The sequence below is a fragment of the Harpegnathos saltator genome, unplaced genomic scaffold (assembly GCF_003227715.2).
Source record: "Harpegnathos saltator strain DR-91 unplaced genomic scaffold, Hsal_v8.6 scaffold374, whole genome shotgun sequence".
Taxonomy (NCBI): domain Eukaryota; kingdom Metazoa; phylum Arthropoda; class Insecta; order Hymenoptera; family Formicidae; genus Harpegnathos; species Harpegnathos saltator.
Window position 1 is genome coordinate 522,134 of NW_020230177.1, and position 64,274 is coordinate 586,407.

At 49.1% G+C, this 64,274-nt stretch overlaps 3 protein-coding genes across 8 annotated transcripts; 2 read left to right on the plus strand and 1 right to left on the minus strand.

Annotated features, from left to right (window-relative positions):
* The first annotated feature begins 6,163 nt into the window (after window positions 1-6,163).
* Window positions 6,164-24,467, plus strand: Wnt10 (Wnt oncogene analog 10). The gene is made up of 4 exons (XM_011151312.3): window positions 6,164-7,452; window positions 14,900-15,153; window positions 20,609-20,892; window positions 22,823-24,467. The coding sequence occupies exons 1-4, from the start codon at window positions 7,346-7,348 to the stop codon at window positions 23,360-23,362; spliced, it is 1,185 nt and encodes a 394-aa protein (XP_011149614.1). The 5' UTR covers window positions 6,164-7,345; the 3' UTR covers window positions 23,363-24,467.
* A 2,635-nt stretch (window positions 24,468-27,102) lies between these two features.
* Window positions 27,103-49,752, plus strand: ninaC (STKc_myosinIII_N_like and MYSc_Myo21 domain-containing protein ninaC). Of its 4 annotated transcripts, XM_011151347.3 has the most exons (24): window positions 27,103-27,204; window positions 32,175-32,416; window positions 32,538-32,719; window positions 36,263-36,367; window positions 41,317-41,708; window positions 41,793-41,883; window positions 42,259-42,354; window positions 42,434-42,619; window positions 42,920-43,108; window positions 43,188-43,387; window positions 43,762-44,102; window positions 44,202-44,412; window positions 44,547-44,688; window positions 44,806-45,270; window positions 45,497-45,786; window positions 45,868-46,127; window positions 46,233-46,331; window positions 46,548-46,726; window positions 46,806-47,023; window positions 47,366-47,466; window positions 47,602-47,828; window positions 47,930-48,105; window positions 48,195-48,279; window positions 48,431-49,752. In XM_011151347.3, the coding sequence occupies exons 2-24, from the start codon at window positions 32,191-32,193 to the stop codon at window positions 48,740-48,742; spliced, it is 4,773 nt and encodes a 1,590-aa protein (XP_011149649.1). In that variant the 5' UTR covers window positions 27,103-27,204; window positions 32,175-32,190; the 3' UTR covers window positions 48,743-49,752. The 4 variants fall into 4 exon arrangements, with proteins under 4 accessions (XP_011149649.1, XP_011149677.1, XP_011149684.1 ...); XM_019844263.1 differs by lacking the exon at window positions 27,103-27,204 and having other exon boundaries at window positions 32,191-32,416; window positions 46,263-46,331; window positions 48,431-48,742; XM_011151375.2 differs by lacking the exons at window positions 47,930-48,105; window positions 48,195-48,279; window positions 48,431-49,752 and having other exon boundaries at window positions 47,299-47,466; window positions 47,602-47,680.
* A 185-nt stretch (window positions 49,753-49,937) lies between these two features.
* LOC105189307 (protein bric-a-brac 2) lies at window positions 49,938-58,524 on the minus strand. Of its 3 annotated transcripts, none has more exons than XM_011151324.3 (5): window positions 57,865-58,521; window positions 56,282-56,722; window positions 56,065-56,167; window positions 50,330-50,772; window positions 49,938-50,212 (listed from the first exon to the last, which is right to left on the minus strand). In XM_011151324.3, exons 1-5 carry the CDS (start codon window positions 58,042-58,044, stop codon window positions 50,000-50,002), a joined length of 1,380 nt encoding a protein of 459 aa, XP_011149626.1. In that variant the 5' UTR covers window positions 58,045-58,521; the 3' UTR covers window positions 49,938-49,999. The 3 variants fall into 3 exon arrangements, with proteins under 3 accessions (XP_011149626.1, XP_025156332.1, XP_011149635.1); XM_025300547.1 differs by lacking the exon at window positions 57,865-58,521 and adding an exon at window positions 57,662-57,852; XM_011151333.3 differs by lacking the exons at window positions 49,938-50,212; window positions 50,330-50,772 and adding an exon at window positions 52,673-54,285 and having other exon boundaries at window positions 57,865-58,524.
* Window positions 58,525-64,274: the final 5,750 nt, after the last annotated feature.

Here is a 64,274-nt window from a genome sequence, read left to right on the forward strand (position 1 = left end):
AAACATTCCAGAGAGCACCCCATCGACCTCGGCGCGCCCGGCAGGGTCGCCGGTGGGCTCATAACTTGCGGCGTTTCCATGGCGAGCGAATCTCTCGAATTGTTGGCCACCGCCGTTGCGGCAGCCTCGCTTCGCCTTATACCGTCCGATGCACGTTCGTGGGAGGGCCACTTTTCACGGTTTTCTCTCCTTTCTCTTTTGTTCAAGCTTCACGCGTTTCACGCATTCCGGACCTGTTCTTGCGGATAATACGCATACCGCTCGCCCCCTCTCGAGCTGTTCAAGCGGGGGAGCTGAACAATTTTTTCTATAAACTTTTAGGGGGGATGCATCTCTTACGCGCAAAGCTCCTCGACGAATTCACCTGGTCACACCGCTGAAACGCACGATGATTGTTGATTTTGTGTTTGGAGATTCCTCGGTGTAAATGATCTCGGTGTAAAAGTATGTAAGATGATATACGCGTCTCGGGTAAGAATCGGGGAAGAAGCCGCTTCTCTTTTCGACATTTGCCTTTTTTTTTTTCAGCATATCAGACTTCCCTTCCGCGTTGAATACAAAAGAAATCGCCTCTCACAAGCGGATCATTTGCTACGAGATCTTCGTCTTTTGTAGAACAGGATAAGCAGAACGTATCGGAAAAAAAGAGAAGGATAAAATAAGCCGTTTCTTGCAGCTGACTTTTGTTGCAGGATATTATCCGAAGAAACGATAGCGCGTCTATTATCGTTTCTTCGTTGCCTTCCTGTAGTTAGCTTCTTGCTAACGGGCGGATGTCTCAGTTAAGATCGAAGGCGATCGACTGCAATTACCGACGATTTTCACACCGCCATTCTATTGCGTCTCCCTTTCTTGCGAGCCTTCGCTTCCTCTTCCCTTTGAAGACACAATAATGACTACCTCGCGAAAACAAAACTACGCTTTGCACGCGCATCAATCAATTATTGCGCTGCGAGCTACGCAGCCTCATGCAACAGAGGCTGCGTACATGCATTCCCGTCGCGTCACGTCGCGCGAATAAATGACTCGGACCACTTTTTTCATTTGCCTCTGTTTACTTTGTCGCAAAAACTGTAAATTGTTATATGGAACGATCCGTGTGTGCCGCACAGTATTCATGCGATTAATCGATAACAGTTGAGAGAATTTAGCGTCGAACACAAATACTGTAAACACGTGCTTAACACTTCTTCAGGGACAAATTGATCAAAGTCGCGCAGGAAAATGTAGTAATTTTTAAGTGACATAAATACACAAATATAATATCTTTCGATTGTGCGACGTGAGTGAAATGAATATTCACTCGCAATAATATTCGTTATCTCTCTGTTTGAATCAAAGAGAACTACCATCCAGAATCCCAGAAGAGGTGAAACGATAATCTCCCGCGAGGTACTCGGATCGGAGTAAAAAGTTGCGCGTTATGTCGTGATTTTACGTCGTCGTACGATATACGGCGCCGCAGACAGACGTTCATCGCGACGTGACGGATAAATCGTACATTTGCTAGAAACTATATGCCGCTGTTTAAGGCAACAATTTCAGATCGCATTCAGGGGACATTTGCTCTTTCCCAAGATAGAACTCGTGCTGAAAAGCGTGCGCTCGCGCGCGTATCGGTTTGAAATAGGAGAGCGTATATACGCGAGATACCTCTCTCATTGCGCACCGTCCGAGAGAGAAAACGACCATTAGCATTGAATCGTGCAATAAATTACGGCCATGATGCGGCAATCGCGAGCCCCAAAGTAATCTTCCTCTCTCCCTCCCCCTCCCCCGTCACAGTGGCATAAATCACCCTCTCGCTAATGCGGCGTCGCAATAACGCACGGATGCGGGTATGCGAATATTTACGAGAACATTTAATTAACCGACATCTTCCCTCTCGCTCGCTCTCGTCTCGAGACGCCGTCGGATCGCGAAAGGATCTTACGCGGATTGTACCGCAGAAATCGGTAGCGCGCACGACACCTTTCTCTCTCTCTCTCTCTCTCTCTCTCTCTCTGCCCTCTCCTTCCCTGCTCTCGTCTTTTTTCTTCTCCTCTCTTCGTTTCCTCTTCGCCCTTCATGGCAGGATTTCGTGCCCTTTTCCCGAGCCGGCCAATTAGGTTGCCGAGCGGCGGCGCATTGCGCGGCGATAGGATGATCGAGCGACCCGATCGTATCGGCGCTCGCGTGCCAGGATCACGGTCAGGACACTCGATAGCCCGATAAGTAATGCACCCTGATAGGATGACGGAGGATACACGGGCCATAAGATAGACCGAGACAGCACGATGGCGCGGGCGAGAGGGAGAGGAGCGAGGAGATCGCGGCGGCGAGAAGCGCGCTTCCAGGGATCCTTCTGGAAGTACGAACGATGTTATCGGTACGAGGTATCGAGAACGGCAATGAGTGTCCCTCTACGAAACGAATGGAACGTGGCTGGACCGCGTATGTACGCATGTACGTATGTATATAAGTGCGTGCGTGCGTGCGTGCGTGCGTGCGTGCGTGCGCGAGGCAAAAGGAAACACATGTCGCGAACAGTGCGCGCGCTCGCGCGGTAAATGATCCAGTGCGATAAATCGCCGCGGTGCTATAATTTCGCCTGTAATTCCGTGGCGTACACGAGATAACGGCTCGTTAGCCGTTTGGGATACGTGCGATAGCAAAAGGTCGCGCTGAACCGCGACTCGAGCCACCTGCACAGACGCGCTGACGTATCGCGATAATATTCAGAATTATTGCTCAAACTGCCCGGACTTGTGCTTCCGGTTGCGCTAATGAAGACTGACTACCGTTTCGATTCTCGCGACGCGAAGTGTCGAGGGCAAGTGGTCGAGACTGGTCCGTGAAATTACGCCCGAAAAGGAGTCCCTCTTGCGTGTGCGATTCGGCTACCGTATCTTCCGCACGACGACCATTGTTCAATGGCAATGTTAAGGAACACTCGGCATGTACACACCTCTAAGACCGACGATTTATTCTTTCCGCCGCCCGCCGGCGGAAATCAATTCCGCTAATTAGATCAACGGTCGCTCGATTACCGGCGGCTGCGCACACCTGTTCGTTCTTTCCAGCAGCACGTGAGTTTTAATTAGGCATGGGCCAAAGGTCGCGAGCGGGAGGGAGGGGAGTTCGTCGCCGTGAATTCGACGACCACGAGACGACCCGGCCGGTCGCCACCGATTATCGGGAGAGACCCCAGCCGGTCGTGCTTTGTGCCCGGATACCGTTTGATCTTCGACCACGTGGCGCGGTGGGGTAGCTACGCGCGCGGCGTACGAGCGAGCCGGGGTCGCTGCTGCGGCTAATTGCCAGCTCAGCGACCACGTCAATGAAATCTGCACTTCCACGTTGCGTCGATCGAAGGCGTCGGCGGCGGCGGCGGCGGCGGCGGCGGCAGCTAGGGTGAGAGGAAACGGGAAGGAAGCTTCGCTCCCTCGCTTTGCGGATCTCGCAATCGCAGCCTGCACTGACCTGCGATCATCGTGCGACGGATATTATATTGGACGCGCCGCTAATTGGCTACAGAGAGGAACGAGCCGACGATGCGAGGAGATGCGCGTCAGATAGTTAGCGGCGCGCGGCTATTTCGATTCAAACGTCATGGGTGTTTCGATTTAGGTATCTCGTGCCTGTGTCTCGTTTCTCCCGGGTTTCTCCCGAGCTCGTGCTCCCGCGCTCGATCGGACGATGACGAACAACCGCGTGAATGCAGACGCGCAAGTTGCGTGTCTCTCTCTCTCTCTCTCTCTCTCTCTCTCTCTTTGCATTTACAGGTGTTCTCACCGTACAATCGCAAATCGCCTGATCGCGACATAACAGGAACGAGAGGGTAAAATTCCGACGAATTCAACGAGACCGTCACATCGCCGCGTGGACAACCTTTCTCCTGAGGTTGAGGTGTTTCAAATAACGGACAACGAATACGCGCAAATGCGCGGCTATCCCGACGGAAGGTTACTGTGTGTTGTCGAAGCGACTTGGATTTGGCACCCTTCGTAACCTGCGAGGAAAGATCCGGCGAGAAGAGAGGGGATGGAGAGTAGGCGGACGCGGCAGGTTTGCGTAAGGGAGGCAGATAAGCCTCAATTATGCCGATTGACTCCTCCGAGTGATGCTAGGTAGGGGAATTTTGCTCCTCCTACTTGTCCCGTCACGTGATCCCAGGCAACCTTCCTTCTTCTGTCTTCCGACGGAGGGTGTGATCCTTCGGGAACCGGGAAATGTGTCGAGGAATCTCGGAAAGGCTCGCAAAAGCGCCGGGGCGCTCGGAGCGGCGCGACCAGGCGCTGCGCGCGAGGTGTCCGCGCCTCGATGATTCTCAATGTTTCTGCGACTTGCGAGTGAATGAATCGCGTTATCCCCGAGATCGGGTGAAATCGAACGAGCCGATTGGAATTTCAACATTTGGACATTGCTACGATCGATCGACAAAGAGGCTCTTCTCCGCTGCGCGGAGCGCCTATCTCTCTCGCCCATTCAGGGAGAATAAATATTTTTCGCTGCAGCGCCACGAGCATGCACCCCGAGATGCAAAAGTTCAGACAGCCGGTGTGCCACGGCGTACCTGTTGGTTCACGGGGAGGCGTTTCAGGTGTTTTCTTTCGAGAACGAGACGGAGTCACCGCCGATGGCAGGAAAGGGACGACGGATCCCCGAGGTGGGAGGAAAAGGGAAGGAAAAGAGAGATGCAGAAGCGGCTACGGCCTACGGCCGCCACGCATTTTTTCCGTCTCTCTCTCTCTCTCTCTCTCTCTCTCTCTCTCTCTCTCTCTCTCTCTCCCGCGCGCGCGTTCTCTACCTCCGCTATTTCTCCCTTTCCATCCCGGTCCGTCGACATCTCGTCGTCCTCGTCCAGGCGGTTCCGTTTCTGTACGTCCCTCTTCGTCTCTCACACCGAATCTCGGGGTGGTGGCCGATGGTGGTGGTGGTCGCGTCCGGATGGTGGTGGCTATGGTGGGGGGTAGTTGGTTCCTTCGTGCCTATACCGTTCCCTATCTCTCCTTTCTCTCCCTATGGGAGGGCGAGGAGGGCCCCGTAGCCGCGCACTGCGCACCGAGTTCATCATAGACAGAGCGATCTTCCTGACAGCTTCTCGTCGGTCTTGAACGAAGGCGGAAGATCGGTCAGGTTCTGTCCATCTGTCCGGCAACGTGGTGTCGGTGTCTCGGCGAGCCGAGGAAAGAGATAGATAGATCGATAGGTGGAGAGGGAGGGAGAGAAGCAGGGGGACACGGGGATAACGAAAGTGCGTGACCTTCTTCTCGCGTTCCTCCATTGGGATCTCCGCTCCCGCGATCGCCACACATTCGTCCCGTTCCACCGTGCTGGTCGACGGTTCGCGAAACGGTTCTTAACGTCTCGTACACCGAAACAGTTCACCTTTGATCGTACCTTTTGCCTCCCCCTCTCCCTCCGCCCCGCGACCTGATCCGACAGCGCGCGGGAATCTTTTCCACCCCTGTTGCGATCCGATCAAACGCGTCGGCACCTCCACTCCTGGAGTCCCTCCAAGCGGATCAGACTCTCCTCCACCTTTTTCCCCCTTCCTCCGGCAGATCCTTCACGTCTTCCTCTTCCGCGATCCACAAAGCCTCGCCTGGCTATGTCGTCATCGTCGCACCGTGCGTGACGATCGCGGGAAGTTTGCTATTCGACTGTTTGCACGAGCGGAGCGAAAGATAGGCGCGGTTACGAGGGAGAGAGAGGCCGAGGAAGCCGCCGGTGGAAGAGGAAGAGGAGGCGGTGGTTGAGGAGAAAGACGAAGAGGACTTGCAACCGAGGACGCGGGGAAGGGGGGAAGGTGGTGATGGTCCGCGTGTGGGAGGAGTAGGAGGATCCCCGAGGGCGACTTTTCTTTTATTTGAGCTTGACACTTCGCCGCGAGCGCACACACACCGGAAGTGTCGAGTGAGACATCGCGCTCTCTTCTCTTCTTCCGACTAACGCGCGTCGAAAGATCGGCTCGTCCAGCCGTATCCACCGCTACCGAGCGAAGAAGGCGCGAGAAGAAGAAGAAGAAGAAGAAGAAGAAGAAGAAGAAGAAGAAGAAGAAGAAGAAGAAGAAGAAGAAGAAGAAGAAGAAGGAGAAGGAGAAGAAGAAGAGGAAGAAGAAGAGGAGGGAGAAGAAGAGGGAGAAGAAGAGGAAGAAGAAGAAGAGGAAGAAGAAGAAGAGGAAGAAGAAGAGGAAGAAGAAGAAGAAGAAGAAGTAAAAGAAGAAGGTGGACGACCTCGAAGTGCTAGAAGACGAGGATAGGATGTCACCGGATCTTCGAATAGACTTCACGGAGAAGGGCGTCGCGGTCGACAAGTTCACGGTGCAAATCAGATAAAGGGAAACGACGTCGCGAGATCGTCCGGAAGTCCGGACTATGCTGAAGTACTTCGCCGAAGAGAATACCAAAGAAGACCGAGCCGGTGCGACGAAGAATGTAGTGATAGTGACCACACTGTATACCTCGACGAAAACACTTGGGGGACTCTAGAGAACCCTCCAGATCGTCTTTCGTCTTTGTCGTGCACGCAAGCATCGACGACAGTATTTTTGCTCCAAAGATAAGTGTATCTAAGAAGATTCAGCGAGGTCGCCCGGGACACTCGTCTCGTTCTCTTTCTCTTTTTTCTCTCTTTCGTCGACAGTTCCTCCCGATAAACGCAACGAAGATCTCTCTAATGGGAACATACGCGTAAGTGGTTCGTCAAAGGATAGCGAAGCGTCATTACTCGACAAACGAGTCACGAGAGAAGGTAGGTGATTACACGTCGAGAACGAAGCTCCTCGTCATTGAGCGAGCGAGCGAGCCAACGCAATAAGCTGTCCCATCGTGCCACGAGAGCCAGGATCGAGACGCGTGCATGTACAAACGTTCTCTCTCTCTCTCTCTCTCTCTCTCTCTCTCTTTCGTCCGATGAATCGGCCGATCGCCGTGGAATATTATTGTCCCGGGGTAGTTTTCGGTACGACCCCTCGAAGCGGCGAAACTGCGAGCTCTCGAATCGTACGGAACGTCAAAGGAGAAGCGCCGGTGCCCGGGGCGAGGTGGAGTCCTCGACGCGTGCCAGGCTGCTGATCACAGGCACCGCGGCGAGAAGAGTAGGAGAGGGACCGTAGAACACGGGGCGAACGCGCGAGAAGAGTGACGGAGAGCGGAGGAGAAGGCGCGCGCGCGCGCGCGCGAGGGAGAAGGAGAGAAAGAGGTAGATAAAGAACGGGAGCAGCTTCCAGCATCGTCTCGAACGAGGGGTCCTTCCGTTCGGGTGCTAGGGGTGTGCAGCCCCGGACGAGGGGTCGCACTCGACTCTTTTAAAGTGGGCAAACCGTGCAAGGAAAAGGAGACGTCCTCGGGGCAATGACAGGATGCCTCCGTCTCGTACAGGACGTGCATACGAGGGACCGCCGTCCAGGATCGCCACCAGGATCGGCCCCGCGGTCGCCTTGCTGCTGATCCTCCTGGAGCATCGTCGGTGAGTGCCAGATCTGGCGATTTCTTCAACTTTCATCTTCCCAGCATGTTCCCAGCGTGTCTTTAGACAGCTTCGCAAGCAATTTGTGGCAACGTTGAGGTCGCGATCGGGCTTGCCATGTATTCGCGAAGCGTTCTCGATTTCCTAGAAGAAATCGCACGAATTTGCGCAAAGCCATCGCGATCGTGGAAAAAAGTCGCTCGATATCTCGCGATATCGCTTGTGCGATAAGACGCAAAAAAGTTTGCGAAAGACAAAATGTGTAGCGTCGCGTCCCTCTTTTAATTTGCACGCGGATCGTTGCGGCTATCGTCGTCGACTTGTTTTCGCTCACGAACGTCCCATCCGCTCTCCTCACGATTGACCGGCGATACGCGCCGCGCGTCCCTCCGGTCCTCTCTCTCTCTCTCTCTCCCTCTCTCTCTCTCTCTCTCTCTCCCTCTCTCTCTCTCTCTCTCTCTCTCTCTCTCGTACCTCTCCTCTTGTCCAGCTCCTTCACCCCGTACTCCACGGCACTCCGCCGTCGCCGTGGGCACTCCTCGGGGAAGTGTTCGCGCGCTCCGGTCCCCACGATATCCCGATGCGCCGCGATGCAGCGCATAATGCAGACGTCAAAATGTCACTCTCGCGCGCTTTGTCCGTCCACTGCGACGGAGCGCTTCAAATCGCAAAGTCGCGCACGGAGTGCACGTCATCCGGCTCTCTCGGCTCGCCAGGAGACGGCGACGGACGGCAGCGCGCGCTGGAGCCAGGAGGACCGTCATCGTCGTAGAACGAGCGGGAGCAAGAAGCTCGCAAGGAGAGCTCGCCGTGTCTAATCCCGCCGGGAAGAACCTGCGAGCCTCGGTAGCGTGGCCGACTTTTTCCGCCGCCTCGTTCCCTCTTTGCATCCACTGTGTCGACGTGCCCGACGTGCCCGCGCGCTCATAGCCCCGGCTGCGGAGAGAATTCGTCAATAGGACGCTGGTTTCTTCCCCGACCTGGTGGTCGCGTCGTCCGCTCTCTCGCCGAGAGCTGCACAATGACGAAGTGTAAATAGGCCCATCGAACCGCACCGCGCGCGCGACGAACGAATCCCGCTGTGCGATCTTCATTATGGACCTCTCTCATCGTGTTGTTAATCGCACGCCCCGTGCACCGCGGAACCGCGTTCTAAACGAACTTCCTTCTTGCGAGCGCGCCGCGCCGCGCCACGCCGCTGAAGCGACGCTTCTCGGACAATGCGCGCTTTCCCCCCCAAATTGAAAGAGAGCATCGCCTCGATCCACGCTCGGACAGGCGCGTTGAGAATCGCGGGGATTGTAGACCCGACTCGGTGTATCACTTCGAACATCGTGCACAATGCGATTGGCCGAATCAAAGCGATTCCTTAATTACCGCGGGAACGTAGCGCATCGGCCAATGGCGGGCTGACGAGACTGTCGAGCTGCCTTCGAAGCGCTCCTCGATTGATCAAGATGTTTTGCCGCTCGGCCACTTTATCAAGCGATATTGAAACGACGGACCGTCGCTGCGTCGGCTGCGCGCCGCGCAGCGATCTCCGACGCGCGATCGACACACGGCACGTCGATAAATAAAGATCGGTGTTGCGTTTGCGAAACTCGCGGGCTCCTCAATCAGTTACGTCGCAGTCGTAAAATCCGACGCGGCGCGTAAAAGTGTCGGGAGATAAATTTTGCAATCGCGGCCGCGTGTCCCGTGATAATGCGCTTCCCTCTCGTTTGTCGTCGCCCGGCGCGCGGATATCGTGGCCCGATCATCGGCGACCGCGCGACCGTTCTCGAAATATATACACACGAGCGATTCTTCGTCAATGGCGATAACCACTCGATAGGCTCTCACCACGCGTGAGATGGGGAGAAAGAGAGAGAGAGAGAGAGAGAAAGAGACCCACGCGGCTTCTTGTAAATAATTACGCCTAGCATCCGGGAACAGGACTCGATGGCGAGCCTGTTGTGCGAGTGAGTGCACGCGCGTTCCTTCACACATAAACGCGCACTTGCGCAGGTCGGACTTGCAGGACGGCATTGAATTACAGGTCTGATGATATAATAGTCAATAAACTGGTTCGTGGCGACGCGCGTTCTTCACGTCGCGTCGTGACACGCGTGCGTGGCTTTCTCTGATACGTATATAGTACGCTGTGCTACGTGCACTTTTATTTCTCTTATTTTATTTCTCTTGCCGCGCTCGCTCGAATTCGACGTGGATTAAACGCGCAACGTAAACAATCGTAGCGAATGAGCTCCGGCGCGCTCATGCAAGCGCGTTCGAAATTTTGCGAGCTAATAAAACGCTCGGAGCCGCGTCGAGATAGCTTCCAGCCTCGTCGACGGAATGAGTGTCGCCGGGCATGTCGATCTGTATCGCGTATCAGGCTTTTCAACCTGGCGAACTTGGATCGCGTGGACTCTGATGTGAGCTGTTAGCTACTGATTTACTTGCTACCATTAGCATAGGCGATCTCGGGCGATCGGTATAGAGCGATATATAAGAGAAGTTTTCGAGACTGGAAAACCTGCTGTCTCGCAAGTCAGTTTAAGCGATAGATTAGATGCGATCGGTGTGGGGTAGTGTCCGGTAATAACAGATATCGTTCCCAATTAACGTGAGATGCACGATCGAAAGCTGGAGAAACTATTCCGCGAGCGATGGGCCGAACGATAGTTTAACGACTGGGTGTAACGTGATTGGCGACTATGCCACTTGCGGTCTCCGGGGTGTGACATCATTTCCGTGGAATTTACATTATCGCGGAAGATAACGGAACCGCGAAGGTTTATTAACAAAAAGTGCCCCTGTCTCTCCCCCTTCTCTCTCTCTCTCTCTCTCTCCCTCTCTCTCTCTCCCTCTCTCTCTCTCTCTCTCTCTCTCCCTCTCTCTCTCTCTCTCTCTCTCTCTCTCTCTCTCTTCGCCTGATGCGAGCACTCCGTGGAGCTCGCTGCAAATTGACGAACAAGACGAAGAGAGAGTCCTGTTTTATCACCGAGTTACAGGTCGCCATAACTTACGCGCTAGATACCATCTGCGGAACGTAATTCGCGGTCTATCGCATTCCTTTACAATGTGCTTCGCCGCGAAATCGATTTACTCTCGTAAGATCGGGGGAAGAAGGAAGGGAGGCACCTCGATATCTGCCGCCAGGTATTCTCGCGAGTCGGGGGATCCGTGAAAAAAAAGGACGAGTTCTCTCTTTCCACTGGGTATATCCCATTAGACGCGAAATTCCGTGCCGTATTTCCCTCTCCTTCTCTTTCTCTCTCTCTCTCTCTCTCTCTCTCTCTCTCTCTCTCTCTCTCTCTCTCTCTCCCTCTCTCTCTCTCTCTCTCTCTCTCTCTTCCTCTCAAGTTCGCAAGCTCGCGCGGTGACGGGACGCGCGGGAACGGGATGCGGATTAAATAAAACACGTGCATCCCCGCATCGTCGCCATCATGGATTCTTCTGCGACCCCTTGGATTACTGCAAAAATGCGGGACACGCGCTCGCGTATCTCGTCTCCGATTTGCCCAACGGGTTCCCATGAGATCGAGCACCCGAAGCGAAACGAAACTATAACTGCCGCCGGCAAAATGCGCGCGGCGCAAGTCGATGCTCGCTGCAGTAAATCGCTCTTGCGATATGCCCTTGTACCTTTCCTCGCGTCCTTCGTCCTCGCGTGCAGTATTGAATGCGGATATCTCTCTTAATCGGAATACATCTCCGAAACGAACTTTCCATTCACTCTGCTCCGTGGTCCGACGAAATCAACCTCGCACCCTGTTTGTCGGTGCCGATGCCGGTATTAACGAAGCAAGGGAATGACCGAATCGACGGGTCCAATCGAAGCAGATAACGCTTCATCGAGAAGCAGAGACGGGCGCGAATCGCGCGGACCGGCGGAAAGAAATTTGCTCGTTCCCGACGAAACGATCGCTATACGAGCAGTTCGCGGTGGAATAATTGCCGCGGGTGCACGGCTCGTTCGTTATTCGCGAAGTGAGACGCATGCACGAGCGGCGGGGCCGGGACCGGAGGAGGTAGCGAAAGGAATCTCTTGATACAATCCGACTTCCTCCGCAGGTACGCGGTGTCTTCCGTAATTTGTTGGGGGAGTTAAGATCATTAATCTGCTTTCGGTAGATCATCAATAGCGCGAAAGATAGCAGCGTTGCAACGTTGTACCGGTAATGGGAGCTCTCAATAACCTCCGCGACCCTAACCCCCTCCCCCTCCCCCCGAGTCGCCACCCACCCCCTCCACCCTACCGTCCTTTCCCACACCGCGCACAGGGAGACTCTCTCGCCGGGGCCTTTTTCCCTTTTCTTCTTATTATACCACCCCACCTTTACCTTCCCTCACCTTCGCTACCCTCCTCTCGTTCGTTGTCGCCAATTTCCTCCTCCTCCTCCTCCTCCACATTCTCCTTCCTCCCCCCTTCGTCCCTGCCTCTCTTCGTTCACGCGGGTGCTATACACAGCTTTTACTTTAGAAGAAGCTCGTCCGCTAATTTGTACCCGCAGATAACCGAGCGACCCACGGAGAGAGCCTTGCACCCGTCCGTGACATCCTGCAGGACCCTGCGCGGCTCCGCCGAGAGATCGGCTCGCAGGAAAAAAATAAACCGCCCCGAGGTGCCGCGGGCAGATTAATGATCCTGAGGGACGGTCCCCCGCGCCAATCTAGCCTCGCGAGTCTCGTGATCGCCGATAGGATGTTTCGACTTCCCCCATCGATCCGCCGGCGCAGCCGGCATATGTTCGCGTGTTAACGAATCGCATCGTGTTAATTCTCGCGAGATTACCTCGCACCAACACATCGCGCGCGCTCCGCGTGTGACTTCCGTCGGGCTTAATAACCGACGGATACAGTCGTGTGGAGAAATGAAGGGAATACTTCTCACCGGAGATCGTATTGATACGCGCATTCGCGCGATCGCGGGCGATTTGTTTTGACTCGGCGCAGACCGAAGGTATGTTCTCGTAACAAAGATTCCGAGATACACGTCGTCCCGGTTCCGCGGCCGTAACCGTTTGAACCTGCATCTCGAAGGGCTCAGGACGAGCCGCATAAGGAGGCAGGCGCGCGTCCGGGCATGTAGAAGGTCAACTCAATGGAATTCGATGAGGAGCCAGTTTTACGGCTTACTATTTACTAAGAGTAAACAAATAAATACGACGGGCAATAAAGCTGTCGTAAAAAAAAAAGAAAAAAGAAGGGTAAAATAACAGGCAACCTAACGGTACGACGTTAGGTCCGACGTTTCGGTGAAGCGCGCGCGGTAACAGGAAATGACGGCTACGTTCCTCCGACAGCGACGTATGAACGGAGCGAGCGAACAGCCCTTCTTTCTCGTTTTCGAACACACGACGATCCGCGTGCACGGACACGCACTCGACTCACGCACGCACGCACGCACGCTCCCGTCGTTTCTTTTTTCCACCTCGAAATTAATTAACACCCGGTACGCCGTAATACGCGGCCATTAGGCAGCAGCCGTCGCTTAAGATAGCGCTTTAAGAGCTCTTCTTCCGAGAGACGGATGCCGTTATCGCGACCGAGCGGGCCACGGGGCGGGGGCGGGGGAGCGGGCAGGGACAGACGGTGGCGGAGGGTGAAACGAGGGCCCAAGGCGCGGACCTTCCTCCTCGTGCGTGTCCCATCGCGGGGCGCGCGATGGCAGAAACAGACGGCGAGATGGTACGGCTTTATCGGCTCTTTGAGAGCGTTCGCACCTCTTGACCTCGGCCTCGTAAAACCGTCTCCACGAAGAAAAGCGTACGCCCGCTCACGCGGTGCACGCGTGCGTGAAAGTGCGCGCCGTGCAGCCGCACGCGGCCGTAAAATCGCTGCTCCAGACCGCCGCGATTAGTGCTGCATCGCACCGATTCGGAGATGCAGCCGGCCCCTGGCCGGTCCGCCCGACTCCCGATATGCCTCCGGTTCATCAGCTTCTCCATTAGTTCGCGAGCGTTTTGCGAGCTTCAAGTTTCAGGAACGTACACTGCTACAACTCCACCGAGACGACCATCAGAATCGAGTAATGTCGTTTAGAGTCGCAATCATCGCAATCAGAAGCGAATGATTAAGTGGTATCGAGTGGAGATAACAGCGCGGGAGATTGCGCGAACCTTTTCGCAATTATGTTCGTTGTACTCGAGATTGTCTTTCGAGCTTGTGTCGAAGAAACAAACAAACAGAGTTTACTATTTATCTACGAGCTGTACTTCCGTCAGAATCGTCCCTGTCGGTAGTCGTCCATGGTGTATATAATTGCCTGCGCGCCGTTACCCGCGAAGAACCCGACGATAATCACTTTCGCGAGTTTGACCAGCTGGCGCACCGTCCACTTCCGCCCTTCCACACTTCGTCACTAATTACACTCGACACGTGTTAAACTAATATGTACGCTCGCGGCAACCGGGAAGAGAAATAAGCGATGAGAATGACGGTGATGCGAGTTCTCGCCTCGCGATAAACGCTGACGCGTCTCCTCTTTCTCGTTAATATATCCGCTTGCGCGTCGCGCTATCTCTCGGGGATTTCGCGATACGGAGACACGTACATAAGGATATGTATTGTAATTAACAACGGTACGTGGGAAAAATCGAATTTCTCGATAAAATTACGCTTCCGCAATCTCTCCTCGATGAAAAACTCGGGGAAACTCGGGGAGGGGGAATGTCGAGGGGATTAAACGCGTTTCCACGCGCTGCATATTCGCGCGTCCTGTACCTGCTGATAATCGTCCGTGAAATCGTCCCGGGACCTGTCGAAGTCGCGCACGACGCAAAGAGGAAAAAGGTGACGTACCTTTAATCGGCGTCTGATCCACGAGCGGTCCACGTTCACGATCGGGAATTCGATAACCGGGGAGGGGGGGGGGAGACAGAGGGGGCAGAGACAAGCGGGACGAGAGAGGATCGGGGGAGCGAGGGCTGGAAGGAGATCACGACATACCGTGAGCACGAGGAATGCCTCCAGCTGGATTCCCCGGAGCCAAAATCACTCAAACCGATCGAACGCAGCCGCTCCCGTGGGAAAATCATTTGCCTCGCTATTTGTGGACTTTGCGATTTCCAGCGAACTGGCGAGATCCCGTTCGCCGATCGAGCGCATGATCCTTATGATCCTCCGATCTTATTCGATACATAACAGACCCGTTTACGGCCTACAAGTAACATTACTAGATCGACGACTAGAAAAGCATCCGATATTCAATTCTTCCTCTTCGAACACGCGGACAAAATTCGCTGCGAGACACGCGATATCCCCCCTTATTGCACGTCCTGAGAAGGCCGTTTCACCGCATAAACTTTCTAATTCGCTGACCGGCCGACGAAAAGAAATCCGTCTCACTTGACACATTTAGTCGTTACACGACCCGACGCCCTAATGATAACCGCTTATGGCGATCGCAGAGAAATTGGCGAGCCGCGTCGATCGTGTATAATTCCGCTGCCTTTTCCAGCGCGACCTGCCTAATGAGTAATTCCGTGGATGACTGGGTGAGCGGCGACGCGGTCGTCTGCAACGGCATCCCGGGGCTGACGAAGGAGCAGCGCGAGCTCTGCCACGTGAATCCCGATGTGACCGTCGCGGCGCTCAAAGGGCTGCAAATGGCCGTGTCCGAGTGCCAGTATCAGTTCATGTGGCACAGGTGGAACTGCTCGTCCCTCACGCCCAGCAGCAGGACCCAGCAGAGCAGTGTTCTCCTTCAACGAGGTATGTACCGCGGGAACACCGCGAGAATACGTAACACTTAACGAGCGAGATTATCTGATCAGATCCGACGACCCGTGATTAATAATCCGCCGGTCCGCTAATGGCGAATTAATGTTTCCTGGATCATTAAATTCGTCGCGGTTCGCGCCATAAATACAAATGAGCGAAACACGTAAGACTCCATTAAGGGAGTCTGAAACGCGACCGGCAAAACCGCGCGAAAAACGAGAATCCTTTTCTTCTTTTTCTTCATTTTCTTTTTCTTTCGTCATGAACGCCTTGGAACAATGCATTCTCGGGCAGACACTTTTTTTCTTTTCGAGCGATTTTTCTGCCTAAGCGAAACATTATCATAAATCATCCGGTATAATACATCATTTTTGCGGACAAAAATACCATTGGCTCGTCTACCTGCTCGCTCGATCGGCACCACGGAAGCTCACCGGACAATAACAAAATCATTTACTACCGCTAAAAGTCTGACTCATTTTTGCGCCAGTAAGTATTAGAGAGTTAGAGCCGCGACTGTCGGCTGAATCTCCAACTTCCAAAAATAGCATCTCCCTTTGTACACGTTGCGTTCGACCGCGCAAAAAACGCGCGGGATATGTTAAAAAAGTCGGGTAGGACTGGAAACTTCCACTCGGTGACGTTTCGCATCCATGCACGAGCGAAAGTCCTGGATGATTCTTCATGGTGCAATCGCTGGATACGGCAACGGCTTCCACGGAGAGCACAAAGTGGAATCTTTTACGACGTCGTTGACGAGACGGCGGCGTAGGTGAGGCGAGGCGAGGCGAGGCGAGACGACGCGTTTCCTTAAATCAAAGCGCACGGTGTAACCTACCTACCCGCGCGCGGCAGGCCCCGAAAACCTGTCCCAGTTCCATAAGAAGAGCCTGCCCCTATGGCCGGCCTATTCCGGTGTGACATATAAATTCGTCGTGGCGCGTACGTGCGCCGAAAGAGGAAACATATATCGTGTCGGACGAATGCGCGAGAACGCGACATCGGGCGCACCTGACCTGAAAGCTTAAGCCCGCTTCGCGGGCCCGTCCGTCCGACCCCTCGTTATCTGCCTCCGTGGATCGGTGCTACGCCTTTTCTTGCCCGCGAGACAGAAGGAGGTGTCGATTCCACGACTTTTTCGAGAGTTATGTAAAGCGACCCGCCCGCCCGCCCGGCCGATCGTGGAATTCTAACGAGACCTTCGGGACGCACGTAACGTCCTTTTTCACGTTTCGCGACTCGCAGCTCCGTTCCCACCGACATTCATTTGCCGCCCTTCCGAGCAGAAACGCCGCCGCCGGATGCCGCTCGAGAAATGATTCAATGTTTGTAATCTCGCGGGACCGCCACAACGACAGCGGTCACAACGATTGACAGCGACCGGTGCAACAATCCGGAGAGCAATTGCGGTTGTTGTCCGGTTCTACCAGTGATAATCCGCCACTCTATCTCAGCACAATGCGTCTTGGAAAGACTCGCTTTCCGCTTGGAGTCCCTTTCGTCGTGTGCGACAGACGTGATGCATTTAACGGCCGCTTGAATTTTTGCGAGAATGTTTGCGTGCGACGGAAATTGTGTGCGTGGGAGACCGAGTGTACGAAGAAGGTTCGATTCACCGATTATCCGTAACATCGACAACAACTGGCGGGTCATTATTAGATTTTGCTCGTCGTCGAGTCAGAGGGCAGCAGCTTCCGAGAAGCGCAGGACCTCGCGCTGTTCAAGTATCGCTCGCCCAATCCCGGCTTCCTTGCTTTTCGAGGTAGAGACTTCGGTGGCCAGGTGAGAGGACGGTGTCCGCGCGACCATTCGACAAATCCACCGTGTCAAATTCGGGCCTCGGCATCTCGTGGAGAGCCCGTTCACCGAGCTAAGTCACTCGGACACGGTCCTCTCGCCCTCTCATTGCTCTCAGCACGACCCTGCTTTCCTCTGCCGCTCTCTTCTCGGACGTCTCTTTCTTTCCACCTCTCGTCACGACTTCGCTGGGCTTTCGGCAAAACGACTTAATGTATTGTGAAAAATACACGAAACCGACATTTGACCGCTGCGACGGGGTCGCACGGCCCACACAAGGAGACGAGTAGACCCAACGCTCATTCGCGTTACCGACTTGTTGACGGCGCATCACCGCCGACAGGATTTTCAATCGTAAATATGGAAATGCCTCTAACGTCCGAGTGTGCGTGGCGGTTCCTTCTTCTCCCATTTTCTCAGGAGCCAGTCACTCAGAGTCGGTTTTTTGACCTCTCGCCCAGGTTAGGATTCCGGGACGTCGTGGGGTCTATCCACGAAGATGCGCTCGATTAACGGACATGATGGAGCTCGTTAAGGGTCTTTCACGTAAAAAGCGAAAACGAAGGTCAAGCTGGCCGAGACCTGGCCCGTAAGCCAATCGCGCGTCGATCACCCTCCGTATTAATTAAGGGAACGACATCGTGCGCATCCGTGTGCAAGAGTAATAAGTTACTTTTCGTCCGAATCGGACAAAGACGCCATTAATTGACCGAACTCGTTGTACCGGTTTCATTAATACGCCTGTAGTCCGCAGCAGCACGAAGCAGGACGACACTGCCGACGTTCTTGCGCGAGTTGCCTGCGTTCGCGCGTACGCTATCTATTGAGTCATCCGAGTCCCCGATTCGCGGGTTCGACCAGCTCTATCTACGATAAAAATGCCTCGACACCGCGTATATCGCAGATTAAAATACCCAATCAAAGCGCGACGAGTCGCGCGAGGAAACAATCGAGCGATCGGACGAACCGAATTAATTCTTCGATATTGACCGCGTCAGTCCTGTAAAGAATTCTGCGGATATCCTGCGTATCTCTCATATGGTGCACTCATATGGTAAGATGACGACTCGACGACGCTGGCAGGATTGAACTCGTTCGTTCACCCGCATCGTTCGATTCCGCATCTCCGGAATACGCCGCCGCGTTCCTGGAGGACACGCGTGTCCTCGCGAAGACCTCCCGAGTGCTATCTATTGAGTTATCTAAATACTGATCCGGGCCTGACACGCGAGAGAGTAGCGCAGGACCCGCGCACCATCCGTCACTACGTCGAGCCGCGGCGAGGCGAGGAGGCGAAGGAGCGCGGAGACTACTACCGCGCGTTCCTGGAGATTCTTCCCTGCCCTCCGCCTCTCGGCGGGCTCTCTCCGTGGCTGTCCCTGGGAGCGAGGAAGAGAGAAAGAGACAGAAGAGACGTACAACTCCCCGCGGAGGATTTATTACGCGTCCCCTCCGCTTCTCTCGCTGTCGAGAAACAGCGGCGATCTCGCGGCACGGTAGCTATCTGCATTATAAAACAGTTGCTGCCAATAGCCGTATATAGCGAAAGCTCCCAACGATTCCTCCCACCACCGTGGGACCATATAAAGGGACCCTCCTTCTCACCCCCTCGTGCCGCGACTCCTTCTCCAGCCTGACCGCGACGCGCGCGCGCGCGCTCCTCTTCGCCGTCGAGAGGGTTAGCATCCTCGGCGACGCGGCGCGTGATACGCGGCTTTGGACTCGCGGTGCTCGTCGGGAACCCCGACGATCCACCCTAGGTTCTCATTCTCCATGGCTCTCATTCCTATCGGCCCGCTGAATCTCCTCAAGAAATGTCTCCTCCCGGTCGTCCATGTCCGAAGATCGACCTCCGGGACGATCCTCAGCGGAGGAGGCTCTTTAACGTCGCGCAGCGACGGCCGACGAAGAGCGACGTAATCAGCTGCCAGCTGTCCGACTGCCTCCCGCGCTGAGGGACGGTCAAACGGATCCATTCTGTCGGGCGATCTAGTAAACGGGATCGACAGCGGCCGAAAAGATCTCTCTCGTTGTCGTCGGGTGCCTGACGTCCTGGTGCGCGCGCGGTTGTAAGACGCGGCGACGGGAGAAGTCGCATATTTTATTTCGATTATAGTTGTGTGTCGCGACCACGTTGTTGAGAACACTCGTATCGAATGAGCACGATCGAGCTACGCTCTTACGATTTTCAACTTCAAGGGGAGAGAGAGAGAGAGAGAGAAAGAGAGAGGACAACCGTCTCAGTTTCGAAACTCAAAGAGTCGGTGCGCTTCTACGTGGTATCGTTTGTAAGTTGACAGCCACCACCGCCGCTTCGAAAGCAGCCGTCCGTCAATCGCGTCTGGACGACGTCCCAGAGATCTTGGGAGACCTTGAAGGACCCAGAGAAAAACTGCATTTGACGTCGCATTACTTATCCGCGGTGGGCCACGGCCTAACTTTGTGCAACAAGCTCTGCCGTGCAATGTCTACCTACGTATTTCGTCGTACTTTCTCTCCCTTCGATATCGAATATCGCGGGAACATACGTTACGAACTCGTACGTTACAATTTCGTTCGAGTGTTCATCACGCTCGCAAGTGTGAAGGAGTCGGCTGAGAGGATTCGGTTAGTTCGAGAAGCGATTTGCGTTGCAATATTGTAACTAATCTTATCTTATCTGTCAAGCGCTCGTGTGAAGTTCGATGAAAACTGCGGATGGGACGCGGAAGAATGAAGATTGTCGAAGTTTGCCCGGGAGGCCCGGAGGCCGAGTGACGCGACGATTTCCGCGCGATTTCCGCGGGAGAATCGGGCGAGAAATCGGCCGATTTGTCCGCGGGTGACTCGCGGAGACAGAGTTCGGCGTCGCGTCTTCAGGCACCCCGTCGCGAGATCGTTTATACATGCGGACAGTGGATGCCCGCCGGCCGCCGTTGCTGATGGCCGCGCTTTGTTTTGACGGACGGCTGAATAATCTACCTCTGAACTGCGTCTGATGGCTGTCCGTCCCATCTGTCGGCCCGAGCTCGCTACCGAAGTTCCTTCTAAGGAAGCTCGGCTTCACCGGTGTCCCGCTGTTTCATGCTCATTCCTTTGCTCGCGAGAGGAGAGAAGCGAATGCGATATCGCAGCCTTGCGTATATTATCCGCCAATGCCGCCGTCGTGCCTCTCGCCAGCGTCGCCGACGACGAGCGGCAATTTGCTGACTCTCGACAGAGACGATCGCAGAACGGACGGACGAGAGTGTCTTTCCCGATGCCTCGATGCGTCTCTCAAACAATTGGCCGCCGGTACTTGAGGATTCTGAATCGGAGTTGTATTACCTCGACGCGCCCCTGCTCCGTCGCGATCGGAGGACTGGACGTTCGATCGAACGGTGCAAAACGTGCGGTAAATTAAATGGAGAAGCAAATAGCATCGTCTATTCGCGGCTGCTCGGGGCGGTCTTAAAATTGCGAAATGTCCTACGTCCCGACATTTTTACTTCAAAATGACGGGAAAAATTCGTGGGAGATTCGTGGCAGACTGTATATGTTAATTCGAAAGCTAGGTGTCGCGAATCTCGTAAATCACAAATCGCGGAATAACAATGTAATATCGACGTGAATAAACATCGATGGCGGGATTTTATCGCGACTACCCATCGGGAATTGTTCTGCTTCGCAGGCTACAGAGAGACGGCCTTCGCCTACGCGATTTCGGCAGCTGGCGTGGCTTACAACGTGGCTCGTGCCTGCAGCATGGGCCGCTTGCTCTCCTGCGGCTGCGATCCTTCAAACTACAGGGGTAAAACGCCGGCGAAGGCCAGAGGCGTCCAGTGGAAGTGGGGCGGTTGCTCTCACAATCTCGACTACGGCATAGAATTCTCGAGACAGTTCCTAGACACGCGGGAGAAAGCCGGCGACATACAGTCTACAGTGAATCTACACAACAATCAAGCCGGTCGTCTGGTAAGCGCTACTTTCGCAACTCCGTCGTCGTGGTTAAACTCCGGATGTGAGCGTGACATCCGTTAAACAGCGGATATTTGAGCGTATACCTCTTCCCCTGAGAAGATAAAACAAGATGGGAAACAAATATTAGACGTCCCGTATTATTCTTATTTTCACCGCGTAGCTGTCTGTACAACCGCGTCAGCTCTTCTTTAAGAGGCCTTTAGGCTAACGAAGATACGCGATCGCGGAATCTTGGATAAAGTTCCTCGAAACATCAAATTGACGGGGACTTTTTCATTATTACCGTAGCAACAAAGTTTTCCATTCGATTGAAAGTCTCTCATTTCCTGCTTAAAATTTTTTCCAGCTATATGTCACGCTCGATTCTGTTCTCTCCTTCCTCCGACGTGAAAGAATTCGAGACGCATCTTAAGCATCTTGAGCAACTCGAGAAATATCGTAACGACCTCCGTGTACATACATATACACAGACTATCCCACGGTAAATGATGCACCATCCTGAAGCAGACGCGCGCAAGAAATGTACCGTTAAACGGTCGGCGGGGAATCCCGAGGAAGCGAATTCGCAATCGCGTGCCGCGTCCGCCCGCGAATAACGTAGCGCGCACGCCACGCCGCCGCGTCCTGCCGCGAGTCCTGCCGCGTGAGAGTGCGGCTTCGAGTTATCCTGCGCGCGCGGTTCTCCTTTCTTCGTCCTTCCTTCTCCGTTCTACCTTTCCGCCGGCTTTTACTTTTTAGCGGTGCGTGCTCTTCTTCCCTCCCTCCCGGCGTCGCGAGAAAGGGAGAAAAAGAGGATGCAAAAAATAAAAGGAAGGAGAAACAAGGAAGGAAGGAGACAAGGAGGGAGAAAGAGAGAGCAGAAAAGGGCAGGAGGAAGAGAGAGAGAGAGAGAGAGAGAGAGAGAGAGAGAGAGAGAGAAACCCTCTCCTCCTTTCCTCCGCGGACCTCTCCATGCTCGCTCTCTCGCCTCGACGTTATTAAGACGAAGCCCCAGGCTGGACCACCCAGCCGTAGACTCATTAACTGTTTTGTACGCGACACCTCTTTGTTTAAAAGAAACTAGACCCTCCCCTTTCTCCTTTCTCTCTCCCTCCCCCTGCCTCCAACCCTCCTCTCTCTCTCTCTCTCTCTCTCTCTCTCTCTGTTTCTTTCAATCTCTCTATCTTAATCTCTCTCTGTCTCTCTCTCTCTCTCTCTTTTTCCTCTCGTCTCTCGCCCTCGCCGTTGACCACCCTGTGCACCCTGCGCATCCGAGCGACTCGTACCTGTTTGTACAGCGTGTTAGAACCGGCGTTTTTCAGCCGAGACGTCGCAACGGCGGTATCGCGGATATCGCAATCTGAGGGAAAGATTCGATTCGGCCCGCCTCGTCCGCCGGGCCGAAGGCTCGAACGGCGACGGAAAGGCTGCGCTCGAGCGTGGCAGACATAAATGAAAAAGTCGATCGACCGTTTCGTATAAAATCAACCGACGCGGTGGCGACTTCTCGGCGTAATTTTGTCGCTCGGAATTGTTGATACGCGGTACCTCGGCGACACCTCGGCTCTTCTTCCTTTTACTCTACGAGGCTCATCCGCAGAGTGTAATGTACAGTAATGGACAGTAACATCAAAGAGGAAAATGTTATCAAAAAAATCTTTCATCTCTTTATTCTTCGCTATGAAATATGTTGTGTGAAAGTACGGGGTAAAGCGATCTGAAGTTCAAAATAATGCATAACTGTGAAAATTACTCTCCGCGGATGAACCTCGCGTAAATTCCGGCATCAGCTCGGGCCTCGTGTAATAAACTTTCGACAAAAGAACAGTTCTTAGCGAGAGAGTCATTTGCAGGAAGAGTCATCAAGACGCGTCGTGTCGCGCATTCACACGCGAAGCTTACGACGACAACAACACAACATATGAATGTTTACACACGATTGCAGGCGGTGGCGAAGAACATGCAGGTGCGCTGCAAGTGCCACGGCATGTCCGGCTCGTGCGAGCTGAAGACCTGTTGGAAAGTCGTGCCCGATTTCCGGCTAGTCGGCAAGGTCCTGAAGGACCGCTTCAGGAACGCCGTTCTGGTGACGCAGAGCAACCTGGGCAGCGTGACGCCGACCATGAAGAATCGCAGCTCCCGTCGGCGGAGGCTCGAGCGCCAAAGGCGACGGAAGAGTCGCGTCGATGAGCCCGCGGGAGGCCGCAAGAAGAAACAGCGGAGCCTCGCGAAGCAGCTCTTTTATTACCAGAAGTCGCCGAATTTCTGCGAACGGGACCCCGCGGCCGACATAGCCGGCACCGTCGGCCGCAGGTGCAACAAGACCAGCACCGGCGGCGACGGCTGCGGCAGCTTGTGCTGCGGCAGGGGTTACAACGTGGTGCGACATCGGCGGACCGAGCGGTGCAACTGCCAGTTTCGCTGGTGCTGCTTCGTGCATTGCCAAAACTGCACGGTGGACGAGTGGATCACGGTCTGCAAGTAAGGCAGCTCTCGGAGGAAGAGGTCGAAAAGGACGAAGGTTTAAGACTGACGAAATGTCGAGCCGGTGAACGCCGTTCGTTCCGCGAGCGGCTCGAAGCGGATCGGCGGAGGTCGAAGGAGAGCGGACGTTGACGGGTTCGCGCGGTCTCTCGAGATGATAAGAGAAGCAATTAGTTATCTCTAGTGGACGCGCGAGACTGTGCTCGTTCGCTCGTTCGATTGTAGGATGTAAGACGATAGGATTAAAGATACGGTTCTTATTGAAGTCGAGAAGTTATACACCAGCCACACGAATTTCTCCTGGGCGATCGAGATCGGAGAGCGAATCTCTCTCTCTCTCTCTCTCTCTCTCTCTCTCTGTCTTGCCCTCTCTTTTCTCTCTACTGGCTTCGCAGAGCTCTGCGAACGTATTAGAAACGTAATACTCCTCGTTAGCGAGATTAAATCCGATTTCTACGAGAAGTGAAACCCCTGTGAATTCGATCGTAATGCAATGCTTTGTTTTCTCGGCGGCGTGTCGTCTCTGTCACGGGTCAGCACGTTAATTGCGCTATTCGAGAGTCCGTATTAATGTTTGCGACACGACAGTAAAACGGCAAGAGAGGCTTGTCCATCATTGAAACGTCCAAATCCAATTTCTGCGTAAACGACCGTTGTTGCAGTGAATCCGTCGCGACTGACGCAGATCGTATTCTATTTACTCAAAGCCCCTTGCGCGGATATTATATTTCGTACCATCGATACTTGACAGTTGTATCTGCGAGACAATCTGATCAGGAGCGGCAAGGATACTTGAATCAATGCAGATGTTCAACGAGATCGCACTAGAAAGGAATTTACATTTCGCTCCGCAACGCTCCGCAATAACGCGAGTAATAAAGAAGAACGATTTATACATAGACTAAGCGAACCCTATAATTTATTTATAATGGCGCCCTATTTAATTGATATTTAATTTTAACTTCTACGTGAACTGTAACACCTCCATCACAGTATTATTAGACAAGACTCGTGCCTCGTTCGACGCGGGCACGGTTGTATACAATTTAACAATGCGCGTACAATAAAGAGAGTTCCTTTAAACGACGCACATCGCACGTTTGTCTCCGGATGTCCTTTTCGAGTTACTGTACCAATGTCTGGTCGGCACGAGCGATTTATCTCTCAAGTGCGTGCGATTGTCTCGCGAGCAGAAGTGAAGACAATGAGAGCGATACTTTGCGTGTTTTCAGAGTCTCTTTCCGACTTTTTTGCCTTGCCCACCGAATTGCGCGCACGACCTCCTTCCTTATCGATCACCGTCTTAAATGACGGCGCTTTAAAACCTCGGGAAAATCTGTGCCAATCCCATCTTTACCGAGAAAAAAATACGCATTTCAGCTAAGCCACGGAATTTCCAACAATGAAAGCTAATTGTCTTACCGCGTCGTTCCTAATTATATTCCTGTCTAGCAACGTACTGGCGACTATCACTATCGATGATATCACCGGACGACATCATCCGGTGAATTCCTCGGTTTCGACAGTGTTTTCGCGCAATGTTCATTGCGAGTCGCTCCGGAGTTAAAAAAAAAAAAGTTCGCTCTTGAAATTTAAAAAATCGCTCGATATCGCGTTAAAAACGTCTTCGATATGTTATCTGTTCGTTTTTCTCGTATTTCCAACAGACCTCGCGATCGGGTTCACTCTCGATTCTCGTGACTATAATTCAGACCGCAACACGGATAAGTCGATACCGTACGGGTGTCGTCCTTTGATTCGAGCCGCCAATAATCCCGAAGTGTGACCGGTACAAGCTTTATCGTGCGATCGGCGATTCGTCTTTTGCTCGGACGATCGACAGGGCCGGGCGGAAAAAGCGCGAGAGGGGTGGCGGGTCGCCGCAAAGGGTCCGGAATGAAGGAAGGGAGGACAGATGGACGGACGGACGGACAGTAGGTAGGTAGGTAGGTAGGTAGGTAGGTAGGTACGCGCCGAAGATGAAGCGGAGAGAGAAAGAGCTTATTGATTTTGTATGAGACGATGAACGGCGCGAGCGAGATGGCCAGAGATAAGTTCCGCGATTCGCGCGACTCGTACGTGATCGGCACGGGGATGGCCCTCATAAGCGTCGGGCCACCGGACGACGACGGTCGCGGTCGAGAATCCGCCATCGCGCCATCAACCTCCCACGACATCCGCGACATATTCCCGACGGCAAAATTTCCCCTTTCCTTTTGTCACCTCGCGCTGCGGTAACATATTAAATTAACGAATTTAATATTCATCTGTTTGTCGCATTATCCCGTCGCATTATCTTGCAAAAGCAGCTTCTAAGCGCTCTTCGAGGGCGAGGCAAAGATTGGTAAGATCGACGCGAAATCGCGATTTCGTTCTTTGTTCTTCGGTGCGACCGGTGGCAACGTTCGAGTGCCGATCGCTCGTCATAAACCGCGGGTGATTACCGAGTTATTTTTAACCTCACGGGCGAAAGAGGGCTAATTACTTTTTTATGGGCTCCCGGGGATATCGGCGCGTAACAAACTACCAGGTTGACGACGCGGAGAAATGCACAACAAAGTGGGCAGGATGCGCGCCCGCCGCCGGTAAAAGGACGAAATCCGGGGAAGCGGTCGCGCGCGCGGCAAGAAGGCGCGGTAAGGCGCGCATCCGCATTAACTGCACGGCCCCGCGAACGGCGAGCGGCTCCCTTTGACGGCGACAGAGGCCACGACGACCCTGAAGAAGCCGCGATAAAGCGCATTAATTTATCGCGCGCCCTCCCCCCTCGGAGGAGATCTTGCTCCGAGGTGCATTGATCCAAAGAACGAGATTAGAAGCGAGCGAACGCGCACGGCGCGATTTCTTCTCTCTCGTTCTCCTTTCTTCTCTTTCCTTTTTCTTCTTTTATTTATTTATCGTTGAGTGTCGAGAGGGCGCACGCACACACGCAACCGACATTACGCGGGTATGCAACAGCGGCGGTGTGAACACTCGAATCTCGTAACTTTCATAATGTGAGAGAGAAACTTTCATTACGTAAGACACGAAGTTTTGAGCACACGATAGAAGTTCCCGACTAAGAGAATTGTAAGAACGGCAATTTCACTCCGCGCTAAGCATTCTAATTGAAATATATATACCGGCGAAGAATGCTGTTCAATAAAAGCCTCGCTGCTCACGAGATAAGATAAACTTCGCATTAAAGTAGCATTAGCTCTGCGTATAGTCTGCGACAATGCGACGGGATAAAGAGCGGCGGGCGGGATTGTTACCGAGGCAAAAGGTGACGATCGTATCACAGTATATATATATATATATATATATATATATATATAGCTTCGCCAATTTCTCTGGAGCGCCTTATGAACAGAGATATCAAGACGTCTGTCGATAAGCGAGCGCGCCGAGAAGCGCGAACTTATTAAGTGGATTCCGATCCGAATAAGCAATCTGAATGGGGGAGGACGAGCGAGGGGAGAGCCGAAGACGACCATCCGTGCATCGGGAGCGATTGCCGAAAGGGCTTAGAATGAGCTTTGTAACGACGGATAAAAGAGGAAATGGATCTCCGACGAGGGTGGAAAGGGGGAAGAGTGGCAGAAACGAGTGGACGACGGTCTGGCGAGCGAAATCAATGAGGCTAACAGGCTTGCGAGTTAGCAGTCAGCTAATTAAGTCGGCGTTATTGGATCACGGAAGCCAAGCATCGCGGGGCGGCGCGCGCGCGTCCCTCGGCCACGTAGATCGCGGCAACCACCCCACACGAGAATGCGTCGTAGTGCACTTAGTCAGGCCGCGCTAGCACTGCGAGGGTGGACGCCGCGGGGCCTGCACGACCTGTCAGACGTGTTTTAATTAGAGGTGAGTTCTGAGTCGCGCGGGACGGCTCGAGAAGGAGAGAGAGTCGCGTCCCTTTACGTAAGTAAAGTATTTTCGTGCACCCTCCGCGTAACGGGAAGCAGCCGCCGCCGCCGCCGCCGCCGCTTTCATCGCGCTACCACGCCTACCGTGCCGCGAACGGATCGAGGACGGGAAAGGTCGCGCATACGCGAGAAATAACGAAGTTGAGGAGTGACAAGTGCGACAGGACGAAGAGTAATACGCGGCCTGTGCAATCGGTTCTCGGACAAACGGAACAAAGTATGTCGAGATCGAGCTAGGCGGGCTTGTGTTTGCGGGTAATCTCGTTCTCTTCATTTCGTGGAGGAAAAGGGGAGAGAGTCAGGGATGATTGGTTTAATGAGTTGCGGTGGCTTTGAGAACTTGCCGCGGAATGAGAATTTAATTTTTAATCAAGTATCGTGAATTTACCGCACGTTACCGCGATATTTGTCGTTTCTTTTATTTTTGAAAGATGCAAAAAACGCCGAACACGAGCGTGGAATAAACAGCGAGGAAAACGAGGATTTCGCCATATTTCGCAGCATGCATTTTTTTTTTTATTATGGAAAGAGCAGAAAGAGGAGAGAATCTTGAAAGAAGAGAGCGGTGCATTCGACGGTACCAAGACCAGAGACTAATGTCTCTCGCCTATAGATGCATCGAAACAGGCGTTACCCCTGTTCAAATCAACAAAATCACGCATTGTAAAAACGAAAACCGCAAGTGGTCGATCTGTTGCATCGATCCTTCTGACAACGACGTCGATGAACGATAACGCAAGCGGCAGAAAGCCGAGGAAAGCCGCGTCCCCGCGGAGCCCGCGTCAACTTATGCGAGTCCAGAAAAGCATAGCGGGAAGTTAAATGTTGCATGAGCTTCGACGAAGAGAACACCGACGAGGGAAACGACGAGATTCCCGGTATCGATTAGCCCGCTGACGGAAATAACGAGCGTACACGCTCGCGGCGATTTTTCGCGAGCCGAGAACGCGCGAGAACCGCGACACCTCGGGCACGGAGTCGACGAGCAGGTTGACGCTTTATCTGCCGAAAGCATCGACCGATGGACGTCTGTAAAAGGGACAGGGCGAGCAGCAAGAAAGCACCGCGTAAGGTGTCCTCCGTCTTCGAGACGGGCGCCCGCTTTTACGTCTCGAGTAGTTCGCGGCAGGAACGCGAAAAGAGCCCGAGCCGTGCTTCATTCTCCCGCAAACGCATTGCACAACCTGCATTGTGAATGAGACGAACTTAAACGACGCAAACAAAATTTTAAGCGACACTACCTTTCCGTAGAATACAAAGTGGGAAGAAATTATTCGGCCGATAAAGGTGTAACGATAAGCTGCTCAAATGTTCTTTTTGGACAAACATTCGGAGAGCCAGATTTCTCCCGGAATATTCCCATCGCACTCTCGGTGACGATCGAAGAGAGAGAGAGAGAGCGCGATATAAACATATAAACGACGCTACGCAATGTGCCGAAGACGCACGTTTCTTGCACGGACACGGAGAGACGCGAGCGAACGAGCGAGCCACTTGTCACTGGTTCACCGCGGCACTTTCCGGCGGGAGGAGTGTCGAACCCTTTTCAACTGGTCCGGTTGGGTCCGACAACGTTTTCGGTCTCTCCTGCCCTTTCTCTCTCTCTCTCTCTCTCTCTCTCTCTCTCTCCCTTTTTCTCTTCTCCTTTCTTCTCTTTTTCCCTCGACCATTACTACCGTTGCCGTTTCTTCCCAGGGACTCGCGGTGCTAACATTCCGCCGTGGCAGGCGATCGTCCACCGCATCGCAGGCCAAACAGATATCAACTTTCCCACAGCTGCTTTTTCGAGAAGCGAATGCGCGGAACGTGGCCTCTGTCCTTCCTCTCCTCGGCGATTTCGCAGAAACGCACGGATGCCGGAAGACCCATTGATTCCTACACGTCAAGTACGACAGTAGTCATGTGGGAAATTCGGCAGACGTAACAAACTAGCGATTGTTTCTCGATTCGGCCCGATCGGATGGTACATTGATCAACCTCGGGGAGTTGTTCAATTTTGTTACGCGATGATTTAATTTCTAGAATATACCGTCGATCAATTTTACTAACAACTTGAATTTAGAATGAGAAATACAGTCGGAGAGTATGACTAAAATATACAATTAATCGAGAGTAGAGCCGAAAAGTCTACTACGATAAATATCATGGAGAATTGACAGGAGATAAACGGGTGTCGCCCGTTTCTTGGAAGGAGAAGACTCGAGCTTGAGAAGATCGGTGATTGCGAATTCATCACTGCCACACTTGCAGTGGTTCCTCGTACATATCGCGCGGAACTTTCTCACAACGTGCGTTTCGTCGGCCCGCGGATCTTCCTTCCTTTTAAAGATCGCGGGGTCGAGTCCACCTCGGTCGCTTAATACGCAGAGGAGAAGGAGCGAAGAGCAGGGTGAGAAGGAGAGACGGAAAGACCGGCGACGGACGCGGCGAGTGACGCGGAAAGCTTTTTTCTGAAATCACAGGACTCGTCCTCGTCCTCCAGCTCCTCCTCTTCCTCCTCTTTCACCTCTCCTTCTTCGTTGTCTCGCGGCGTGCAGTCGGGCATCAATAATTTAGCGCCCCGTCGTATCAATAAACTTGCACCGACACCGGCGCAAAGCGAAGAGAAAGGCGAGGAAGGACGAGGCCAGGACGAAGAGCGAAGGTGCAAACGGAGAGACAGAGGCAGGAAGATCCTGGAGAGCGCCGGCAGAGGAACCGAAGGGGGAGAAAGAGGGGGATGAAGGACGGAACCGCGAACGCGAACTCCGGTTCGAGTGGCTTTTCTTACGGCCGTTCACATATAGTCAGTGACGCGCCGTCCTCTCGCTCGAGTCGCTCTCCTTCTCGCCGACTCGATTACAAGCGGCAAGAAACGACATTACACGGGACACGCCGCGCCGACAAATCGATGGATTATGCCGGACGGGCGCCGACCTACCGGGAATAAATGAATTGGCTAACGACGTGACTCCTCTCTTTTCTCGCCCCGCGTATGTCCTCGCGTTTCCCTACCGACGTGCCGCGGAAACAGGATTCTAAGCAGACTCGCGGAAATTCAAGGGCGCGCCGTGACGGGGCGAGCACGAGTTCGCAAAATGACTCTTCGCAGGAGGAGCAAGAGCGCGACGTTCGGCTGTCGGAACGGTGGAGGAAAATCGCAATAAAAACGCAATAAAAGCTACTTGATATATGTTATAAACGATGATGAGTGTAGAATGTGCAGCCGTGGTAAAACGAAAATTATACCGGTACATCCTGCGAATTTCGGAGAAAAAAGAAAAGTTTCGTTGTCTGCGAAACCCTAATTACGCCGATTACATTTAAGACCGAACAATAATCCTGTTAGAAACGGCACACTTTCTCGAAGCTTATCAACTGCGTCCTTACGAACCGAGGGAAGAACGGAAGCGATCGGAATAACTCGTAAATGGATTACGACAAAGCGTGCGCGCGATGAGGAGAGCATTTCAAAATGAGAGCATCTAAAAAGGGAAAAATTCATCGGGAGAGAAAAACTTGCCGGCGGTTTTTCATTTTCCGAGAATGTTTACCGCCCTAACGAGAGCGAGTGAAAAATATTCACCGCTCGATTCTACGTCGTCGTGCACGTGTTTGAAATAGTTTTACGTAATTCATGAGATGCGACGAATGAGCAGATATCCACTTACAACATTTTCGCAACCCTACAAGTTTTGGTGTTCACGTGACCGTAACCGTGACCGGCGAGTAAATAGCAAACTAAATTAGTCAGTCGCGTCTTGAAGAAAACATTGACATGTTTGTTTGACAGACTGCATACGTAAACTAAGATTTATCTTGATCCGCGACACGTCAGATAACTGACAGGTGCATAGCACTGAGCGTTAAAAAAGTTAGAGTGTTAAAGTCAGAATGTTAAAAAAGTTAAAGTTAAAAAACTTGAATTAAAAAATTAGGATGTTGTCAGAACGAAGGATCGTGATAAATGATAACGATTACTTGATTGTTGAACAATTTGTTTCCACTGTATGCAATAACGCGAAATTTGACTTGAAAATTACGAACCGAACGTTTGGCTGACTCGTTACAATAATAATATCCCAAGGTATAGCAAATATTCATTTCACACAAAAGTAATGGGTTCATCATACCTGCTGGCAATATTGGCTATCATATGACAAGTTAAAAAAGAATGCAACGTATATAAAAATCGGCGGATTCGTCTTAGCTCTTTGAGCAGAAGGAATGCGATTAAATCTCGGCGCACGGGTTTAGTGTAATTCGATTAAAACGTACAGCCGATAAATAGGCAGGGATGCGAGTCAGGTTCGCGGCGGAGGACGCCCCTCCGATCCTTTCTTCGCCCCATCCTTCTCCGGCAACGCCCGCCGAAGCTTTCAGGAAGCAAGCTACTAATTAACGATTACCACTCGTTCACGGGGAACTCGAGAGGGAATATAATTAGCACTCACCTTTGTGAGCCGGGGCGCTGCTAAAACACTCGATCGGCCGATCCTGACGTCTCTTAAAATATTCCAAGAGCGTTCGGAGAGTCATCCTCGATCTTGTGCGACTTGATCACGAGGGGAGAGACGTCGATCGTGATTTTTCGAGAATGCGAAGTGATACTTCTTCATCGTCACATCCACTAACGATCATTGGCTGAAAGAAGAAAAGCATAAATTGATTCATCGAAGAATCACAGAGAAAATTTGATGCAACGTACTTTGTTTAAGATACAGTCCATGGACGTTGTTACTATCAAATTAAAAAAGAATTGATATATATTTTCAGCCATCTTCTTGAATTACGATAATTAATATGTCAGATACTGTTTTTAAACATTACATTCATCCCATACTAAACATTTTTCTCATTGGTAATTATTATCATACGTTGTAAAATGATCTTTGTAATCGTAACTTGGACAATTCTCATATATTTCAGGTCGTAGATCTGCAAAATGAACGATTTCGGTTACGGAAAACGGAGAGTGAACAACGACCGGCGCGGTAACGCACGAGATGAACAGGACGAGATGGAGAATCGAAGCAGAAACCAAGACGGGAAGTCTGCGACTTTTAAACGGATGGATAGCATTCAGGATCCAGGGAAGAGATATGCGTTGAAGGATCGCATCGGTATCGGCGTATGTGGCGAGGTTTACGAAGGAATCGATCAGCAGGCTGGTATGTAACGAGAAGATGCGCGTAGACCAATCTAGTTTGAAATATTTGAAGACATTTACGCATGGCATTACGAGTAACCGTGCATCGATTATGTATATATATATGTGTGTGTGTATTTCAGGAAATAAGAAGGTTGCCATTAAGATCCAAAGACTCATGCCGGAAACACAGGCCTTGATCGTGGAGGAATATCGTATTCTTCGTGATTTCGCTGGCCATCCAAACCTGCCGGAGTTTTATGGGATATATCGCAAACGGTCTCCGAAGAAGTCCAACTACGACGAGATATGGTTCGTCATGGAGGTGAGTCTCAGTCAAGATTACGACTGGGCCATAAAACTAAAATGTCAGCTCGTATATAGTTCTTATTACACAATTAGTTGAAGTACAATCTCGTATTTGCACCGCAATCAATTGGTTTTGCTAAGTCCATCCATTTTTTTCCAACTTTTTTTCTTATAAGAGTCAACATAAATGTGCACACATTATTCTCTTCTTCGCAAGTTCACTCCTTTAATATACTTGTCTAATTAGTACGTAACTGTAAGCGGCGATGCGCAACGCGATAGCAACGACGCGCGTTTAATTCGCGACGGCAGCAAGCGGCGTAAGACAATCTAACGCGTATTCGACAGTCAGTTTTCTTCGACTTCCAAAAAGATAAAAGATAAAAGGAGCGTGAACAAAGCAGTCGAGAGAGTCGAGTCGAGCGAGTCAGTCGATCAAGTCGGTCAGCTGTTACGAATCGCGGTCGAGCCGAAGCGGTATAAGTGTCCGAAATTTTATAAAATTGAACACTCTAAATACATTACATTTCACATTGATATTCGCACTTCCAATCGTACCACCAACGTACCAACACGCATCCCCCCCCCATATAACTCACGATACGCGCGCTCGATCGCGTAAGGAACGAGTTAACATCGCGAATAAACGTTTATGGATCTGCGGCTCGATTAATTCAAAGACATGTTATTATTGATGCAATCACCATGATTGCAACCTACTCTACTGAAGGTCGAAAAATCCTAGCCGAGTTTCTATCTAAACCGCGCTATGTATGTAATGAGAAAAGAGTGTGTGTATAACACGCTTCTTTTGACGTCGTAATTCCCCACGAGAAAGAAGAAAAGAGAAAGAAAAAAAAGACACGAGACAGAGATGCAGAATGAAAGACGAAGGCAGAACGAGAGAGAGAGAGAGAGAGAGAGAGAGAGAGAGGAGAGAGAGAGAGAGAGAGAGAGAGAGAGAGAGAGAGAGAGAGAGAGAGAGAGAGAGAGACCAAGGAGGCGAGGGTTGGCCGTGTGTGTACCCGTACTCAGGACCCGGAGGCAATTTCAAGCATTTGAGACCGTCGAATACACGGATAATTTACGACACGCGCGCCCCCATTAAACAATCATTAAACTCGTTCGTGTACGCAGGTGAGGCCCGGCACGTCGCGGCCCTAATTTACGGACGGACCTCCGCGGTGCGCGCCTGAAACATTATTACTTATCTCGGGTAAAGCGACGATAGTTGACGTAATACGCGCGCTCTCGAGGATCGACCGACTTATCTTCGGAATCGGCGTCTTCTCGGCCACGCCTTTGCCTTTCGAAACGCATCGCTGCACCGAACGCTTCACGAAGCTGACCGTGTCGAATTCGGCTACGTCAACTTTCTACAGGGATTTACCCAGCCTCACCGATGAAATACCGCTTTCCCACATCAATATCGCGGAAGACTCGTGTCGTTACGAGAAAAACGCGGGGTTACTTAAAAAAAAAAAAATCGAGGAGGAAAACCGATCGCGTCGAGAAAGCTGCATAATTTTTAATCTAACAGGAGCAATCGTCGTTAGTCCTCCTTTTTCTCGAATTGTCGACAATTCAACCCACGAGTTTCCCTCACACGTCACGCAGAAGCACGTGTGTGTGCGCAATTATACCCCTGACAAATCTCGTTTGTCGCGTATCATCATCGTACTCTCGACACCTACCTTAATGGCGCTCGCGAGAGCCACGTGCATTCTTCACGCGTCGACCACCCGCATGTTCGATCGGCCTGTCCGACGGCGTCGCTCGCGCAAATTCAAAAGCGAAGCACGCGCGAACACGTCGAAAAAAAAAAAAAAACAACGAGATTCGCTGTGAATCTCACGATCCACTTTGGGCCGAGCGAACTCACGTGCGAGCCCGCGGAGAGGCCTAAGTACCTCGCGACTAAGAAACGTAATGAGTCGCTGCTCGCTAACGTTAAGTTCGTTGATTGCTCGTTGTCGGAGATTACAAGCAATAAAGGCGCAACGACGGCTCGCGAATGTGCGCCGATGTGTGCGAGGCAAGAGCAGAGGGAAAAAGATGCGGCGCGCATCCTCGTCGATAGTTAGCCAGCGGCCACCGAATAGCAGTTTTGTGAGTCAATCGACTTTAAGCCCGCACCGGCAGGAAAGAACGCAAATCGCGAGAAAGAGAGAGAGAGAGAGAGAGAGAGAGAGAGAGAGAGAGGGAGGGAGAGGGAGAGAGAGAAAGAGAACCGCGCAGCGACAATGTAGTAAGGATTTATCGCCGGTGATATTTCATATCGAGCGGGTTTTACGGGCGCGCACGTAGTAGGGCCCTCGGTAGGACCACTCGCGACGTGTGTAGGGCCGCTATGAGTGGCTCTCTCTCTCTCTCTCTCTCTCTCTCTCTCTCTCTCTCTCTTTCCTGCGCGTCAGACGCGCACGATAGTGCGCCGCAAGTGCACCGAGAGTCCGTTCGCATCGTGTCCTAGAGAAGAAACTCCGCGCACACCCCGCGGCGTGAAACGCATACGAGCACGAATGCTATTCGCGATTAACTCTTAAGCGAGAAGCACACATTTCCGCATAAAGGCATAATACACAACACATAAGAAAATGAACCAATCAGAGTCTTTAATTTCCAGCATGGCAATAGAAATAAAGATTCTAATCAGTTGATTTCTCTTCGCGCATTGTGTATTATGCCTTTATGCAAGAGTGTGTGCTTCCTGCTTGACGCGCCCGATCGATGCGAGACGTATTTTAGAGTGAGCCAATAAAACAGGAGCGTTCTTAGATTGTAGTGGTGACGTGATATTCCATGTGAGCGCGAGCGCGATTCCGCAGCGGGGGAAAACAGTCGAGAGCCGATCGAGGAACCTCGCGCGCGCGCGCAAGAAACGCGGAATTGGGAAAAGCGCGTGTTGCATCAAGGACGCGGAAGATCCTGGAGAGCCTGTGTGTCACGAGCCTGTGTATCCCGCGGTAATGCGTGGACGAGGCGCTGGATCACGTTTACTCAAGATTACGGCACGTTTCGTGTAATTGTAGACATACGAAGTTTATTACGCTTTGAGCATAAATTCTGCTGGCGGTGCTTAATATCTGGAGGTATCTCTCCGTCTACGAGAGAGCGGTCTTTCCCTGACTAAATTAACTTTTGCTCGCGAGATCTAACGGATGAGCAGGGAGAAATGGCGGGAGAAACGCACATAACGGAAATTTACCGAAAAGACGTTCGAGAGAAAGACACGATGTAGATAAGGTCCGAAATTGCGAGGAAGAATTATCTCGCAACTGTCTCAGCGAAAACCCGATCAAGAGAAGACAAGTCCCGATTACTTCCGCGATTAGGATGATACTTCAGTCTGCAGCGATTGAAGCAATTCTCGTTGTAAAATGGAAAATTGATACACTCATCGAAACACGCCGCGTGTCGTCCGTCGCGTTTGCAACCAACTTGAGTCCATAAGTTGAGTCTGTAAGCTCTGTAAGCTGTTGTTGATGCTTCTCGTTTCGTTACGTTTTACAACTTGGATTGCCGTTCTAATTAACTGAGACCGCGTCGTTTCATGTTGCAGTTGTGCGAGGGTGGAACGGTCATCGATCTGGCGCGCGGGATGATCGCGAGTGACAGAAGAATGCGAGAGGAGCACATCGCCTTCATCTTGAGGGAAGTGATCAAGGTAAGTCGAGTCGTGCGGAGGACGCGGCGGAGATCATCATTTCGTTTAACGATATTGCCGAAATGAGAATTCACGAGACGTGAAAGTTAAGGCGGCTCGACGGCCCTCGCGAGACACGCGAAACGACGGAACGTTCGCGACGTTTTCGCGAGGAAACGGCAGGGATTAAAATTAATTAACAGCGATACACACGCGACGCGAGGTGAGAGGCGCGTCTCGCAAGACGATCAATTACATACATCGTCGATCGTTATAACGCGAAAATGCCCGACCGGCCCGAAAACAGGTGAGCACGACCGAGGTAATTAGTTTTTGCGCCGGCACGAGAAGATATATACGTCAGCGGCCGAGAAGGATGGCCGTCGCGGAATGTCCGGCAAAATTGTGCCGTAATCTACCCTCTCTCGCCGCACCTCTCGCCACCCCTCTTGATTCAGAATGTAATAAATATTAGCCGCATGAAGTGCGGAGTGGCACACCGGTGGTGAACCGACAGAAATGATAATAGCAGGTAGCAACGGCAATAGTCGCGTTATTACGATATAATTATGCCCGATGGTATGTGCTGGTCCCGGCTATGTGCTTTTATCTCGCGGCAGATTATCCCGCTGATTGCAAAAGATACATCGGCGCCGAAACGAATCCGCGTGGTGTAATTAAGAGGCAGAGAAAAACCGTGCGCACGCAAAAACGCGTCTTCCTTGTGATTATGATAGTCGCGTCAAGCGGCTGGCATCCGAAAGGAAACATCGAAAGGGACTCTCGCTTTTGGTGGCGACGCGGACAATTGCGGAACAGCTGTTGCGTGGGAATTATATCGCGTGTAAAAACGATACTCCCGAAAATATGCGAATCTGCTGGAACGCTCGAATTCCATCTACGTACGAAACGAGACGAGTAAGCGCAATAGTGAAATCATGAAATATTTGACGTTACGCTAAAAATTATCCCGAGCGATATCAACTCGGAAGCCTAATTCGCTCGAAGAAGCTGCGATCTGGTTCACTATTCACGATTCACGACAAAAAGAGCGTCAATGTTCCTTGAAAAGGAGATATTTATATATTTTGTGCGTTCCATCTTGTACTTTTCCAATCTAATCTAACTTGCGGACAAAGCTGAATGGGTCTCGGCTTATAAATAGAACGCGTAAATTACAAGGACCGACGAAGATGCACGCCGATAGGCCGCACATTCCCCGGCGCAGAAATTACAAATAAGACAGGTGAGATGCGGCTCGCTAATTAACCTTCTCGCGTATGAGAAGCTGCCCCTTGATGATCCTCTCTCACTCATACAACCACCTCGGCATCCACTCAAGATCAAGAGCACGGCGAGTACTTGCTGCCTCGTTCCCTTCTCGCTTACATCTGTATTTTCGTTAGGGACGAAACAGCTGATTGCGCGAGCGATATTACCGACCGCGGTCTGACGCGAAGTTGTCGGCTCGTCACTCGCATTATTCGTTTATGCTCGGCCTACGTCACACAATATGTCGGCCTAATCCTACACGCACACACATATGCACATTCATATAACCGCGCTATAACCTTGATATCAGCACAGTTATTAGAGCTCAAAGGCGTAATTACAGGAGGCAGGAGGGGCACGAGATTGGAGACTAAGATGAATAGTAATTCAATCACTCACCGCTCGAATCGCGCCGTCGATGCCGTGTCTTCTCGTCGACCGTTGCGTTGCCTCGGGCACTCATCGTTGCACTTGCTCGTTCATTACTCGCGTACCGGGCACTCATTTATTACTCAGTCAATGCGATCGGATATAACGCGACCGATCGCGATCCTGCGTGCTAATCGAGGCGATATAAGACGATCACTCGTCGCTTCGCATCCCGATCCCGTCCGCCCGCCCGTCCGCAGACGCGTCGCGACGCGGAACTAAACGGAAGTGCAATCTCCGACTCCGAGCCGGACCGGCGTGAAGTTGACGCCGCATAACTCGAAGTTTTGAATACGGCTTGCGCATACGGTGGAGCGGTCTCGCCTCATTTATTTCTATATTTTTCCCGATTTTCTCATTTTACCGTGCGGCTACAATGTTTATTTGCACGCGCAAAATTGTGTCATTAAGTCGCGATTAAGTCGACATGTGACCAGTTTTCATCAATCAGAAGCTTTTCTGAATCAATCGTTCGTTATTCCTGATTAGTTTTGCGGCGAATCAATTTGTTTCGCCGCAAGAATCACGAGTCGACACTTTGATCGAAACGTTACATGCGCGCACGAATAAATTAATAAACTCGACGAAAGATGATATTGCCGTATCATTCATCGTCATAAGAGAAGCGAACCCAAAGGAATCAGCACAGTCCATATCCTGCGCAAATATTCGTTTCTTTTTTTGCTTCGATTATTAATATTAACGGAGCAGTGCGATAAACGTCGCGATAAATTTCGACGACCGCATTAATTGAATATTATCCTTATTTACGACGAATCGTAAAACGTAAGCTGTGTCGTTAATTTTTCCGCGAGTTTCGAGGAAAAAGGTAAGAACTGCCGCGCACGGTAAGCACGAAACGAGTCGGAAGCGGCCGACGTGAACGAGGTGAACCAACATAAGACAAATGCTCGAGAAAGAAAAACGAAAGCAGCGAAGAATACGAAGAGGCAGCAAGAGGAGGTCGAGGGACACGATAAGAAGAGAGAAAAAGAGAGCTAAACGTCCTTCCGTTTCGTAAGCCACCGCGATTTTAGCTTAATGGTTAATAGTCACGGCAGACGGATTCGCTTATTTGCAATGACACGACCTTCCATGATTCCGGTCTTTCCTAGGAGGTCGGATAATTGGCAAGGATAACGTGCTCATTTCACAACAGACCCCAAGAAGCAGCCCCGCACATGTGCATTCACGTACTCGTGTGTGCGTTCATGAAGTGGAAAAAATGAAGGCAAGAACCTTCAACAAAAAAAGGCAAATAACCGAGGGACGCTACAGGATAAAACCTGTAAGTGACCGTTTCCGCTTCGATTCCGCGTGTCACTGATTTTCATCTCTCATAATGCGCTCCTCTCTGGCCGCGTTTCTTGCCTGTCTGTCCCCTTATCTGCTATCACTTATATACGCGGAGCGGAACTAATCCTACCGAGCTGTAATAAGGGCTGCGCGGTGCCCCGACCGCGATTGTACGATACGGTAGATCGAAATAATTGCAGAGCTATAACGACAACGTTACTTGTTTTACCGCGAACGCGCGTTCACGCTTGTACATCGTAAAATCATAAAAATCGTCTGACCGGCCCGATTCGCTCTCGCGAGATTTACTCTACCCTCTATCTCTCTTTCTCGCTCTCCCACATTCCTTTTCTCTCGAGTCGAGTCTAAAGTTTATGTACTCTGTGTGCTAATAGACATCCGTCCCGTTCGGATCTCGATATTCCCCCCCAAAATCCACTTATTCCGCCGTAGAGGTTCCCAAGGGAGTGCGGCGAAAGGGCACGACATGTGTAATGGGCCCGGCATTCTTTCTGCCGCGAGTGGCTCATGGCTCACGACAATAATATTTACGATCCGGGCAGTTTGTCACTAAATCATTATGTGAGTCCAGCATTGGGGTACGCTTCGTGCACGCATAATCCGACGCCCTTCGCCACCGACCGGAGGGGGGCCCAGGGCTCCCCGCCGGCTTCCTAGGGCTGCCCACGCCGCGCCCGTCTCCGCCTTGAAAACTGCACGCAACCCCCTCTGCCCCTCAGCCTGGTGGATACGTGTTCCACGAGCCCAGTAGCGATTCGTCCACGGTCACTCGTGCGGTAAATCAGACCACGCTGACGTTTAATGCCGGCAAATTACACGCGAAATAAATGCCCGCGAAGAGCGGTGCGCGCGAGCGAGCGAGCGGCGAGCGCGCAGTGCTTGAAACAGAAACACAAAGAGAGCATGGCGAAGGGATAAGGAACGAGAGACGAATGGAGGCTACCGCTGGGCGCTTCTTCTTCTTCGTTGGTATGATCGTTACGTCCCGTTGGATCTTTATCCGCCAGTTAACAATTCGCTCGTCCCTCAAGTTTCCCTGCCTGCCAAGTTTCTTGCGCATCCGGTCGATGAGGTTGATTCGTTAGCGATTCCCCTGCTCTCGCGTCTTGTTTTCGAGGAAACTCGTTGTCGATCAAATCGTTGTCTAGCAAGGTATTAGTCCGTCGTATCATGTTGTTGTTGCAAAAATACAGGTACTCTGCCTGTCCGTCATTGTCGCCACCGCCACGAGACCATCTACTTAATCAGGGGACGTTAATCAAGGAGAAGATAAAAAATGAAGAGGTTTGCACTTGTATCGAAACAAGAAAAAGAAAAATCATTATGTGGTGTGGTGGTCCATCGATTTTGTGATTAATTGAAGTTTATAGAAGTTGGAAAACTCACTAGAGGTGAAGGAGGAAGAAGTTCGCCGGGTATAGGTTACGAGTTTGCTGAAGATCAATGAGAAATTTCGCTCATGATTAGTAGTCTGAAAAGAGAACGGCTTCGGAGTGCGGAATACCCTTTGAGACGCGGCTCTCCGATGAGCCGGGTATTAATGATTTCATGCCCATGCCACATGAACCACGGAACCGCTCACTGACCCGCGCTTGTTACACGCCGCTTGTTGCGCGGTCAGCCGCAAGTTATAGATCGTCCAATTTGCAGTAAATCTATAAAGACGATTCTTGCAAGACGCTGAAGGTGCCGAGTTAGCAACTTCTCTTCCGCATCGTCATTGGTGCCTCACGTATATCCCGTTGCGCGCTGTTCCAGCTCGGCTTCGTTCGCGCGAGTCTCAAGACTCGCCTAGAGTCCGCGAGAACTCGACGTGATTCTTGCAATGTTTCTCGTTTGTCAACTTCGAATCGAGATAATTCCTTCCAATCAACGAATTGACGCGATAACAACGAGAATCGCCTATGAGAACATAATTCAACCACTGTTTCAATGCTTCTATCTCTGTCCAGGCTCTGATCCACCTGCACGAGCACAACGTCGTCCACAGAGACATCCGCGGCAGCAACATCATTTTGACGAAGGAAGGCGAGGTGAAGTTGATAGACTTCGGGCTCTCCAAGCTGATGAAGAGCGAGCAGGAGAAGCGACGCACGTGCTTAGGATCGCCATCGTGGATGGCGCCGGAAGTCGTCGCCAGCAAGGGCAACCGGACCGACGATGGATACGACAGCCGGATCGACGTATGGGCGATCGGCATTACGGCGATAGAACTGGCCGACGGCAAGGCACCCTTCCAGAACATGCACCCGACGCGAGCCCTCTTCCAGATCGTCCGGAATCCACCGCCGACACTCTATCGGCCTGCCAACTGGTCGGGGAATCTCAACGACTTTATTATGGAGTATGCGACCAGTCAGATATGAAAATCTCTCTCCAGTGCGGAGAAAACGATGTCGCTCACGCGTCCGTGCTACGTCCGTTTCAGATGCCTCGAGAAGAATCCCGACAACAGACCGTACATGATGGAGATCATCGAGCATCCCTTCTTGTCGGAACTGCCCGAGAATGATTACCCGGTAATCTGTGATTTCAGGACGACGCGAGTTGCGGATCAATGGCGCATAGATCGTTGCGCAGGAATACGAAAAGATTACCTGTGGCTTGTCGTCAAGGCTCTAGGAGCACGCAAATTCAATTTTTCTACCTCATAAAACCACATTAATTGCGGGAGATAATGGAAGACAATAAAAATCGCGACATAATTGGCGAAGAAGAAATATTCACTCAAAATAATAAAAATCGTAAAACATTTCTTTATGTAGATTATGTATCATAGATTCATAGTGATGTCTTGGATAAATAGTTGTGCCATTTTCTATATTCAATGTCCCAAGTATCTTAATTAATTCTTACTTACGACCGCGAAAAGAACAAAACACATGGATTTCTAGCTGACGCAAGAAATCAAGACACTGGCAATGGACGTCATAGAGAAGGGCAAGGAAGAAAGGAAAACAGAATCTATAGTTCATAAAGGCTTCTTAAAGGTAACAATGAGGGAGGAATCGCGAAATAAATCGACTCCTACGATGTGTTGTCGAACGAAAGACTTGCTCTGCTCGACAGACTCGTCAGGACGAGCCACCGGAGCAAATGCTCACGGAAGATCTTGCGGCGCTCGACGTCCTGACCGAAGACGTCATCCTGGACGAACTTCGCGAGAGACTGCAGCGGGCCGAATACCACACGTTCGTCGGCGATATTCTACTGATACTCAATCCGAACGAGCAACATGGTATCTATGATGTTCATGTGAGTTTCACGTTGCTTCATGAGACTACATATTCAAGATTCGATTAAATTAGCAGAAACAATAGAAACGGTATCGCCGCCTCTTCAGTGCCAACGATCACGGCAACCTCTTTATCTCTGACTTGCTCATAATTTTTATTTGGAATCGTACCTGCGCAACAAATATTGCCACTAAACGCGAGAGAAGACAACGAGATTTCGCGAACATGTCAACATGTTTCGTGACGATATCGCGGTGATTTGATGTCGTTACGTAAAGGGTAAAGTGTAGCGAGTAATGAAATATGACTTTAATTGCAGCATCACGCCAAGTATCAATGCAAATCGCGATCGGACAATGCTCCGCATATTTATTCCGTGGCGGACAGCGCATTTCAGGATGTGATGCATAACGAGGAACCGCAGCACATTTTGTTAGCCGGCGAGAGCAACTCCGGGAAAACAACGAATATGCTGCATCTAGTGGAGCATCTCGCGTTCCTTGGGAAAGTGAGTTCAACTGGCTTGTTCGACGACGTCGATGACAGAATCACGAGATCTATTCGCGAGTATCTTTCTTTCCCTCCAGGGCATGCATAACGTCGGGATGAGAGTGATGCGGTCTATAAAAATAATTCACGCGTTTACAAACGCGTCGACACTGCTGAACGCCGACTCCACCAGATGCATCTTGCAAGTGCAGATGACTTTCGGCTCGACTAGCAAAACGTCAGGCGCGATATTCTGGCCGTATCAGTTGGAAAAGTGGCGTGTCTCCACCCGCGACAGGTACATACCTCGATGCAATTAGTTTTTCACCATCACATCGTTGTAGTCGGAGATTTTTTATTTCATCGAGTAAACTGCGAGGAGCGCCAAAGGATACGTCGTATTTTACTTTCCAACGTACAGATGGTTATCACTGCACAGGCGTGCAAACTGACTGGCTGTTTTTTCCGAACTGGTTTCTCCCGAACTGACGCGAGGAATTAGGGAATGTTAAAACTAATAAAATTAATAAATTTGAGAGATGAAATAGAAAAACGATATTGAGGAGAATGAAATTAAAAATAGTAGAAGGAAAAAACAATGATTTTTTCGAATAATGATTTAACTGCGTTACTATATCATACATAACAACTATTAATCATCCTTCCTTTCAGGAATCAGTCAAATTTCCACGCCTTTTACTATCTCTACGACGGCCTCGAGGCATCAGGAAGATTAAAAAAATATTACCTACCAAGCGGAAGGAGACTTCGGTATCTCCGAATAACCGACAAGAGCGCCGAGAGGAAACGCGCGTTCAAAGTACGACACGATCCGCACAACAACGTGCTCGAATTCGAGAAGCTCACGGAGGGTCTCAAATATATGGATATGGAGGAGTATTGTGAGACAATTTGGAGAACCCTCGCGGCCATCCTGCTTCTCGGAGAGATTCGATTTGTCGAGGGCAACAACGGGGAAGCTGAATTGGAGAACAACGAAGCCGCTAACAATGGTGAAAAGTCGAATCTGAAAATTCTCAATCTTTCTCAAGATTTATTTGATCTGATCTGATAAACGTACGAGAATTAACGAATTATCTCTTACGTTGCAGTTGCGCAACTTCTTGGCTTGGATTCGAAGAAATTTATCTGGGCTCTCGTGAATTATTGCTTGATCGTCAAGGGTTCGGCGATGCGCAGGAAACACACTTGCGAAGAAGCGAAAGAAGCACGGGACGTCTTGGCGAATACTCTTTACCAGCGTTTGGTGGACTGGATAATCAATAACATCAACTATAAACTGACGATGACTCGCAGTCTTTAGTAAGTGACACGAAAATTGGTGACGAGATCTCGTATTGGAAAGAAATGAGTCTCGAGCAAGACAGATGTTTAGCGTTATACAATGTTTTTTTTTAATTTTCACAATTGACAATGAGCTATATATACTTTTATAGTGGCGATAAATATTCCATCAGCGTTCTCGATCTCTTCGGCTTCGAGTGTTTCTCGATAAATCGAGTGGAGCAGCTGGTGGTGAATACGATGAACGAGCAAATGCAATACCATTACAATCAAAGAGTATTCGCCTGGGAAATGGTAAATACCCTCTTATGGATGATAAACCCCGCAACGCGAATATCTTTAAGTAAAATTCGCGAAATTTAAGATATCTTCATTCGTCGTGTTCGCGCTTAACGCTTACCGTGGCTTCAGCAAGAGCAGGAAGAGGAAGAGATACCTGTGCAACGCTTGCGCTTCTACGACAACAAGGAAGCGATCGATCAGTTGATGAACAAGACGAACGGCCTCTTTCACATCATCGACGACGCTTCGCGGCAAATGCAGGACGCTCAGTACATCCTCGAGAGGATCAAAGAGCGTAAGCGCGGAACTTACGTGAAACCGGTGAGCTCGCACGAGTTCACCGTCGCCCATTACACCGGGAAACTGATATACGACGCCAATGAGATCGCCGGCAAAAATCGAGACTTCCTACCGCCGGAGATGGTCGGCACAATGAGGTTCTCGTCGTACGACGCGGTCAAGCAGATGTTCACCAACAAGCTGACCAAGTCAGGCAACCTGACGATCATCCAGGGAAATTCCGTCGCGGCAGAAACGGAGAAAACGTCGAAGAGCAAGTGGGGCGCTCTCATGCAGGAATCTACGAGGCTTCGAGTAGGTGACTACTATGATTACGCGCGACAGCACTTCCAGTTCAAATTTTCAATAACAACTCGTTTTAACTTCAATAACGAACTATTTGGTCAATTTGGAGTCGATGTTTCCTCGACTAAGCTTCAACGTTAGAAGCATCCTCGCCGCGATGGACAACTTTTCACGAAGCCCGCAGGCTGCAATGACAGTGTGTAATGACGCCTTGCTTCTCCGTCGAATCCAACAGAGATACAACACCGCGTCCAGAGGACAGTACTCGCAAACGCGGAAGATGCGAACGTGCTCGTCGACATTCAGAGCTACGAGTCTCGAGATCTTGAAGAATCTCGCGGTGGGCACAGGAAATAGCGGCATGCATTTCGTTAGGTGCATACGCTCCGATCTCGAGGACACTCCTCGTGGCTTCTATCGAGAGGTCGTCAAACAGCAGATCAGAGCGCTAGCGGTTCTGGACACGGCGAAGGCCAGGCAACGCGGTTATCCGTATAGGATACCTTTTCAAGAGTTCCTACGACGGTACTTTGATGCGGGAGTAGGAATATTTTACTGGCTTCGACGTTAGGCTTACGCCTAACAGACGATCGTTTCTAATTACAGGTACAAATTCCTAGCCTTCGATTTCGACGAGACGGTCGAGATGACGAAGGACAACTGCCGGCTGCTTCTGATCAGATTGAAGATGGAGGGCTGGATCATTGGCAAGACCAAGGTCTTCTTGAAGTATTACAATGAAGAGTATCTCTCGCGCTTATACGAGACGCAAGTGAGAAAGATCGTGAAAGTGCAGTGTATGATGCGCGCTTTCCTGGCGCGCAAGAACATCGCCTCGAAGATCATCAGCATCAAGAAAGACATCGGTGAGCGAACGTGTGACCGTGCGATCGGCTCGCAAATTGTCTCATCATTTTGTGTCTCAAACATTGAGTATATATTTGCGATTTAAATGTCCCTGCGTTTTTCAGCTCTCAACATTGTCGATTGCACTGTTTCAGCGAGAAAAACGTCGATCAAAGTGAAAAGTTCACTTTCGCAAGATGAAGCGGCGTTAATGATACAGAAAGGTGGGTGACCAAGTTCTCGAGTTGACGAGAAAGTAAATTCCAACGATTCACGACATTTCGCAGACAACTCCGAGAGAGTTGCATTTTTTCTCGAATTCGTATTTTTAAGAATTCCTAATTTTAAAAGGAGTAATTAGGAGAATCATTCGATCATTAGAATTAACAAAAATTTAGAAGATATCAAAGTGAAATGTTGAATGAAAACGTACTTATCAGCGTACAGAGGACATATAGTGAGGAAAGAAATCGGCCCACTGATCAAGGGAGAGATGAGCCAAGAGACGAAAGATTTCATCAAGTTTTACAGCAGTAGGTGGAGATCGAAGAGCATGTTTCAAGTTCTTCTGTGGTATCGTGCAGCTCGTTATCAAGACCTCGTGCAGTTGTCGCAGCAGGTATTATGAAAATACTCAAGCCCTTGATAGAGCGACTCTTTCACAGAAAGGTAATTATATTTTCGAATATCGACGATAGGTTCACTTGTACAATCAATCGATAGCAGCAGCTTTGGAGAAAGTGAATAAACGTGTGGCTCTCGAGAAGATCGATCCAGGCGCTAAGGTGGATGCTTACATAAGCGAGGTGAGACCACCTGAGGTTCACAAACTACCCTTCAACTTGCAGCAAGAGCTGACGTACTTCGATACGAGCTACATGAACGACCCTTCAAATGCGAAAATGAAACGCGCAAGGTGAGTCACGCCTCAAGTGTTCTTCAACCTTCGGCCTTTGTCTGTAGCAACAGTCTGAATCGGAAATACACATGTCGGAGACTCTATTGTACACGACCACGACTTAAGACTGAACATACATACGACGAACACACACACACACGCGCGCGCGCGCATACACAGGTGGATAGTAACTTTCCTCGCAGATCCGCTCCGTTCTGTCTTGCTATTTCCCTCCCCTCCGTACACGTCGGTAGCTCTGTCTTTCTGTGCGTATCGTGCCGTCTCTGTTGAAGAAGTAGGAGTCGTCTAAGGACCCTTCGGCAATTTATGAGATCGACTGAGAGAAAGACGTTCTCACAGATCTGTGTCGTCCACGATGAGCGACGACGAGCACGAGCCCTGGGACGCACCGTTGCGCAGGCAAACTGTACCATGGGCTAACAACAACGTTCTTACGAGAGGTACGTCCCGAGAAATCGTCAACTTTCGATATTAAACTCTACCTAGATAGAGTCAAAACGATAGCCATAGATCACACAAGCTGGCACAGAAAATCGTGTATGAAAGCGGCAAAAAAGTCTCTCTCTTTCTCTCAGACGTTCAGGTACAAACGACCAATTCGCCGCACCGCATGCCTCTTCATCGCGCGTCGATTGGCGGGGAGCAAAGCTTGATCAACACTCCGTTCACCAGGGATCCCAATATCCCGATTCAATGTCCACCGGAGAACCTGTCCCGCCGCAACAGCAACACTTCTGGTTATCAAGCGCCTCTGAGCAAACGTGGCTTAGCGCAACCCCTTGATTCGCATATTCCTTACTGCGTAAGTTTGCGACAAAATGAGATTTCGCTCAAATCAATGATGATTCGCTATGTTTTCAATGACTCAAAGTAATGTGTCAAACATGTCCATCTCACGTGCAGAATAACATCGACAACGCTGGACCTGCGTACTCTAAGAAACTACCACCGTTCAATCCAACGCAGCCGTCGGTGATGCGCAATTTCAACGACTACGAGTCGAACCGAAACAGAAACGATACCGACGGGGCGGATTGGGAATTCGAGGATCAAGTCAACCGCAATAGTAGTAATATTCGGTACGATCACTTCAGGAAGAGACGCGTACTCTCGTCGACGCGATGGAAATTCGCTTTCTTCAACAAGATTTTCTATCTTACGTTTGCAGCGCAAATCCCATTAAGGAACTGGAGATGATCGGACGCAGAAATAACAACAACGAGAACGACGACGAGCCTCCATTCAACTTCCAGGCAAGACACAATCCGTTTTACTCTCCTATTCTCGCTATCACATCCTACATGCACACAGCTTAATTTTACAACCATTGATGCGACTTATCGGTTATGTCAATGCTTAAAAAATAGACCTGTCTGGCCCACCCCGATCGTTATTTTATTCTAGGCGATGTTGCGGAAGACATCACATCAGCGCAATTCGATGAAGCGCAATCCCGTGTATGAAAGCGTTGTGCCGTCGATGCCGGTGCTGGTTTATCGTTGCGGCAGCGAAGATGACATATACAGCTCGAATGTCGTCTACAGAAGCGCCAATCGCAAGGACTCACCGGAGTGGAGTCCGAATGAGATGATCCTCATGTCGGAAAAATACGCGAAGCAGGACGCGTGGGACGAGGAACACGCCAACGACGGTGACAGCGTCACTACGGAGATTGCACCGGGCATTGTTGTCAAAGGTCGTGTGGCTGAATTATAAAGCATCCATGCGGAGACATCGGCGTTGTGTCGCGAGGATCAGTCAACTCCGACTATGCTCGTTAGTCGTTAGTTTTCTCGGTATTTGTCATATCTAAGATTACGATCTGAAAGAAGAAAGATTGTTCGTCAGAGTTAGAGAAAATCCCCAGCGCAAACGATTCCTGGCGAAACTTGTAGTTTCGTCTACCGGTCGATTATTGAGTCGAATGTTGAATTCTAAATTGAAGTCGAATGTTGAATGTTCTAAACGCGAAGAAGCACCAGCGAGGAAATAGAGAAGTATCGATATAAAACAATTCCGATGCAATAAAGTGTTTGGAGCGAGTTATTCTCCTCTCGTTAATATAAGAGAGGACAGTTATCTCCTAAAAATAGCCTAACTTGTTCGTTACGTGACTTTAATTCAATGTAACAGATAAAAGTATAATAATGTTGTTGAAGCAATATTACGGAGAACGTATACGAGTAAATTCACAAACACGTTTTAGACAATATAAATATTATAGATATATTTCTCTCTTCGTACAAATTCTTAAATTAATACAATTTTTAATTAACAAACAATAAATTTTCGTCTCACGATACGCCGGAGTATGTTTCATATCATCTTGGCTCGTATCGGTGATATGATGGCAAAATTATATTTAAATTAAGACGATAAAAGAAATCGCATTGTGCATTATGTACATACTGGCCATGCTTAACAACTTAAGCATACAAAATATAAATATATGGAATACGAAATATTCCACATATTTATATGAAATATATAGAATATGAAATATATAAATATAAGGAAAAATAATAGGCGCGATGTTTCAAACAGTTAGTTCAGCAACGGGTGTATACACACATCACAGTAGTACATATATAGTACGAAACATAAATCATATTACATTTTGTCATATCTTTATATGTTCAATGACGTAACAGTGCTCTCCGATTTTTGACAAAGAATTGGTCGAGGACAGAAATTTTGACTCGAGAGTAATAAATAATAATATAACGTACGTCTTAAATTCTTGCATGCACACAACACACATGACTATGCGGCGGATGTGTTAACATCTCCTAGGGCAACGTATAAATATTAATTAAAAACGCGTTTTATATATCTTTAACCACTTATAATTCTCGCGTGTAAAGAGGCAATTTTGCATGAGCTTCGAGTATAACAACAATTTGCTTCTCATAATGAAGAATCCTTACGTAAAACACGAGATATGTTACAAGCCGCCACTTGATTTACAACCGTCTAATTTTTGTCCGGTTGCGCGGTCTCGTGACTATTATTCTGCTGGGAACTCTGCTTCATGATGTTGACCAATGTATCCAGTCTGGTAGGGCGCGCTATTTGCAGAACCATACGCGCCTCTTCCAAGATTAAGAGACCATTGTGCGCGTCGCTGGCCGATAGATTGTGCGCCGATATCACGTGCCGTCTCCAGGCCGCGTGCGTAGGGAGAACCTGAGGATTACGAAAATAAAGTATCAGCCGCCGCGAAAAGGATGCAAAATGTCAGCGATATAATCCACCGCGGCTTCGTTACGCAACGGATAGAGACGGAGAGGTCTCCGAACTCACTTGTAAGCACCATTTGCAATTGAGAGACGGCGAGATGGTGTGAACGGCTTTTATGTGCCTTCTGCGAAAACCCCAGCTCGTATACGCTCTGTCACAGAAAGGACACGGAAACGGTGGGTAAGCCGGTCCGCCTTTGATCGTCTCTTCCGACAGATCCATACCGTAGGGCTCGGCTAATGCAGGGAAGCCGGGCTGTGATGCTCCAGGACTGCTGTGTCCTGCGAGGAAACTCGAGGACTCCGCTTGATCGAACGCCTGCTCGCCATGAAAACGAGTCCGCGAGTCGGACGGCGACGGGTCCCTCGCATGCTTCGAGATGTCACACATGGAACTTTGCTCGATCGCGAACGGATCACTTCGCTCGTACGTCTCGTGCGGGTCCGGAGAAGCGTGGCGGGCTTCAGCAATCACCGTCACGATCGGCTTCGACGACGACGACGACCCTAGAAAGAATTTCAGCCGGCCATTTGAATCGTTTTCTTCATGAGCGAAACTCAATGTTGACTATGAACTAAGTACTGACCGATGTGTTCGTGATCGGTGATGTAATTATAGGTAACTATAACTAATAAATACAACTTACTCAATGTACTAGTCGTGGTCTCTTGACTTTGCTTCTCTCTCTCTCTCTCTCTCTCTCTCTCTCTCTCTCTCTCTCTATTTGCGTAAGATAATAATATTTCGCAACAGGATTCCAATCTTTTGCGTCGGCTTAAGGTGGTAAATCGTGACGTAAAAAGTACACGTGAAATATTGGCGTTTCTCCGCGACAGATCTCCCGGGGAAATCGTCGCTCTTACAGAATACTGCGCAAAGCGCAGTACCTTCGCACGAACACGTATCGCAAAGTACGATAGACGTGGGAGATCGTGCCTCGGCAGGTACACCGGAAATCAGGAGACAATTAAAAATGTAAAATAGGTTTATTTGCGACCAGTCGTGTGTGTCTTGTCTACAATAGTATCGATTTAAATAATAATAGTCGATCCGAAGCTGTCGGTATGCTCGAATGATCAACGCCCGTATGTCGCGCGCAACCGAATAAAAATGACTCGACTTCTCGTGAAGTAAAGTAAACGGAGATCAACGAACGCTTTCTCGCGCGAGAATGATAAAAATCGCACGCATTTGCAACATATATATCCTAATTCGGAGGAGTAGGGCCAATAGGGTTCCAGAGCGGGACACAGACGTGAGCGTGGCGAAGATTCTCTCGGCACCGACAACCGTCGCAACAAGCGCCAAACTTGTCTTGGCTCTGCCAAGAGTCGACACGGACGAGGAAATACATGCTGCGGAGAATGTCCGCGATGGTCCGCGCGTTTGGCATTTTTGCAACGGCAGCGGATCTCCTCGCGCGCTCACGTCGACGCTCCGACACTCCGCGACCGGCGCTTCTCGTCCGAATCGCACAATTGCATTACATACATATCCTAATAGTTCGTGGCGCATAGAGCGGCCCTCCGCGCCCTGTGCGGCGGTTTAAATAATCTACAAGCATGTCTTAAATCACTATTCCTGTCGTAAGAGCTATAGACTTTTTTTCTTTTCATCTGCCTTCTTTAAGTGTACATGTGAAGAACTGCCGTGGTCGAGCAGCGTGTATTCACGCACGCGCGCGCGCGCGCGTGACCAGCACGACCGTGACCGACACGGCCGAACCGTGCACATCCTTGTGTGTTATGTGTACATATATGTACATACATACCATACACATACTTCTAAGTGAGTACGTGTATGCCTACGCGTGTGCATGCTCGTGCACATACAGGATGTCTCAAGATTCGTAGTCGAGTGGAAACGCCGGAGCGGTGACGTTCGCAGGGAAGTGTCCGCGCGTGATGAAAGTGCGTACGATTCTTTCTCTCTCTCTCTCTCTCTCTCTCTCTCTCTCTCTCTCTCTCTTCTTCCCCTCTCTAATTCCGATTTAGCTTCTCTATTCAAGTATAAGTTCAGCGACTCGGCTTTGCGCAATAAGGCGAATGATCGGCGACAAAGTAAACATACGTGCGATCTTCTCCTTTGGTCTTAACACTGAAAGACGTACAATAAAAATGCACGCTTTCATTACCCGGTTCCTGGCGATAAACTCACCATCCTCAAACGTTGAGACACCCTGTAGACGACGCATATACGCACAACGAATGCGTGCTGCATATAGTATATATATATGTATATACACGCGCACTCTATCTGTGTATTAATAATGCGTGAGCGAGTACGTGATGTGTGTATATCCGAGTGCTAGAATGAGTGTGTGAGAGAGAGAGAGAGAGAGAGAGAGAGAGAGAGAGAGAGAGAGAGAGAGAGAGAGAGAGAGAGAGAGAGAGAGAGAGAGAGAAAGCGAGGAGGAGAGGAGATAGAGGGAGCGAGAAAGAGAGACAGAGACAGAGATACTCGCGTGTCTCTCCCCGATATACGCCGTCGACTTAATAATATCATGCCGTCTTTATCGCCAAAGTGGGTTCTCGCATGAATATACCGCAAATAAACGTTAAGAAGGAATGTTACGTTATTCGAAGTGCCATACGAAAAACACAACAAAGTACACAGACAGCTGGACGATTGACCTCGCGAGCGCGAGCGCGTCGTGAATAGCAGTACTTGATGGTATTGGTGGGGAGATACCTTAAAGCACACGCTGTGTGCGAGCGCGAAAGAAAGAGACGGGAGGAGAAATCGAATAAAGTTCCCCGGGGTGTTGCCCCCTTCGACAAGGTGGAAATTATAACGAAAATTATCGAGAGGAAGGCTTAGAATATTGTTATTATTATTATTCGTACGTCCGCCACCGCCGTACGTGGCGAACGTGAAGCGTATTTATAAATAACTCTCAATCGCGAACTACGATGCACCTTCTAAGATCACACACCCTGTCACCCCGAAATCTATAATCTAAAGTCGTCCTCGTCTTCTTCGTCGTCGTCGTCGTCGTCGCGGATCGGAGCGTGCATGTATGCACGCATGCACGCACGCACGCACGCACGCACGCACGCACGCAGGCAGGCAGATAGGTAGACAGGCAGGCAAGCAGACAGGCACGCAAGCACGCAGGCACGCACGCACGCACGCAGGCACGCACGCACGCACGTAATGTTCGCTCCGACGCCTATTGCACGTGTCCGAGTGATCCGCGCGATTCTTTTCTAATCCACGTCGGTCGACCGATCGTCCGTCCCTTCTTTCCCCCGTTAACGGCTACGCGCGCGCGTTAAATCTAACTATCTACTTACATCGATCTTTTTTACAACATCCTAAAACGCGAGAGCGCGAAAGCTCACACCGAGGAGGAACGAGCGAGGGACGCGAGTCTCGCGACGATTCCGCGTGCGGCAACAAACCCAACAAAGAGATAGAAAGAGAGGGAGAGAGAGAGAGAGATAGAGAGAAAAAAAGGGTAAACGAAAGGGATAGAGAGGAAGATGAGGGAGCCGAGGGGCGACGGGGGGGTTTTTACAAGGGTTTACGATCCTATTCCAGCCAGTGGAAACGTTTCCGTTTGACCCCTGACCTGAAATGCCCTAGTCATTGAGTGTAGACCGAACGCCTCTGAAACAGATACCTTTTCAAGCCCCTATTGCTAGTGTCGATTTTGGTTACGCAATTCTTCCACGCCTCCTCCCACTCAATGCTGTTGGGCGTAATGCCGCTGAAGTGCAACAGAACCTCCCGGATCAGGTGTATTTTGTTGCTGTCGAACTGCTGCTTGCCCATCTTGCCGTTCACGTTGCAGAGGATCCTCTCCTCCGGCGTGAAGAGAATCTTCATGAGATCGCAGGCCAGATGATCCATCGGCCGCGAGGACGCCCAAGTGGAGATTATGTCCGGGCTCGGCAGAAGATCGGCGTAAGGTAGCTGCTGATACGCGTAAAGCAGCGGCTTGACGTCCGAGAATCCACTTAGCCCGGACAAGCCCGATAAACCGGAAATGTCTTCAGCAGGGCTGTTCCCAGACCCTGCCACACACATCAGCACAGCGCGCTTTAGAGACACGGGCTGCCTTCTCGCACACGTGACATTACACGCACAATAAAGAGAAAATGTGAGCGAGCGAGTGTACGTTATAAAAAGCTATAATGAAGGACCGATCACGCATCTTCCGTCTCACGTATGCACCGCTCACGCATGCACGCACGCGGCGCACATACGCTTGTGCATCGGCGATCGACGCGTGATCGAGCGGCGTTCTCGGCCGGAGAGCTGACTTCGTTTCTCGAATCAACTTCCCGAATTTACGTCCAAGTCGACGTACGCTCTCTCACGAAGCTCAGCGTGTACGTTACGTAAATTGGAAATCGCGCGACACGGTTACCGGCCGTAGTTTTCGCGCCAATCACAGCCGTCACACGTACGTGTGCGTATACGATCGTTTCGCGATTGACAGCGAGAACGACCGGATTTGTTTTTCCTTTTACTTTTCCTTTTCCTTTTCCACGAGCGTCAAGTGTCTCTTCGCTGTGATTCAGCGAGCCGTAGAGAGAGAGATAGAAAGAGAAAAAGAAAGAGAAAGAGAGAGAGAGAGAGAGGGAGAGAGAGACCGTTCTGCCCGTTTGCGATAATTATGTCGCTCTCATTGTCTTCTCGATAGAGAGAGAGAGAGAGAGAGAGAGAGAGAGAGAGAGAGGGAGAGAGAGAGAGAGAGAGAGAGAGAGAGAGAGAGAGAGAGAGAGAGAGAGAGAGAGAGAGAGAGAGAGAGAGAGAGAGAGAGAGAGTTCTCTTTACCTCGCGTACGCAATCTTTCTTCTTTTCTTTCTACCTTTCTCATGGTTACCCTCGGCGGTGCAGCAAATAAAAGAAACATGGTCAAACACGTCAAAACGAGCAAAACAGAATATGCGATGAAAGCGAACAGAGGATTCGAAAGAAGCTACGCGAGCTGCGGTACCAAAGAAAAAGCTTTGATACCGCAACGTACCACCGGACACGCAGAGGCAGCGAGTAGTCGGTGTAGTGCACAGTTTTGCGTGTTGCATTTATACGTGTAATGAAAACAGAGCTGGTTATCAAGTGATAACTAAACTGTATTCTCGGACGTCGAAGATGAGGCGAAATGCGATACGGTCTTCGCATTGAATTCAAACTCGTTACTTCGACGAAATTTAGTATACAGATCGGCAACTCTTTTGCCACGTGAGTCCTCTGACGAACTTCATTTAAAGTCGCGCGTCTTCGCTTCACTTTTCAGATTGACGAACACTCTCGACAGATCCCCTCGACAGACATCTGTTAAAATCCCTTTGAGAAAATTTTTGCAAGAAACTTCGGCATAATGCTACTCGGGCACGGATTTTCAAAGCTTCCAATGTTAAAGGTAAGAAATGTAACGGCAACAGTTGATTCTCGATTAGATTTTCGCCAAGCATCTTCATATATCTGTAGGAAGATGTGACTAATAAAACGTGCGGCATATTTTGTATTCTTTGTGCGTCTACATGGGTGTCTACACATTTGTATGTACAGAACATAATATGCCGAAATAGCTGATTTAACGGATTTGCATTTACCACAACATCGAGACGCCAGCTAGACAACAGGGCAATGAAAATGCAACGGAAACTGAGTGTTGTCTAGCTTAGCTAGAATATACTAGAATTCGCCAAACGCAAAGAACGCATAAAATGTAGTATATAATAAATAAAAGTAAATAGAGCCATCTATTTACACATCCGCCAGGTAAGGCACATTCGCGCGTAATTTTCAACGGGAAAAATCTCTCAGAGCAATCTGACACTAACCTTGATTCCCGTCCGATTGTCCCGTATCTAGCCTCTCTGCTGCATCCTTATCTAACGGAGATCGCTTCGGGATATCTTCTACCGCCATTTCCAATGGTTCTATCTGAAATGCATTTGGATTGAATGCTGCGCGTTTCGTACACACCGTTGTGTACACAGCATAACGTGCGACTGAGACCGTTTTTATCATTACTATCTGACTTTTTCCAAAACTAACTTTCATCTCCAAACGATGATACACCGGATTGGGCAATGTCTCAGGCAACGTGTAATCTTCGTCTTTTCCGCTCTGATCGCTCGCCGCGGACTCATTTGTATTCTCCGACTGCGATATTCTAGGCGTTAGTGCTTTCTCCAAAATAGAATTACTCTGCTGTTTGCTGACTTTCTGCTTCTTCTTAGGTGTCTCCTCTTTGGTCAGCGGCGCATCCTCGACCACTGCCTGCTCTAGTTCAGCCAGTCTTTTATATGACTCCTTCGCGAAGATATCTCCACCGGACAGACCCCGAATTTGTAATGTTTCTGCAGCTTTCAAAAGTGCAGGTAAGTTCTTCTGTTCAATATTCACCTCTCCTTTGTATATAAATATAAGTAGCGCCTCCAATTCACTAAAATGTACATCTTGAAGTATTATAACTGGATGTTGACATGGGTTTGTCTAAAAAGGAAAAAAATAAGATTATCAAGCTATAATGTTACACCATATTATTATATAAATTATTAATCTATCTATCTAATAATTATTCATTATTAGAAATTATTAAATATTTTTATCAGAAACTATTTTTCTACATATTATTATTTAAAATTATTTAAATTTAAATTATTTAAAAACTAGGTGATACACTGTTCAAAATATTTGATTAATAAAATTCATCAAATATGTTCATGAAATATTTTTATGATATTATTACATAAAATATCTCAAAGTCAATATGTATATGAATCATAGTTGTAACAATTACTGAAGAGTTATTTCATTTCTTGTTACGTATGTAATAAAAAATAAGTATACAATAATTTTGTTTATTTGAAATAATAGAGAAGCAAAAATATGAATCGTCATTTTCATTTCAGGGAAAATAAAGTATAAATACAACTCGCAAATTGCGCTCTTGTCATCAGAATAGATATAAAACCATTAATCTTATAATCTGACAATCTCTCAGAACTCTATGTCACAAACATTATTGCATTAGGAGAAGGAAGGAATACGTCGGTGTTTGACAGCGAGGATCGAGGTAAGCGCGAGAATAGTCGTGATTAGAAAAGCAGAGAGAGAGAGAGAGAGAGAGAGAGAGAGAGAGGAGAGAGAGAGAGAAAGAGAGAAAGAAAGAGAGAGAGAGAGAGAGAAGAGAGAGAGAGAGAGAGAGAGGAGAGAGAAGAGAGAGAGAGAGAGAGAGAGAGAGAGAGAGAGAGAGAGAGAGAGAGAGAGAGAGAGAGAGAGAGAGAGAGAGAGAGAGAGAGAGAGAGAGAGAGAGAGAGGAGAGAGAAGAGAGAGAGAGAGAGAGAGAGAGAAAGAGAGAGAGAGAGAGAGTCAATTAGCCGATAATCGTCCGGTTTGCCCCGAAATCGAGCATGCCAATCAGTCTCTAACCTCGACGCGAGAGCGCTCGCTGGCTACGCGACAGCTGTCAAACGCGTTGTGTACATACGTCCCACCGAGGCGTGACGCGCGCGCGAGTACCGCTAGAAGACCGCCAAGTGGACAGTCCTCGGATGAGCGGGACGAGCTGTCAGTTCGACGACGGCTCATCCACGGGAGTTTCGGCGATTAACACGACCTTGACCTGGTCTCACCTGGAAGACCTTCTTGAAGAAGGGGCTGCTGGCTGAGAGTATCACCTTGTGCGCCGTGAGACACTGTCCGTCACTGGCAAGAGTCACGTCCACCAGACCCTCTTCCTCCCACAGACTCTCGAAGCTGGTCGCGATATTGCTGAGAAAACTGTTCCACTTTAGGCATATTTGACTTGACATGTCGCGCGGGATAGTACAGCAGGCACGGTACGGCACGGCACGGCTCGGCACGTTCGTATTGCGTCGGAGGTAGACGCTATCGCACCGTGGTGTCGCGCGGTGAACGCGAGCCTTGCCTTCTCACGCGACGACGGGGACGGCGAGCGCGACAGTGGCACGGCAGTCGTGCCAGGCACGCACAAACATCGTCGGTGGCGGAGTCGGGAGAGGAGGAGCACCTCTTCTGTTCATTTCGCCTGCACTCGCCGCACTCGGCAGTGCGATGTTGCACCTTTTGCTCTCGGAGCGAGGTGGGAGTATCGTGCACTGGGGAGGAAAAAGACGGAAATTAAAATTGGAAAGAAGTGCAGACGAGGAGGATTGGAGAGAACAGACTTTGTACTTTTGAATTTGGGCGAAAAATGTAGGAGTCAGGTGCGAAAAATACTGCCGAAAGGAACACGTATCATCGCGATGAATATGGCAATTTGTAAATAATTCTTCTCCTCACTGCTCTCTTCTTATGTTTCTTGTTTAATAGAATATTTTCTTTTTCCTTTTCATTGTCGACAAATTTCAAGCTGTTTAATTTTAAGTGCAGAAAGTGTAACGGAGCACAGCTGAAGGTTCGCGCGCGAACTTTGAATGGTATGGAACATTCAAGCAGCGTTCAAATTTGCATTTTATCGAACAAATTCACGATATACATACGTCATATTGTGCGTATAACAGCAACGAGATATATTCATGCACAAACAAAATCCATTTTCAGTAGAATCCAAATCCAAATTTTACTCCATGTTTTCCAACCATTTTTCATGTAAATGTGCTTACGTTTCAGCATTTTATATATTATTTATAATGAAATAAATGTGTATTTATAAATTATACATATATATGTATATGTATATATATATATATATACATATATTATATATATAATGTATGCGTATATGTTATATATTACATAAGAATAATAATTCAATCAAAATAGAAATCAAAATAGAATCATCAAAATAGAAGTATTACTTTAATGTCTCAAATCTGTTACTACTGTCTTCAATTTGCAATAAATCGTCAACAAGTTACTAAAAATTTACAGCCCTAAATAAAATTTTGCTTCTAAATTATAATATATCGATAGATAAATATCGTTTTCTTCATCTTCAGGATACTTCAGAATATTCAATTTTCCTTAATATTCAAAAGATGAAACAATATATTAAAAGCTAAATGATATTATCAGATGCTGATATATAAATTGCATCCATGTGCAATTGTTAAACAAATAAATGCAAGAAGATGATACTAAGGTCTTGATAATTTAGAATTATTCGTAATGTACAAGATGTTCTTCCTAAGAAAGCTACGTGGACGGTGTTGGATCGAAAGGCAAAATCGTTCCACGACGCGGTAGACTTACATTAAGCAAGGCGAAGCCGAGTGTGCATGCGTGCGTGCTTACGTGCGTGCTCGCGTGCGTACATTCAACCGTATGGCCGACAACAACAATTCCCGCGTGCGTGGTCCGCGTGCGTGCATGCGTGCGTGCCTGCTCGCGTGCATGCATGCTTGCGTGCGTCCGTGTCCATAACAGAGTTCCATAATCGTTAAGGTTCCACCGAGTTCTACCATGCCTTGCTTTACGTCCCAAGCGTGGCTACACGAAAATACAGTACGAAAACTTTAGAAACGTTTCAACGCATTCATTTTCTTATATTCAAAGAAATAATTAATCGAACTGTGTTTATATATTTTTTTCTTCCAACGAATATTGAAGAAGCAAAATGTCTTAATTTTAAAATAAAATAATGTATGTATAATGCAATACATACATACACATATATATATATATATATAATATTAATATTATAATTCATTTTTAGAAATACTTTTAGCATCTTTTTAATTTATATATGCAAAAGTCTTTCTCAGAAAGTTATATTAAACAATTAAAATTTATATATATATATATATATGTATATATATGTACGTATTTTTATTTAATATTATATGGCATTGCAAAACCACTATTTTTTTTTATATTAATATAGTAATTTCCTTTCGTCTACCATTTCTTTTTAGCCTGGTTTCTTCCTCACATCCTGTTTTCGATCTTACATATCTATAGCATATTCCAGCTCGTTCAATTTCACTGCTGGTATACGCGCCTACTTCTCTTTTTGCTCACCACAAAACTCCTTTTCTTTTATGCTACTTCAACCTAATTTCCACGCTAGTCTGTTACTTCTATCCTATCTTCTTGTTAATCTTTTTGTTTTGCTTTACTTTTCTTTATTCCTATGTTCGTTTTGCCAGTATCATACCAGAGAGGAAGCTGAGAGCGGCCAACACGGCGTTTTCGGCGACACCGATTTTTCGCACTGGGAATGGGCGCTATCTGCATCCATTTTGAGAGGGGAACTACGATGCTACATGCACTTTTAGGTCTCGACGGTAAAACCTGCATCTGGTGGCTGTCCGTGCTACATCCACTTTCAGGCGGTTTATGTCCGTGCTACAACCATAATAGCGTACTTGACAAGCACGGTCTCGCGCATTGTTATGCATTTGTAACATGAATTAACATGTTAACATGCACAAAAAAAATAAGAATTGAAATTGTATATGATTAATATCATGAAGATTATATACGATTTATTTCGATATATAAATATATGATAATAAGATAATATTTTGTGTGTACCCAAAATTATTTTTCCAAAATATTTCAGCGTTACGTTAGTATTTATTTATATTCCGGCAGGCGTTTTTTAGCGCAGTTGTGTCCGTGTGCATGTGTTGCATTGAAAGTGTGCGTGACGTACGTGTGCATATACGAACTCACACACACACACACACACACACGTGTCATACGCAACAGATAGAATCTCAGGATATATGCTTAAACATTTTCAATTGCCGTACGTTTCTATGTAAGAATGTAGTCGGCACACACACACAGAGAAACTGCTCCCGTCTATCCGTCTGAAGTCCCGCCCTCCGCTCGGCTTGTTTTGACGAACCAAGCGAAAGAGAGAGAGAGAGAGAGGGAATGTGTTCGCTCCATCTCGCTCTGATTTGTAACGTTGCCGAGATTGTGCTTCCCGACACACGGCCGAGACTGACGTTTCACTCTCGGCGTGAATCCAACGAGATGATCAATAGCAATTGATTTCGACTAAACTCGTTGTGTCGATAGATTTGCATGACAAATTAACATTGTACTTAAAGATACGGCGTAGCATTGAAGCGTTTGCAAGAAAGTCGCGATTGAAAATCGCGAGTCCAACATGAACCAAATAAAGGAGCGGGCTTCTCAAAGAGAGTGTGGCTTGGTGGAAGTACGCTGGACTCGGGGTTAAGGTCGGTGGTTCGCATCTCCTTGGCGGTCGGCGTTGTCCTTTTTCGCCAATCAATTTTTTTTTCGTTTTATAGGAAAATGCACGTGTTGCATACAACATACGTGTATCACAATAAATTTTTTTTCATTTTTTAAGAAAATGCACGTATTGCATACAACACACGGGCATCGCAAGTATTGCACGTTTCGTCGATGACTTCCTCTGAGACCCCGTCCTACGCTCGACTTGTTTCGACGAGCCAAGCAAAAGAGAGACAGAGAATGTGTTCGCTCCATCACCTCTGTGAAGATGGCCCTTCATTCTTCAAATTTGAAAAATATTATTAGAGTTCTGAATGTCCCTCGCAGAGTTCTAGAGTTCGCAATCCTTTACAGAAAGAGTTCCGTCATTTAAAGTAGAGAAAATACCATTTTAAAAATCGGAGGGCCAACTTCACGACGCCCCTCATTATGTAAAAAATGACAATTTTTTTAGAGTTCTAGACAGATTTTTAAGTTCTATAGTTCTAGATAAGTTTTAAAAACAGTTCTGTTTAAAACAATAAGAAAAATTATAATTAAAATTCTCGAATTAGAAAACGAAAAAAGGCAAGAACTCTACCAATTTTGGTTTTAGCGTTCCGAGTGTTAATAATAATCTTTAGAACTCGCGAGGGGCTAACCAGAACTCTGAATAAAACATCGGATTTCCAAAAAAATGGATTGCTTATTAAATACGTAAAATTCTTTTTCGGAAATCCGATGTTTCATTCAGAGTTCTGGTTAGCCCCTCACGAGTTCTGAAGATTATTATTAACACTCAGAACGCTAAAACCAAAATTGAAAGAGTTGTCGATAAAATGCGAACGTAGCAGTTGTAAAGCATCGTTTCTCGGTTCTCTGAGCTAAGATCAAAGTGTAGTGTCGAAGATTAAAGATTTCCAACCTTTCTCCGTTGATATCTCCGCTTCTACTGAGAGTAGAGAGTCGTCAATGTAGTCGAAAATGTAGGGTTTTGAGAGGACTTTATTTTGGTGCCAGAACCAGGCCTGTATCTCTAACCGTTTAGGAGATATCGACGGTTAAAGTTTTCCAGCCTTTCTCCGTCGATATCTCCGCTTCTACTGGGAGCAGAGAGTCGCCATTTACGGCAAAATGTAGGGTTTTGAGAGGACTTTAATTTGGTGCCAGAACCAGGCCTGTATCTCTAACCGTTTAGGAGATATTGAAGGTTAAGGATTTCCAACCTTTCTCCGTTGATATCTCCGTTTCTACTGGGAGTAGAGAGTCCCCATTTACGGCAAAATGTAGGGTTTTGAGAGGACTTTAATTTGGTGCCAGAAACAGGCCTGTATCTCTAACCGTTTAGGAGATATCGAAGGTTAAAGTTTTCCAGCCTTTCTCCAACGATATCCAGCCTTCCTCCGTCGATATCTCCGCTTCTACCGCAAGAGAATCATTCAGTATTTTAAATCTTGTATGTAATGCAGGCTATCGATCAAGTAATCCCCTGATTGTTTCGAGCAATGTATTTTATTCAACGTCACAAATACACACATGCAAGTATCTATTTGCAATTCGCATTGACTCGAACGATATATTTTAATCCCACATCCGTCATGCAGAATTTTGTTTCTCTTTTCATTTTGACTCACTGAAACGACTTGCAGTCAGAGCCGGCCACGTTCCGCTTCAACTCTGTAACAAAAAATTCACATTTGTTCATCAGATTTGACCAACGAGTGCGGGCGAGTAAAAGAGTAGTTTACCCTCTGCGATCGTAATTCAAGTCGAGCCGGAAATTATATCCCAGCTCTAGATCGCCAAGGTCAAACAGAGGACTTTAGTAAACTTGTAACTTACCTTCAAGCCGACTCTGCTTGGCCCGAACCGAATCCTCCGGTGCGGCATCCGCGTCCACCGGATTGCTGTTGCTTTCCGCAACAACTGAAACAGAAAAATAATTTTCCCAGTTGATAACCTGCGGTAGAGAGAGAATATCTTTGATCGGGACCAATCGAAAATACGGATATATTTTGATGCGGAATTTTTATCTTTATATTTTTGTTCCAGCATTGAAAATTTAAATGGGACTTGAAGCTTTCGAGAGAGCTGATGAGGAACAAGTTACAAAGGCAAAGATCGTAAAGAGTTGAACACAGATGTGTAGAAAACTTGTAAACTTTACCTTCCGGCCGACCCTGCTCTGCCCGAACCGGATCCTCCGATGCGGCATCCGCGTCCGCCGGACTTGCTTCCCGCAACGTCTGGAACAAAAATTTAGCGTTCTTGGTTGGTAAGCTGCGGTAGAGAAAAAATGGTTGGTCGGGATGAGTGGAGAATATTCGAATAGAAGAGACTTTGATACGGCAATATATATTCGAAGATTTAACATTTAATACGTACTTTTATTTTTTCTGCTCCTCCCCCCCTCTCCCCCGCTCTTTTTAGACCACCGGGCATAGTCTGGCATAGAGATGGCAACTGTCATTGCAGCACGGACATAAACCGCCTGAAAGTGGATGTAGCATGGACTTCCACCATATGCAGATTTTACCACCGAGACCTGAAAGTGGATGTACTATCGTAGTTCCCCTCTCAAAATGGATGCAGATGGCGTCCTTTCCCAGTGCGGAAAGTCGGTGTCGCAGAAAATGTCGTATTGGCCGCTCACAGGTTATTCTCTGATCATACCTCTTCTCCTATTTGTATTCTTCGGATAACTTTCCTTCTCTGTTTTCCTTTTTCAACGAATCATAACCCTATAAAATTGTCATCTCTGCTCATCGCAAAAGTTCTTTATATTCGCTTTTCAAATTTTTTATATCTGTACTTGAAAATTGATTTTTCTGTTAATAAATTTCCAAATATCATTTGTTTTTAACACTTGATCATTGTCTAAGCAACT

Coding starts and splice junctions, on each gene's coding strand:
- ninaC (XM_011151347.3), top strand. CDS start 32,191: ATGAACGATTTCGGTTACGGAAAACGGAGAGTGAACAACGACCGGCGC. Junction 32,720..36,262: donor AGATATGGTTCGTCATGGAG/GTGAGTCTCAGT, acceptor TTCATGTTGCAG/TTGTGCGAGGGTGGAACGGT. Junction 43,109..43,187: donor ATCTCGCGTTCCTTGGGAAA/GTGAGTTCAACT, acceptor CTTTCCCTCCAG/GGCATGCATAACGTCGGGAT.
- LOC105189307 (XM_011151324.3), bottom strand. CDS start 58,044: ATGTCAAGTCAAATATGCCTAAAGTGGAACAGTTTTCTCAGCAATATC. Junction 56,723..57,864: donor TCTTCAAGAAGGTCTTCCAG/GTGAGACCAGGT, acceptor TTTCCTTTTTAG/ACAAACCCATGTCAACATCC. Junction 50,773..56,064: donor ACAATCGGACGGGAATCAAG/GTTAGTGTCAGA, acceptor AATTCTTTCTAG/GGTCGTCGTCGTCGTCGAAG.
- Wnt10 (XM_011151312.3), top strand. CDS start 7,346: ATGCCTCCGTCTCGTACAGGACGTGCATACGAGGGACCGCCGTCCAGG. Junction 7,453..14,899: donor ATCCTCCTGGAGCATCGTCG/GTGAGTGCCAGA, acceptor TGCCTTTTCCAG/CGCGACCTGCCTAATGAGTA. Junction 20,893..22,822: donor ACAATCAAGCCGGTCGTCTG/GTAAGCGCTACT, acceptor ACACGATTGCAG/GCGGTGGCGAAGAACATGCA.